We start from the raw sequence: 62629 nt of genomic DNA, 5'->3' as shown, positions 1-62629 counted from the left end.
ATAGACCCAGACTCTCTGCCCTCACCCAATAAATTTCCCTTATTAAGTTCCCCCCCTGCCCCCACTCCCCAGGGAAGGCAGAAAATAATCATAGGAGACAATTCTAGACTCTTATCCAACCGTGGGCAAACTACGGCCCATGGGCCGGATCCGGCCCGTTTGAAATGAATAAAACTAAAAAAAAAAAAAAAAAAAAGACCGTACCCTTTTATGTAATGATGTTTACTTTGAATTTATATTAGTTCACACAAACACTCCATCCATGCTTTTGTTCCGGCCCTCCGGTCCAGTTTAAGAACCCATTGTGACCCTCGAGTCAAAAAGTTTGCCCACCCCTGCTCTTATCAGTGAGAGGAAATCTACATAACAAATCTTGCTAAAAAAAATCTTTATCTTCCATTAATTTCTGCCACTATCTACCTTCCCACAGCATGCCCCCTAAAAAGCCTAAACCCCTTTCCATTGTCTTACCACTTCTCTACAAATTTGAAGTTTACCAGCCTTGATCAATTGGTATAGAAGCCTCCATGCTTGGCCAGTCACTGAACCTAACAGGAGAAGACAACCTTTCCTCTCCTACAGGCGACAAAAAAACACATCGAGTTTTGACAATCAACAGGTAAATATGGGAGGGGCTGTTTGGGTGGCAGTGAGCCCCCCACCTTAGATGAGATGTTGCTGAGGTGGAAAATAGGAGTAGAGGATCTCAAAGATGTGCTTTCCTCCGACTTTGCCACCTAGAGGAGGCACACTGAGCCACTTGGGGTTAAAAACACAGAGATGGGCAGGATACCACATTTGGGAGGACTCATGCTTGCAGGTCAGAAAATGAAAAGCTCTTCAGCTGCTGGCTTGACCCAGTGTTCCCGACATCAACAGTGCTCACAGAATGTAAACAAGTATCAGACAAGGCCACTGCTTATTTGGAACAAGGCAGACACACAATGATTCAACAACTTCCTCTTCTAACATGAGTGGGTCCTGCTTTATTTTTTCTTCTCTTTTTCTTTTTCAATGACAATTCTGGCCCTGCTTTACTTAATCTTCTTACCTCCAGGATAAAAATTAAGATGCCTAATCATCAAATTGTCCCTGCTTCCTGACTGTGTCCAATTCAAAACAATTCCCCACTTCCTTAAACCACCCGTAGAGTATCCAAATCCTAACATAAACTCTTTCCAAGTCCCTCTTATCAAGATTCCTCACGGTTTCCCTGGTGTGTGTTCTCCCTTAAAGAACAAGCTGAATAAATAAATCTTTTTGATAACAGCGTTTTAAGAGCTACCTGGAAGGTTCAGTGGTCCTGAAGCAGCCCGCCCTGGGCAGGTGTTTGGGGGGAGGGGAGGAGTTAGGCTAAGGCAGGAAGTAGGAAAGCTTGAGCAATTCTTCATCTGCCATAAACCAACCCTTCCTGTGGCCTTCGGCAAACCATTTCACTTTGAGCCTTTTTCCATTTCAGTAAAAGAAGAGATCTGACTATATTTCTAAGGTGTCTTCCAATCTAAATATAGAATTCCAAGCTCTATGGTTTTTGTATTCTCAGGTAAATGTTCCCCCTACATGAGGCATTTGTACAACATGGTCATCATTGGCAAGTCTACATACCACCTACACTGTTATGTATTTAAATAAATCACTTTCAAGTTTTCTTTCTTTAAATAGAATCTCAATTTTTTTTTTGCTGACATCTACAAAAGAAATTTTACCTCATTGCTTAAATGGAAAACTAGCTTTGGTTGGTAGAAATGGAAGTTTTTTGCAAACACACACACACACACAAACCCTGAAATAAAAGTTATTTAACTGTAGATGTGGTTATCTGTGGAGAGATGTGGAAAATGAAGCCTTCATTCTGTTAAAAAGGGAGATAAGCAAGTGTTAGAAAAATGTTAAATACATACTAGTCTCAAACAAACTTTTTCTATGGTTTGAAACAGGACTTTTTCACTGTGCCTTCCAATGATATACAGAGCCCACATTTTAGGAAACAATGTTCATTTTTCCCTGATAAAGTTGACTCATCTTTCAGTTCTCAGATTAAATTCCTCAGAACAACCTCCCAGGCCTCCCCCACCCCCTCCTTCCCCCACAACTAAATTGCTTTCCCTGTACCTAGTGGGCATTAAATTTTTATTGAAAGAATATTCCCTTAGGCTACTTCTTCATAGTACTGATCACAATACCGTATGTTATGGTGCATTTATGTTGTCAGTCTCTTCTTAACTAGGCCATAAATTCTGGTTACACTTTGTAACGGGACAACCAAGGGGTCTGGGCAGCCTGTCACTACTTCAGCCAATTAAGCAGAGACAGGGTTGAATCATATATGAGCGTTTATTCCAATAATGCCAGCAGTATGGGAGAGCAGTAGGTCATCCACAAAAATCTGCTCTGCACCCCACCATAAGGCAACTGCTTACATTGGGTAGAAGGACAAGATTACGTGGAGGAGTAGGAATTACAGGTATGGGAAAATGAGCACGGGACAATCATTACAGATTACAAGTCATGTAGGATGGGGGGAGGGGGGAGGGGCAGAGTTACAGAAAGCGGCGCCAGCCAGATTACAGGTAGTAGGGGCGGGGGGTTGTAAAGAGCAGGTGCCTCCAGGACTAGGTGCCCCGAGGTTGTAAATCTTTCCACAATGATAGGCAGCTCTCCGAAGGAGGACAGACTGCATTCCGATGTTAGCTCCCATGTCCCAAGGGCGTACAATTCTCAGCGAGGTTAGACTGTGCTTTGTCTAATCAGAAAAGAATCACGGTTAACAGAGCATGATTAATATTTCTTATAATTATAGTCAATTTCTAATAGTCTATTTCTGCCCCTAACAACTTCAGTATCCCAGATGTTGACACATAATGGGCTCCCAGGGAATACAAATGAGGTGAAGAAATCAAGCCTCCACAATCCTAAAGCGCTGGCAGGTTTAGCCCCGCCTCCTTCCTCGGTTGGCGAGGATTTAGCCCCGCCTTCTTTCTCTACCAATGACAGGTGCCTCCTGAGCCGCGGCCGAGGGCGGTGGGCGGGGCCACGCAATGACGGTGGGCGGGGCCACGCAATGACGCTGGCCGCGCGTTTCCGGCTTGAGAAACCTTGGTGTTTCTGAGGAGACACCTCAACTGGCAGTAACCGCGCGCAGCGAGAAGCCTCCGGATCCGCCGCTTCCATTTTCGGCGTCACCATGGGAGCTGTGCTGGGCGTCTGCTCCCTGGCCAGCTGGGTGAGTTCCTGGGCTAGTGTCTCGGTCTGACCTGTGGTTTGGACGAGGGGGGGCGATAGTGAGCCCCGAGATCAGACCCGAACGGGCCTCGGCTGCAGACTCCCGGGAATTGGAGGGACCGGCCCTGAGCTGCGGAGAGTATCCAAGGGTCCAGGCCAAAATCCGCGATCGGGAGCAGACGGCTCGCTTTCCGCGTTTGATGAGCGCAGGAGGCCAGGCCGCCATTGTTTACAGTTTCCGTTGCCCCGCCCCCAGGAGCCTTCTGGCCTCTGGGTTCAGCCGCCGCTGGAATAGGACCGAGGAATGAGCTCCCAAAGCAGGAGCTCTCGGGTTCATTTCGAAGCACCTTCTTAAGGTGGCGCCATTTAATTTGCGTGGTTTGAATCCTATTTTTATCCTGTAGCGCGGAATTTGCCAAAGCTACAGAGTGTGTGGCAGAGCTGTGGGTTTAACCGAGGCCTGTGCAGTTCTGGTGCAAGAGGAAGAAGGCCTTGTAGATTATTCAAAATTGGAAGCCACCGTCTGAACTTTGGGGACCTTGTGTAAGTCCCGTAAGACGAGGATAATAACTCCAGCATCTTCCGTCTGGAATGCTGTTGTGGGATACAGTTGAATCATTTTGTAGATTGTAAACTCCATGTTTTAAAAAGGGAATTTTAGGACCTATAGAACAGAATATGCGGAGTTCCCTCGTATACTCACTTCAGAGGACGGTCTGGGCTCATTCCACTACCATTTCTTAGGGCCACCTCCGCTCCCTCTCCCTCCCGTCCCCATGTTGAGCGTGGACCTATGAACCAGATCACCTTTTGATACCGGGTTGCGGGTTCGATCCCCAGGAGGCAGTGATGATTCTCTCTCTCACTCCCTCCCCCTTCCTCTCTGAAATAAATAAAAATATATTTTTAAAAAGATTGTGGATCTTAAAAAGGGTAGGTTCCTTGAGAGCAGTGGCTTTCCAAGTTATTTTTATTTTGACCCAAAGTAAATAAATTTTACATAGTTGAGTTAATACATCCATGTAGGCACAAGTTTCATGAAATCTTACCTTTACCATCTGCTGTACAATTTTTCTACCACATTAAAAAAAAATTCTGGTCAGTTGATTTTTATAATCCACAAGTGGGTTAAACTCACTATTTATAAAATAGGGGAGTAAAAACTTTTCTTCCACCCTTGGTTGGTAGGTAGGGACCTGTGACAAAAGACAGATTAGCAAGAGAAAGAGTTTATCTATGCTTGCAAAACCCACATTTACACACAGTTGCTCAGCGATGAACTCAAATTACTGGGTCTTATGGTAATTCTATGTTTAACTTTTTGAGGAATCTCCAGGTTACTATTTATTTATTTATGTATTTATTTATTTTTATTGATTTTAGAGAGAGGAAGGAAGGGAGAGAGAGAAAAAAAACATCGATATGAGAGAGAAACATCTATCAGTTGCCTCCCATATGCAAACTGACTGGGAATTGAACCCACTAACTTTTGGTGTTCTGGAGGACACTCCAACCAACTGAGCCACACTGGCCAGGTCTCCAGGTTACTCTTGAATAGAGCATAATGGCTCTTGCTATCATCTATAATAATAAAAGTGAAATATGCTGATTTGACTGGATGTCCTTCCCCATGAAGTCAGGCTGCAAGGGAAGCCGTCCCGGGTGCCAGAGGGAAGCCGGTGCCGGCAGGCGGGGGAAGGAAGGCCTACTCTTGCATGAATTTCGTGCATTGGGCCTCTAGTTATTTATAAGGGTTTCCATGTAATGTTGCTTGTAATATCAGATTTGGTAACGAGGGTTCTTGGTAAATAGCAAGTGCAGTTAGGTGTATATTTTTCTCATTAAGATATGTTGTTTTTAAAGATAATATGACACCTGTGTGAATATAAGTAAAATTTATTGGGCGCTTACTATGTTTTAGGTACTGTGTTGAGTGCTTATTTAATACAGTAATGTCTGAGGGAGGAAGATTCTGTTAGAGTCTATGTTACAGATGGAGAAAAAGGTTTGCTGAGATAAAGTGGCAGAAATAACATTGACTCCAGAGCCCATACTTTTCACCACTTCCTCCCAGTTGTAATTCTCTGTTAGAACTGTCAAAGTCTGGCTTGCTTCGTTTTCTATTCTGCGATACCTATGTCAGGAAGGAGTCCACTGAAAGCTCTCAGATGGCCATATGTGCTTATTACAGGTTCCATGCCTTTGTGGTGGCGCATCGTGTTTGCTATGCGGTTGCTGTCCCAACAGTAAGAATTCCACTGTGACTCGCCTCATTTATGCTTCTATTCTCATCCTGGGCACTGTTGTATCCTGCATCATGCAAACGGAAGGGGTAAAAAATCAGCTGAAGAAGGTTAGTAGAAGTAACAGAACCCTTAACGTACTGATTATTTTTATATTCTGCAAAATTTTAGTTGACATTAATATTCTTACTTATTTCTTCACTTACGAAAGTCAGTGAAATTCATTGTAATTTGGGATATAGTCAAGATACAGAATATGAAGGGATTAGTCCTTTCCCAGAAATAAAGGAAGTTTAAGTGAACATCTTCAGGTTTTAGTCTAACAACCGAGAGAGACAACAGATATTAAAAGGGTGGCCCTAAAACTTAAACATTTAAACTGATCCAGGCCTTTGAAAGGAGTGAGTTGTAGCATGAAGATTCCTGGGATAATGGGAGATAAGCTCATCAGTAGAGAAGCGCAAAGAAGAGAGCATTTCACTTTTATTTCCGAAATGCAAGTTGTTTATACTCTGGTGGCAAGGTTGTAAATGATTGGAAGACATGGAGAACAATCCCACAGGATGGTCTTGGAGTTGTTGAAGTAGTCAGTTTCTTAAATCCAAACTTTCCTATGGTGGGGTAGAATCTGTTTAAATGTGGGTGTTCCCGTAACATTGACATTATTTTTTCCAGATTCCTGGATTCTGTGAAGGGGGATTTAAAATCAAGGTGGCCGATATAAAGGCTGATACAGATTGTAATGTGCAGGTCGGTTTCAAAGCTGTATATCGGATCAGCTTTGCCTTGGCCATCTTTTTCTTTGCCTTTTATCTACTCATGTTAAAAGTAAAAACAAGTAAAGATCCCAGAGCAGCAATACACAATGGGTATGTAAGATTTATTTATTATTACTTTGTTACATTATGGTGTGGACCTTCACATTCAGCAGTTAATGTTGCCATTCTGATGGGAGCAGTAGAGTATGTAAATCAGTGGCCCAGATGTGTGTCTGACCTATTGTACATGTGAAATTGTTTCAGTGTCATTTTCAATTGGAGACCTGTAGCATTGGAGGAGGTAGAGGGGATGAGGAGAGTCTTATCTTTTTTTTCTTTTTTAAATAAGTTTTTATTGATTTTAGAGATGGGAAGGGAGAGAGGAAGAGAGAGAGAATCATTGATCGGCTGCCTTTCTGCAGGCCCCTTACTGAGGATTGAATCTGCAAGCCCAGCATGTGCCCTGACCAGGAATCAAACTGACCTCCTGGTTGATGGGTTGGTGCTCAACCATTGAGCCACACCGGCTGGCTTATCTTTTTTTTTTTTTAATTAAATCTTTATTGTTGAAGTATTACATGTGTCTCCCTTCCCCCCATTGATTGACTCCTTCTGTCCTCTGCCCCAGGCCTATTGTTTCAAGTTTCTAGATTTTATTGAACACCTGTGAAATAGTTCAAGCACTGTGCTAGGTACCACATAAACAAAGATATTTATTTATTTTCCTTCCTATTGTTAAAAGATAAGATGTGCATGTTATATTTAAACTAGAGGCCCAGTGCACGGAATTCATGCACTAGTAGGGTCCCTAGTGGCTGCTGACCAGGTACTCCCTCCCTTCCCCCCGGCCGCCTGCCGCCTGCCACCACCTGCTGAGGCCTCCCTCCCTTCCCCCGGCCAGCCAGGCGCCCCCTGGTCAAACTCCCGGAAGAACTCTGGTCAGGGGACAATTTGCATACTATGCTTTTATTATATAGGATAGTATTCAGAAAGATAAACAGTGGATATATTTGAGCTACTGATTTACTTACTCTGTTTCTTTCTATTCCTGGCCCCTAGTTCCCCTAATTCTCGTTTGAAGAGTAAAGGGAGTTTTGTAAACTTTATAAGTAAATTATCTCCTTTTTATAGATGCAATAACTAAATTTGAGAGAGGTTATATAAATTGCTTGAGATCTCAGCCAATGAGGTTGGAGCTGAGATTGAAACTCAGGTCTGTCCAGCTCCAAAGCCTGATTCTTTCCACTCTGCCATACAAGGAGTCTTTAAAGATCATGGACTAAAAGCCAGGTTTGGTCTTGGCTTTGCCAGTGATGAACTGTGTAATTGTGAGCAAGGCCCTTATATCCTATGTTGTAAAAGAAGGATTGGGAAATAACTTTTCCCCACACCTAATAGTTAATTGCCCTATATTTAGCTAACATTGTTTATCTAGAACACTTCAGAATTCTAGAAAAAGTCCTATCTTTAAGTGCTAAAAGTAGGGAAACTAAGGATACATGTTCCTCTTAATGTGAATGATCTGTTCCCTGTGCTGTTTATTCTTAAATTGTGTGAAGTACTGAATGAAGTAGCCTCATATCAAGTGAAGATCTAAGTCAAGTCATGTTGGAAATGCTACTAAGGCTTTATTTTTGCATTTTAGAAATTCATTTTCTCACTATTAGGGTGAAAATTAGTATTTCATAAATGCCTTTTTAAATATTTTAACAGGTTTTGGTTCTTCAAAATTGCTGCCATTGTTGGTATCATGGTTGGATCTTTCTACATTCCTGGGGGTTATTTCACCACAGGTATGGCTCACTATTTAATTATAATATATACAGACTCTATATGATTAAGTTAAAACTATGTTTTCAGTATTGATTTTGCAGAACTGACAAAGGAGGTGGTGTCCAATTATTTGACTTGGTACTAATATTAAGATATTAAGGCATTCAGGTCACTTCTCAGCTGTTCGGGAACCATATGCTAATTGTTTGTCAATATTTTAACAGTCTATCTTCTTACTTGACAATACTCAGTTTATCAGAGAGCTTGTCACCATAAGGACTTATAACTCATGTGCTCTACCACCCCTGTCTTAGCCTCCTTCCTTAGCCTGCTACTCTGGCATTGAGTGACATGTGGATTTCCACTATGATTTTTTCCTCCCTGTAAAGGGAAAAGGCTTATAGTAGCATTTGGAATGTTAGATCCTAGGCTCCCTTTGGCCCAAGATAAAACAAGTTTTAAAAGATCTGAAGCCCATAGAACACTTCTCAGACAATGCCTTTGATTTTGGAATTGGAGTAATCTTGCTGAACTGTTGGACACAGAATATGTTTTTACCACCTATCTCTTACTTGAATTGAAATCTTTTTAGAATGTTAGCAACATTGTGAAATGTTACTTGTATGGTAAAGAATAACTTTGTTCTTTTGACTTGTAGTCTGGTTTGTTATTGGCATGCTTGGGGCCTTTATCTTCATTCTTATCCAGCTGGTGCTGTTGGTAGACATGGCTCACTCTATAAATGAATCATGTGTAAATCGAATGGAAGAAGGAAACCCAAGGTGCTGGTATGCTGGTAAGTATCTAACTCAACTATGAGAGACACACTGCATTATGCTACATAAAACAGGGCGAACAAGAAAAACATCCATTGATTGATTGATTGATTGATTGATTGATTTTTTTTTTAAATATATATTTTATTGATATTTTTACAGAGAGGAGGGGAGAGGGATAGAGAGTTAGAAACATCAATGAGAGAGAAACATCGATCAGCTGCCTCTTGCACGCCCCCTACTGGGGATGTGCCCGCAACCAAGGTACATGCCCTTGACCGGAATCGAACCTGGGACCCTTGAGTCCTCAGGCCGATGCTCTATCCGCTGAGCCAAACCGGTTAGGGCCCATTGATTTAAATGTACAAACTTTCAGGGTCGAGCTGACTTAAAAACTATACTTTCCCCTTGAGTTAATTCTGAATTATATGCATTACTGGAAGGGAGTAGCACAGATAATATAAATCATTGGATTCCCCCCCAATTCATTTATTTTGAGATTTGTAATGTAACTACATGCATTTATATAAGGGGGGAATTGTTTACCTGGACAAGGGGACTCAGATGCATTCTTCATATGGGACATCTGCCAACATAGGCAGAAGAAAGTGAACAGTACTTACTGCTTTATTCAGAGTATGACCCCACACCTCTTGTAAAATCCTTTTGGTGAAAAAGGGTACTTAAAATTTTTAAGTTGGGAACATAATTTATAGCCTGTAAATAATGGGGAGGGACTTTGGAACCCTTCACTTATTAGGAACAATGACCCAGCTGTATTTTAGTTTTAAAAATAATGGTTGAGATTGCTTGCCCTGACTTCACCTCACCCCTCCCCCCCCCAATTATAAAATAACTAGAGGCCCGGTGCACAAAAATTTGTGCACTCGGGGGGGATGGGGGGGTCCCTCAGCCCGGCCTGTGCCCTCTCGCAGTCTGGGACCCCTTGGGAGATAACGACCTGCTGGCTTAGGCCTGCTCCCGGGTGGCAGAGGGCAGGCCCAATCCCTAGGTGCAGCCCCTGGTTGGGCTCAGAGCAGGGCTGATTGGGGAGTTGGGGTGCCGCCCCCTGTCACACTCAAGGCAGAGTCGATGGGGAGGTTGTGGCGCCACCCCCTGTCACGCACAGAGCAGGGCCGATCAGGGGGTTGGGGAGCTCCCCCCTGTCACGCACAGAGCAGGGCCCATCAGGGAGTTGGGGAGCCCCCCCGTCACTCACAGAGTAGGGCCAATAGGGGAGTTGGCACACTGCCCCCTGTCACACACAGAGCAGGGCGGATCAGGGCGTTGGGGCGCTGCCCTCTATCACCCACAGAGCAGGGCCGATCAGGGGGTTGGGGCGCCACGCCACCACTGTCACACTCAGGGCAGGGCCAATGGGGAGATTATGGCTCTACCCCATCACACACAGAGCAGGGCCCGTGTGTGTGTGTGTGGGGGGGGGTTGGGGTGCTACCCTCTATCACCCACAGAGCAGGGCCGATCAGGGGGTTGGGGCGCCTTCACCTGTCACGAACAGAGCAGGGCTGATAGGGAGGTTGTGGCCCTGCCCCCTGTCACACACAGAGCTGCAGGGCGATCAGGGGGTTTGGGCGCTGCCCCCTGTCACGCTGATCCCGGTGCTGGGAGGCATATTACCCTTTTACTATATAGAATAGAGGCCTGGTGCACGGGTGGGGGCCGGCTGGTTTGCCCTGAAGGGTGTCCTGGATCAGGGTGGGGGTCCCCACTGGGGTGCCTGACCAGCCTGGATGAGGGGATGATGGCTGTTTGCAGCTGGTCACACACCCTTCAGGGTGGGGGTCCCCACTGGGGTGCCTGGCCAGTCTGGGTGAGGGGCTGAGGGCTGTTTTCAGGCTGGGACTGAAGCTCCCAACTGCTCCTTTTTTTCATTTTCTTTTTTTATTCTGGGCCAGCTTTAGCTCTGAGGCTCCAGCTCTTAGGCCTCCGCTCCTGAAAGCAGGTATCTGGTTTGTTTCAGTTCTCGAAACTCTGTATCAACTCCAGCTCTGAGATCCCAGCCAGCTGAAAGCTGGTTTGTGGGGTTTTGTTTAGTCTATATTTGTTACAGTGTTTGAAACTGCAGGCTCAGAGGCCTGCAGCGGCCGGCAGGGAACGTTGGTTTCCTCCGTCACTGAAGCAAGCAAGCAAGCCTCATGTTAGTTTCAAGCTACCTGGCTGCCGGTCACCATCTTGGCTGACAGTTAATTTGCATATTGCCCTGATTAGCCAATGGGAAGGGTAGCGGTCGTACGCCAATTACCATGTTTCTCTTTTATTAGTGTAGATAGATTCTGTGTTTCAAGAACTTGAAAATCGAAAATTACCCAAAATCTAAGTCCCCAGTAATTATTACTCACTGTTAACATATTAGTCTACATGTATATCTCCTATGTATAGGAAAAAGTCATTGAAAAATGTATAATATGTTTGTGTCTTATTTATTTTTTAAATGTAATATATTTTCAAATAGTTTATAGTTTGACCATTTTAAAAACTTAGAAATAAGCTTGTTGTGAATGACCCATGTCCCACGTGGTTCAGGGTTTGGGATCTGGAAAAAGGGCCACACACAAATGAAAAAGACGAGATAAGAAATGATAATTTGGAAATTGGAGGGCCAGGTGAGAGCCCAATGCAAGAAGATGGACTCTGCCTCTGCTCAGGCCTTGCCATCCTTTTATTCAGTTTGGGATCCACCTATAGCCCTTAGGCCGGCAAGTTCCAGTAACAGACAGACTATCTTATCAGTAAGGATTTACATGACTATCTGGTGGGGAAGTTGCTTCAGCTACCATTGTCTCCACTAAACAGTGGGTGCAGAGCTCTGACTTTTGCCAGGGCTCAAGGGTCATCAGCATTCTGGGCTCCTTGTCCACGCCTCTCTGCTAGTGAAGATAATAGGTGGTTTCCCACAGCTTGTGAATAAGTTTGGCTACAGTACAGAAATAAATACCTAATAACATATTTCTGAGTACATTTCTGATTATTTCCTTAGAATAAATTCCCAGAAGTAGAAGAGTGAAAGGGTATGGATATTTTTAGCACATGCTATCAAATTGTTTAGTTTTCTTTTCATCTTATATAGTTAGGATGCTTCTTTTTAAATTGAAAAAAATAGTACCATTTTTACTATAAACACAAATGGTAGAATTTTATAAAGAATAAAACATGCAACTCTACCAACTTGCAACAACCCACTTTCCTCTCCAGATGTAACCACTGGAAGGTAGTAGCACAGATAATATAAACAGCACCAACTGGATAAGAATGAATTCAGTTATGTTTAAATGTAAATAGGTTTATACTATACATTGTTCTATGACTTACTCTTTTTTTTTTAATTTTGGTAACCTTTAATACAGAAAGTTTCTCTTTTTATTTTTTAAATATATTTATTGATTTCAGAGAGGAAGGGAGAGTGAGAGAGATATAGAAACATCAATAATGAAAGAGAATCATTGATCGGCTGCCTCCTGCACATCCGCTACTGGGGACTGAGCCTGCAACCCAGGCATGTGCCCTTGGGCGGAATCAACCGGGGACCCTTTAGTCCGCAGGCCGACATTCTATCCACTGAACCAAACTGACTAGGGCTGCTCTTTTCACTTACTGTATGATGAATATTCTTTCCTATCAGTGAACATAGGTATGTCTTACTCATTTAACAGTTGCATGGTATTCCAATCCATACAATTCCTGATGTTCCATGGCATGGTAAACCATAATTCATTTAACCATTGCCCTGTTATTGGTCACTTAATCTGTAATGTCTATATTGCAGAAAAATATTTTTTTAAATTGTCTATCATTATGGATTGGGAATCCTGAAACTTTTCCTTCTTCCTGACTAATAAAATTTCTTTCTTTCTTTTTTATCTTTCTTTTTTTTCTTTTTTTTTAACCTATTTACTTCTGTTTTGTATAATTCATTTTGGATCACTCCAACTATAGGAGAGTTTAATAATGAATTGTAGATTTGCCCTACTTTGGAGAAACTAAAAGTAGAGAAATCTTGTATGTTCAGATAGAAAAGCATTAAGAACTCTGCTAGTAACCTAATGTATATCATTATTTTATAGTAACACTAGAGGCCCAGTGTACGAAATTCGTGCACTTGGGGATGGGGGGTGTCCCTTAGCCCTACCTGTGCCCTCTCATAGTCCAGGAGCCCTGCGATCAATTGCCCCAAAGAGGTAGGCCCCACCTACCCAGCCAGGGCTTCGAGATGGATTGCCCCACCGAGGGAGGCCCCGCCCACCCGCCACAGCCCACTGGTCGGTGGCCTGGGCCTCCCTCTTTGGGGCAATCATGGAGTCCCCCCGACTGATCGATCATCCCGCTGATGTGGTCATATTGTGATAGGAAACAGGTTTATGTAGCCAGCGGCTACAGAGGAAAAACGACCACAAAAGATGCCTGTCTGTTCTGTTTAGTGCTAACACCATCCCTAGCACTGAGCTTGCTGTGAACTGGGACATTTTGAATGCTAAGAGATCTTTTAGGTTCCTAAGAAAAGCTTATAATGAACAATATTTTGTATTTAGTTAGAATTTACTCTGGTTAGAATGATCAGATGTCTGGTTTTTTAACCCATGAACTCAAGTTAGGTAATCCAGGAAGTGAATTCAGTTGTTTGGTGGATTTTGTAATTTAACATTGAGCCAACTCGAACACAATCTGAAACTTCAACCTTAGGGCTTCTGTCATTTCACTGTAAATTAGTAACCATCATAAAAGTGAAATAATGTCTATTTTTATACGGAGAAGAAAATTGGTCTTCATTTATAAAAGTTTGTTAGGATTGGGAATATTCATATTGTGGTTTTTTTTTCTTTTCAGTTTTACTATCTGTCACAAGCATCCTGTATATCGCTTCAATCCTCTTTGTCAGTTTGCTCTACATATACTACACCAAACCAGATGGCTGCACAGAGAACAAGTTCTTTATCAGTATTAATCTGATCCTTTGTGTTGTGGTTTCTATTATATCCATTCATCCAAAAATTCAGGTATGGTGGTTTTCTGCTTCTTCCTCCTGTGGGATTTTTAATTAATGCTAAACTTGAAACCTAGGTAACCTCCTATATGAATTTATGTCCAAATTAAACATTTTTCCATATTATGATAAAGTCTTCATAATTATAACTTAGTAATTATAAAAAGTGCCATTGAGTTGCCTGTAGTATAATTAAATGAGTAATTTTCTTATCATTTAAGAAAACCTAAGCAACTTGAGAATTTATAATTTCATAAGATTGTTTACAACTTGAGAATGATTTTTATGAATCATTAGCCAAGATATTTTAGGGGGATTAAACTAGAAAAAAGAATTGATTTTTAATACTTAAAAACAAAACTCATGCTCCTAAGTTTTATCACTTAAATAACATACTTTTAAAAATTAATGGAGTTTATATGAAACTAGAGGCCTGGTGCACGACATTCGTGCACTGGCGGCAGGGGGGTGTCCCTCAGCCCAGCCTGCACCCTCTTATAGTCGGGGACCCCTCGGGGGATGTCCAACTGCTGGCCTAGGCCCACTCCCCATGCAGGAGCAGGCCTAAGCTGGCAGTCGGACATCCCCCAAGGTGTCCCTAGCCCTGCCATGGAGGTGGGAGTGGCTCCCGCCTCCGTCACTGCACTCGCCAGCCGTGAACCCGGCTTCTGGCTGAGCAGCGCTCCCCCTGTGGGAGTGTACTGACCACCAGGGGGCAGCTCCTATGTTGAGCATCTGCCCCCTGGTGGTCAGTGCTTGTCATAGCGACCAGTCGTTCTGCCATTCGGTTGATTTGCATATTAGCTTTTTATTATATAGGATGTGAAAAGAACATCTAGACATCACCCCTCTTTAAAAATGAGGAAAGTGAAGTTCCAGAGAGATGATGGGTTACCCAGCTAGTTAGTGGCAAAGCTGAGTTTAGATTCCGCTACACTAAGAGACTAATAAATCGAAGCCTTTGTGTGATAAACAGGAATTTCCAGGATTATGAAATGCCTTGAGAACCAAGAATATATGCTTCCTCTTCCTGGGTTCTTTTTCAAGCTAGCTCAAACTGAAAGGTTACTTGTCATCTTTTCAACATCAGAAGGTTCTTAGTGAATAACAGTTCAGTGGATCCCAGAGAAGTACACCAAGTTTTAGAATGTCAGCCCTTGCAATCCCTGTAGCATTGTTTTCTTTTTGATTCTATAGGAACACCACCCTCGTTCTGGCCTCCTGCAGTCCTCCATCATCACACTCTACACCATATACCTTACATGGTCAGCCCTGACCAATGAGCCTGGTAAGAGAATGGCAATAACACATTCATCTGATGAAAGTAGGAAATTATTCCTTTGGTAGAGTAAAAAGTAAAGCTAGAGCAGATTCAAACAAATGAACAAACAGAAAACTGAAACTTCACTGGAAAGTATAATGTCACTGCAGATACTTGCCTTTGAGGTTTTATTCTCCATGTCTATTCATAGCTACTCCTCGCTGACAGTCTAAGGAACTGCAATCCTTTATGTTAGTCTTGGCTGTCGATTTCCAACCTTTATTTTTTGCCAACCTGACAAAAAAAACACACAATAGGTATAATTTTGATTGATTCTCACTGATGACTATAATGTTGGCTGTAGTCATTTTTTATTTGACAATCTAAGGGGAAAAAGATTAGTGCCCCTGACTAAATAGTCAGATTTTGCATGTTTTAAAAATTCTATGGTACACCAGTTGAAAATTGCTGTTCTAGGCTTTTCCCTGGACTAAGTCAAATTGGTTGAGAGCTAGAAAAGACAAGATTGTCTTGGCTCTTTGTAGAATTGTTTTAATTGTGTTTTACTTTGGTGTTACGGGCTCTAGAGGAAATAGCTGTAGGAAATCTTTTGTAGTTATTATAAAGTTGTTTCTCTTTTTTAAAAAATATTTTTAAGTTGATTTCAGAGAGAAAGGGAGAGGGAAAGAGAGATAGAAACATCAATGATGAGAGAGAATGATTGATTGGCTGCCTCCTGCATGCCCCCAACTGGAGATTGAGCCTGCAACCCGGGCATGTGCCCTGACCCGGAAATCGAATTGTGACTTCCTGGCTCATAGGTCGGTGCTCAACCACTGCGCCACACCAGTTGGGCAGATATAGGGTTGTTTCTCAATAGAGTATTCTGTGGGTTCCTTTGAAAGGGAAACAATTATTGCAGAATCTCTAATAATGACTCAGCTTTTTTCAAAAAATATTTTTATTGATTTCAGAGAGGAAGAGGGAAGAAGAGAGAAACATCAATGATGAGAGATAATCATTGATCGGCTGCCTCCTACACACCCCACACTGGGGATCAAGCCCACAACCCAGGCATGTGCCCTGACCGGGAATGGAACCACGAACTCCTGGTTCACAGGTCGACGTTCAACCACTGAGCCACACCAGCCAGGCTCAACTTTTATTATGTTCTTATGTCAGTATGTGACAACAAAATTAGGGATAAACTCCTTATGCTCAAAGCCTTTGCATAATTGTAGAACCAAGAAAATTTATTAAATGTCAAAACCAGTAAAATCAGGATTGATGTTTGTGAAATTTGACAAATTATTGTTTCTTTTTTTTCCAACACTAAGTCACTAATTGCAACACAGATACGTTACTGACTGCTAAATTTCAAGTTCTTTTAAATATAGCATTCCCATGTTTTATGTCATGACTGCATGTGTAGCCATATCCTTCAAATCCTTTATAGGAACAGGATGGGTTGTCACTAAAGATAATAAAATATTTCCCATTTTCAGATCATTCCTGCAACCCAAGCCTATGGAGCATCATTACACACCTGACTGCACCAACCTTGGCTCCTGCAAATTCAACTGCTCTGGTCCCTACCTCTGCTCCACCAACGCAGAGTGGGCATCTTCTGGAGACTGGGAATTTTATTGGGCTGTTAACCTTAGTTTTGTGCCTTGTGTATTCTAGGTAAGTTTAAAAATACTTAGAACAAGATTCTCATGAAGGTTAATATGGGTGAAGCAGCTTTTTTGCTTTCAAAAAGTATATGAGGAATTTTTTAGTAACAGCCTAACTCTTCTTTATTAAAAGTCCTCAACTTGCCTCGGTTACCCATTTCTTAAAACTCATTAAATCCTCTCATCAAATAATTCTTCCCAATGTTACAAAGAGATACCTTCTCATTTGTTTAGGAGGAGAAACAAATCAGCTAGAGCAGTGGCTCTGAAAATAGGTTGGCTTATCTTTAAAAACTTCACATGCCCCAACCCAAGATCAAATCCATAACCTAGCTATGTGCCTTGACTAGGAATTGAACCTGCAACCTTTATGGTGTACAGCAGTGGTTCTCAACTTTCTGGCCCTTTAAATACAGTTCCTCATGTTGTGACCCAACCATAAAATTATTTTCGTTGCTACTTCATAACTGTAATGTTGATACTGTTATGAATCGTAATGTAAATATCTGATATGCAGGATGGTCTTAGGTGACCCCCGTGAAAGGGTCGTTCGACCGCCAAAGGGGTCGCGACCCACAGGTTGAGAACCGCTGGTGTACAGGATGATGCTCCAACCAACTGAGTCACTTGGCTGGGGTATATACACAATTTTATTTATATCACTTGAAATATAATTTTTAAAAATAAATTAGGGCCCTGACCAGTGTGGTTCCGTTGGTTGGGCGTCATCCATTGTACTGAAAGGTTGCTGGTTCAATTCCTGGTCAGGGCACATGGCCCAGTTGCAGGCTTGATCCCCAGTGTGGGGGTATGAGAGGCAGCTGATTGATGTATTGCCCTCACATCAATGCTTTTCTCCCTCTCGTTTCTCTCTCTAAAAATTAATAAAAATCTTTAAAAATACATAAATAAGGTAAATAAATTAGGAACATGCCATATAAATACACTTACTATTCTAAAATACAAATTTGTCATTATAATCTGGACAGCTTTATATAACATTATGTGTAGATTTACTTGTTTTGTTTTGTTTTAATGATTGCTTAAAGTGGGGATTGGCAAACTGCAGCCCTAGTCTGCCTGCCTATTTTTGTTAGTAATTTCTGTGAAACACAGCTATACTCATTTGTTTTCATATTTTTGTTTGTTTTTCTTTTGGCCTTTTCTTTTTTAAAGATAAAATTCACATACCGCAAAATTCACCCTTTAAAAACGTACAGTTCGGTAGTTTTTAGTATATTCAGAGTTGTGCAGCCATCACCACAGTCAATTTTACCATTTTCCTTGCCTAGAAAGAAAGCCCATGCTCATTAGCAGTCACTCCCCATTCCCCCTACCCTCCTGTCCCGGCAGACAGTCATCTCTTTTCTGTTTCTAGATTTGCTTTTCAGACGTTTCATATGCGTGGAATCATACACTATATGGTCTTGTTACTGGCTTCTTTCACTTAGTATGTTTTCAAGGTTCATCCATGTTGTAGTATATGTCAGTCTTTAATTCCTTTCTGTTGCTGGAAATAATATTCATTGTGTGATAACACTACATTTCATTTATCTATCCATTCATCAATTGATGGACAGTTGGATGTTTTAAACCGGCTTATTTGTCTTTTTATTGTTTTTGTATATGGTTTGAGGTCTGGGGTCCAACTTCACTCTGCTGTATGTGGATATCCAGTTGTCCCAGACCATTTGTTGAAAAGACTATTCTTTCCCCATTGACTTGTCCTGGCATCCTTGTCAAAAATCAGTTGACCATAAATGTAATGGTTTATTTCTTGATTCATAATTCTACTTCATTGATATGTATGTCCATCCTTATGCCAATACCACTTTTTTAATTACTGTTGCTTTGTAGTAAATTTTAAAATTGGGAAGTGTGAGTCATCCAAATTTGTGTGTTTTTTTTCAAGATTGTTTTGGCTATCCTGAGTCCCTTGCATTTCCATGTAAATTTTAGGTTCAGCCTGTCAATTTCTGCCAAAAAATAAAAAAGGTAATTGGGATTTTGAAAGGGGTTGAGTTGAATCTGTACATGAACTTGGAGAGTATTATCATCTCAACAATATTAAGGCTTCTAGTCCATGAACATAGGATGTCTCATTTAGGTCTTTAATTTATTTCAGTGGTTTATAGTTATTAGTGTAGAAGTCTTAAATTTCTTTTGTTACAATTTTAGCACTGGGTTTTCCATAAACGCCCTTTATTATTTTGAGAAAATTTTCCTCTATTCCTAGTTGGAGTGCTTTTGTTATATTAAAAAGGATTTTGTCAAGTGCATTATTTTATGTCTCTTGAGGTGATCATGTAGTTTTTGTCCTTTATTTATATGTATTTTGTTATTGAGTCATTTAACAAACTTTAGTGAGCGTCTGTTATGTGCCAGAAAGCATAGATGACTAAGGTCATTGTTGTTAAGGAGTTCTGTGAGTAGCAAGAAAGACAGGAATGGTAAGTGCTATGGCAGAGGGAAGCATAAAGAGCTGTGGGAATTTAACCCAGCCTAGTGATGGGGAGATGTCAGAGAAGGATTTCCAGGGGACATGGCACATGGCCAGAGAATTGAAGGATAAGTAAGTTATCTGGGAGAAGGTTGGAGGGTGGTACATTCTAAGATAGGAGAGGTATGTGTGAAGTCATGGAAGTAGACATTGAGAGCATAGTATGTTTGGGGAAACTCCTAAGCAGTTAAACCATCAAGTACTAACTGGTAAGAGTACTGTCTGTCTTGTGATGGCAGGCACCAGTTCAGAACTTCAAGCAGGGCCTTTCAGCCCGTCAGGCCCCAAAGTAGGAGCAGTTCAGAAATAGCCTTCATGCATATAAGCCAATGGCAGCAGTTCATCTTCATGCCCATTTCTGATTTGTTTTCCTTGGCATCACTTTCTAGCTTCCGCACGTCTACCAATAGCCAGGTAAGTAAGCTGACCCTGTCAGGAAGTGAAAGCGTGATCCTCCGTGAAACAACTACCAACGGTGCCAGCGATGAAGAAGAGGGACAGCCTCGGCGGGCTATGGACAACGAGAAAGAGGGAGTTCAGTACAGCTACGCTATGTTCCACTTGATGCTCTGCCTGGCTTCTTTGTACATCATGATGACCGTGACTGGCTGGTACAGGTAGGAGGCTCAGACAACACAGATGGAAGATCACTTAGCCTCCTTGGGCCAACTGTAAAATCTCCATCCATTTTCCTGACTTTAGAATCCCCTTCTCTTACCTATATAACAAGTTGTGTTCGGTGCTCTTTTCTGAAATACTTTTGACTTGTTCTCCTCTTGGATTTAAAATCCAGTTGGGATTCTTACAGTGCAGATTATGGGGAGCTCTTCCAAACCTGAGTGCTTGAGAGAGACAATCATGACATAAAGTCAGTCTTTGTTCTCTAATTTTTCTCTGTGTCTAGAGAGAATCATACAGAATATTCTGATCGAAGTAATGATTGGTAAGGAAGGAGAGTTTCATGGAGACCATTTCAATCTAGACTTTTACCAGTATCTAGAACAGCCAGATGTTCCCGTAGAACTTTGCCCAAAGATTAGGGCTCTTCATGCTGGCAAGAAGATAAAAGCCATTGGAGAAGTAGGGTTCCCTGCTCATAAAAACTAAAAGCAGTTTCCTCAGGTCCCTTCTGGAACCTTAGTAAGGATTAGTGTCAGCCAAGTTTCCCTGGAGAATTTCCTGGCTTTGTTTGGGGGGCTGCCCGATGCTGGTATCAGGCTCCTTTTCCTGACTTTCTTCTGTTTTCTTAGCCCTGATGCGGAGTTCCAGAATGTTACCAGCAAGTGGCCAGCTGTGTGGGTCAAGATCAGCTCCAGCTGGGTCTGCCTCCTCCTCTACGCCTGGACCCTTGTGGCTCCAGTTGTCCTCACCAATCGAGACTTCAGCTGAGCCTCTGAGTGCCAGGGACACCACGTAAAGGTTCCCTTTGCTGAACGCCCTTGTACTTTTGCTTCAGCTAAAATATTAAGTGAATGCTTTGCGAAGTTGACTATATCCAAGTGTATATCCCAAGGCAGGATTGAATATGATTGATACAGGATCTGAATTTTTTATTTACATGTACATTGTTTATTTTTAAGGATATAGTGCAAAGGGAACATTTTTGCCTTGTAAAGTGAACTACAGCTGTGCTGTGAAGAGAGTTCTTTATTAAGACCTGTAGGTTCCTACAACTTTGATTTAAAATAGAAAATAGAAAAATATTGGATATTTGAGGCCATCGTTAATATATTTCTATTGCAATATCCTTAAGGAGCAGAAAAAAAAAGTAATAATGTATTTCTATGACAGTTTTCCTCTGTGAAAGTCTTTACTTGATACAAGCATTCTGTTCAGTCCGTAAGCTCTTAAGAGGTATAGCATCATAGTAATTGGGCGAAGGAGTGTGTGTGTGGGTCCTTCCCCAGAAGAGGGGTTGCTGATAGGGCTACTGCTTCTGCATCTTGAGACTTCATTTTTTTTATACTACAGCATTGACACTGCTCGATTCAAGTATGTGGCTTTGCCAGAACATTAATTTCAATAAATGCTTTGTAGGTTTGGTTAAAATGAGGACTCACTTAGGAAAAAACTGCAACTTTAGTCTATGTAATTATTTTGTTATGAGTATGTAAAAGTAAAATGCATGTGAATTTACTATATTTGCACTATAAGGTATTTGATTAAAATAGACTTACGCTTTTAAGGCCCTTTAACAGCTTTTATGAATTAGCAGCCATTCTGTATTTTTTAGACTTATATAGGCAGTCAGATTTATCAGCAGAATGCATCTATTCCTTCTAAAACTGAAGGGCTGGTGAGTAAAGTCTTGAACTCATTCAAAAAGTGTACCAATAGGTACCTTCTCCAGGCAAGATGCTTGGGTAGGTGAGAGGCAGGGGCAGGGACTGGCGGGAACCCTCCTGGAGAGGGAGCAGGCAAGGAGACAGAGGTCTTCAGGTTCTGGGATACAGCTTTAAGAATGACAGACACTCGCTCTACCATCTTGTCTCACAGTTTCCGAGAGGGTGAAAATGAGCTGACAACTGGTACAATGTGGTGTGACTAGTCCTGTGACTTAGGAATTCAAAGGTGCCCAGGTGGGGGTGTCATGGTAGGCTTCCTGGAAAAAGTGACGTCTCAGCCAAGAATTGTTAGGAGTTAGCTAAGAGATGGGAAGTGGGATGGCATTGCTGGAGAGTAGACGAGTCTGCATGTTAAAGGCAGGGAGATTTTTTAAAATATATTTTATTGATTTTTTACAGAGAGGAAGGGAGAGGGACAGAGAGCCAGAAACATCAATGAGAGAGAAACATCGATCTGCTGCCTCCTGCACACCCCCCAGTGGGGATGTGCCCGCAACCAAGGTACATGCCCTCGACCGGAATCGAACCTAGGACCCCTCAGTCTGTAGGCCGACGCTCCATCCACTGAGCCAAACCGGTCACGGCAGGGAGATTTTTAAAGACTTGTTTAATAAAGCTGGACGGGGGAGAAATGGGCAGAGACTAGGTTAGGAAGGGCTTTATAAACCACACTAAAGAGTTTGGACCTTACGCTGAGGGCAGTGGGGAGCATATTCATAGTGGCATGAATAAATTGTGTCTTCATTCACTGTATACATAGAGAATGGGTTTAGAGAGAGAAGACCAGGTAGTCCATGTAAGATTTGAAACAGAAGTAAACATGAGGAAGGAGAGAAATTGACAGCTCAGAGCTGCTTAGTAATTAAAATTTAAAAATTGGCAGGTGATTAGATACGGGGGGGAGAAGTAGATTCCTGAGTGATTCTGGTTTAAACACCTGGGTTTGATATGTACGTGAGGGGCAGGAAGAGGGTGTTAGAAGGATGGAGGTGTGGTCCCTTAAGAATGGCCAAGAGCATATGCTTGGAAGTCTGATTGGGTTTGCATCAGTTTTGCCATTTTCTATTGTCAAACAGCTAACATTTATTGAGGATATACTAAGCTTTATGACCCTGGGTGATAACTATCTGCCTGAGCCTCACTGTTTTCTTTGTTTGAACAAAAGATAGTACCTAGTACATAAGATTGTTTAGAGAGTAAAGCTGCTTTGTCAAGTGCTTGACCCACCTTAAGCACTCTGGTAGTAGCTGGTAATCTGAATATGGGCTAAAAAGCTACTGGACAATATTCAAAGTCATAGATTTTCAGCCAAAATCTAGTGCAGGCTAGATTTGAGGTGTTCTTACAGAATTAAACACAGGGAACATAGAGGGCACACACTCGGTTGGGGTGCAGGTGTGGGGGGTAGGGAAGCAGGGCTTGATAATAGGAATTGTTGGAACCACCATCTTTTAAACCAGTGGTTAATGTTGGGGTACAGAGATAAGGTTGTAAAGGATTTGGGGGGGAGACAGGGCAGGTTTAGCCCTTTTCCAGTATAAAGCAGATACCCCACTTTCCTTAACAGCAGGGCCACCCAGATTAAACCCATTAAAGGTCCTAAACTTCAGAAACATGGTACACCCCCCCCACACACCTTATATAATTCAAAATAAAAGCAATACTAAACTGTAACATAGGTTTAATAAAGTCCAATAAAGTTTTTAAATTTTTTATCACGATAGAAATTTTGATATTTAATTTAAAAAAATAAATTTTCTTTAAAAATTAGGGGGCAGTGTCCCTGCTGTGCATGGTTTTAAGTTGGAAGCCCAATAGTTTAGCCAAGATTGAAGTGATTACACACGTGAGTGCTGAATCACAAGCATAGACATCAGCATCTTGCCTAAGCCCAGGGTCAGACTGTGAAGCAGGGGGGTATTCTGAATCGTCAGACCTCATGGTGTCATCTCACCCCGATGAGTCGCCCAGTGTTTCATCACCACTCACAGCCCTGTCTCTGTCTGTCACCCAGGACTACCGATCAGGCCCTGGCTTTGAGGTCCGCAGTATGCTGTAGGAATTCATCAAAGGCAACATCTGTGAGACCTAGTTACATCTGGGAAAAAGCTTGTAGGCCCATCCTGGCTATTTACTTTCTAGGTGGTTGTTACAAGGTACTCATTTCGCTGGGAAATAACTTTCTCTTGACAACCAAAGGTACTGCCAAAGAATGACCATGGACCTGGTTGTCAGTGCTTTTGATGTCCTGGACGTAATCCTAACTCAGGCGTAATTTAAACCAGGACAGCTTTTTGGTCCAAGTTCTTGGCTGTATTTTTCTTTTTACACATTAAGCTAAAATGAGTATTCAATAATATGAGTCATGCATTTGATCTTTGCCAGATGGATGGCAGGTACCAGGCTTGTGCTTACTAACGGGAGCAGCACTTCATCTCTTTACTCCTTTGTGTTGGTCTATTGTATCCATCGTGTTACCTACTCAGTGATGTTCTAAGTCCTGTTGGGTGACTCACCAGGCGATGCCTGTAACCTCGGGTGAAGAACAGTCATGACTACCACATAAATACCTACATGTACCAAGCAATGAACAGGCATTGTCCACACCCCTGCAAGGTGGTGGTGATTCTCTCTTTTCCAGGTCAAACCAACACTTAGAGAACTTTGTGATCTGCCCTCAGTTACACAGAAACAAACCCCAGGCTGACTTAGTTTTCTTCAGTTAGGCCCCATTGTCCCTTGGCCTACTAGGATGTAGGAGACAAGATAAACTAGAGACTGCTTGGACCTACAGGGGAGTCAGCTGGCTCTCTAAGCTTACCCATCATTAATAAAGGAAAGTTAGTAATCCGCTAAGGCAGTAGCTAGTATTTTACTAGGTCACTGTATCCCTAATGTCTGGCACCTTATCAGGTAAGAGGGTGAACATTTAGTTAAAAACATTTTTTCCCCAGTAAAGTGGCACCTTAAATGATTTTATTACTCAGCTATAAATGCAATAATGTGAAACATTTGCTGCCATTTATTATAGGAATGCCAAACCAGTTCTATGTAAAGAGTGGGCAGTAGGGAAACTAAGGTATTTTAGAAAAGAAACAAGAAAAGGCTGACTCATAACATAGACAGTAACTCCAGTGGCTTATAAAGTGCGTCCTAACTACCTTGTAACACTGCTATAAGGTGAGAAGGGAGGAGCCATTAGCTCCATTTTTCCAGATGTGAGAAACAGACTGAGCTTAAGCTCCACAGGCTCCTCCGGGAAGGCTGACCGGAAGAGCGATGTTGCAATGTGAGTACTTACGTGTCGAGTCATCAGAAGCCAACAGAGAATGTACGGACCTCCTGCAGGAGTGTTTCTCAGCTGAGTCATCACCAACACACAAGGCCCACCGTAGGGCCTGGGCTTTGTCTCGGGGGCAGAGTGTGTGCTCCTCTACAGAAACAAGTGGGACAGGCAGAGGAACGGCTCAGCATGCAGAGGCCATTGACCAGGCCGTACCTGTTACCTCCCAAGGAGTCTGGGTTTCCTTGGAGCTTCTAGAATAATGTGTTCCTCACGCTAAAAGTTCCTCTCTTTTGTGCTCCGTGCGTGGGCTGACAATAAGAATAAAAGAGAAGTGCACAGCCTAGCACCATCAGGAGAAAATAGTGGGCTGACTGCCTGGCTTTGAATCCCAGTTGTACTGGAAAAGCTGTGTGTCCTCGGGCAAAATGCTCAACTTGTGTCTCACGTATCCCACAGGGGCAATAATCCCGCTTCACTGAGGGTGCCTGACAATTAAATGAGATTATCTATGTGAAGGACACCATCATGCTCAGCCCACTTGAGCTCTCAGGAACTGTTCGCTGTCACTAGAAGGATTCAGGGCTGGTCCAGAAAGTATATCTGGGCCTTGAGAACCAAAAAATGTGCACACTGCACCACTGGGCATCAGTGGTGTCTCCTAGTTGCACGTGATCTCCAGCGCAGCAGCCCTGCGTCTGTAGGATGCACTGCTGTCAGTGCCCTCCTGCCTCCGCTGCAGGGAGGCTCTGCCGGGCCTGCACACCAGGAATAATAAAGCTTCAGAACTGTAATCCAAGCTGCCATTGTCACAAAGGGACTCCACACACATTCGTCCTTACAGGGATTTTTATTGTTGGAGACTCAGTCATGCATACTAAAATTACATGTTTTCACCACTTCGACTTAGAAAATGCACTAGAAAAATAAACTTTTGGTCAAAACAAACACTGAAGTAGATGAGTCCACCACCATGTGTCCCTATACTCAAAGCCAAACTGAATTTCAGTTTGAAGTGAGGAATGTGACCAGTGGCTGAACGGTGCCCCAGTCTGGTCAGAAAGAGCCCACCTCCCACCCAGCAGAGTGGTGTCAGAGGCTGTTGGCCCCAGAAAAGCTTCAAGTATTTCACTTGTAACAGGTCCCACCTGATGTGCCAGGAGGCGAGGCACATCTGCAAGAACCCCCGAGGGCAGCTGACTGACTGGCTGTCCAGCTGAACACGTGGCCCAGTGAGATGGAAGGAAAGCAGCGAATTGGCAAACAGTAAATTCATCACTAGCATCTTCATCCACAAATCACACTGGGCTTCCGTGGAGCAAATGCTAGGAGGAGTATCTGACTGATGATGTCTGCTCCTTGCATTTCAAGCAAGCCATTTTTCTGAGTCCAGAAAGCAGACAGAAAATGACTTGAAATTCACAAAATTAACAGATCCCAGTACCCAGGGGAGGAGAGGAGTGTGAGAACGGCCATCACTCCCAAACAGTCGCAATGTTTGGCATCTCCACACCTTTCATGCCACAGGACAGCCACGCTTACACATTAGCTATCATTTTACTTCCTAAATGAAAGAGCTTTCAAAGGAAAGCCTTAAGAGCTGAAAACTTCAAAGTGAGATATTATAATAATGCCACAGGGTACCACAACTTCTGCCTACCCAAATGGAAAAATAATCCCATGACCGGTCTGAGAATGAGATGGCATTTAAAGAAACTGCCCACCAGGGAGAATTCTGAGAGGCTCAATGTCTCACAGGAATTTAGGGGGAAATTCTCTTATTACCCTGCTACTTTTTGGCCAAAAAGAAAAATGTATCTTGTAAGCTAAAGTGTCTATAAACCTGAGGACAGGTGACTCCCTGGAAAGCAGGATGAAACATGAGGGAGCTAAAGCCACCTTCACCAAGAACAAATACGAGGAAGCCAGGACAGCACTTCTGGCTGTTTCTGTAGATTTTTTTCTGTAGATTTTAGCCTCTCATGAAGGCAGAATGGGATTCCAGGAAGAGACACACTTGTGGAGCAGTATGGGGGAAGGAGGAAGAAAACCCCCATATTACCTAAACCTACATTTGGAAGTTTTAGGTACTTCCTGAATGACCCAGCTGGGGGCGGGAGTGAGGGGCAGGGGCAGGATGATGGATGCTGGGAACAGAGGTTTCAGAGTCAGGGTGTGATCCCTTTTAGTACAGAATGATTCAGGGGTGTGCAGTGGCTCACCCAAAACCACACACCAAGGTACAGCTGGAACTCGGTCTCCTGATGTACTCCCTTCCCTTCCCTACACTGCACACTGCCCTGAAGTGTGGGGAAAGTTCATTCTCGGGAGCCTGTGGAATGGGCTGGAGTGTCTTCCTAAAGGAAAGCACTCCCCGTTCCCCGCTGTTCACTGCTGCGCAGTCTGTGTGCCTCCACTAATGAGTGTGGCTCCCTGTGCGCTCCCTTGGGAGCCTGTGGAATGGGCTGGAGTGTCTTCCTAAAGGAAAGCACTCCCCGTTCCCCGTTCCCCGCTGTTCACTGCTGCGCAGTCTGTGTGCCTCCACTAATGAGTGTGGCTCCCTGTGCGCTCCCTTGATCCTGCCCATCCCCCTGCCGGGGAGCTGGAAATGCTGGTGAAGCCGAACACAGGCTGCCTTGATCTTCACCCAGGGAGGTCCTGGTTTCGCAGCTTGGCTCAAACTCCTCAGGTGCCAAAACTATCGGATCCCTCTTTTGAGCCAAAACAAAGCAGCAGCTCTAGAAGGCAGGCAGACAAACCCTGGCTCCGACTCCTTCAGAAGCTGAAACAGCTCCTGGGCTCAATTACAAAGGCCTGAACAGCATCCTTCCTGGTCTCTGAGCTGCTTCTCTAGGTGAGCTTGGCCACTCCTACTGAAGTCACCTAGACAAAGGCAATGGGATGGAATGCAGTTTCAACCTTGGAAACTTGGTGGGGCTGAGCAACTCATTTCTCTCTGTCTAGCTGTTCCCCCGCCCCCCTTTAAAAAAAAATCTCTTTGGGAACTAGGAAAGCCTCTAACCAATTTTCCCATCCAGGCAGATGGGTCCTGAACCTCTACCTACATTAGCCACCCCACTTGTCCTGTTTAGATCTTTTCAGCAATGCTGGTCACACCATCACTGTCAGACGGAACTAGAGGCAGCCAGGGGTGTGCATTTTGACACTTTCAGCTAAGCCAGGTCCTAGAGGATCCAGGGTTAGTATCTATGGTGAAAAGAACTTTCCCTAGAATTGGCACTAATGAGGTACATAACTTCTACCAACAACTTCTCCAGACTTTTAAAGTGCTATAAAGATGAACAGCTTATTTGCAAGAGACTGGCCTTTGAATTTCGGTGCACTGTTCACTTCCACCTTGCCTGGTGGCCTAATAAGTGCACAGAGAAGTCACACACACAACACACAGTACTTGTTACTTTAACATCATCGTTTACATGGAATGAATAGGAAAGGAAATAGGTCAAAAGCCACGAGATGAACCACTAATATGACGCCTGGGCAAAGGCTAAATTCTTGACAGGATGAGTCTAAAGTATTGAAATGCAGAACCAACACCCAGCTTGGCTGGACAGACTAAAGTGTGCCCACCCACAACAAAGAGAGAAATTCCGTGGGTTTGGGAGGGCAGGGGCCATCAGAAGTGACCCAGCAATAACCTGCCCCTTAATTCATTTCCAGAGACCAAAATTTCAGAATCCCAAGTAACTTAACCATTCCCTGCTGCCAGCTTTACAATATACCACCAGAATCTCAGGGATGGAATTCATACAAGATCCTGGTCATCTCACCTGCCTGCCCTCACAAAAGCCATTCAAGTTTAACCCTCACTACGAAAAGGAGGTTGGTGTCACTGAGTTCCAGGACATGCATACTTGTTTCTTTAAAGGCAGGGCCAAATGGTGACTGACACATGCCTCTTGGAAAGGCCCAGGTGTACCACGGAAAACAGGATCCAGCCACGTGCATCTAGGCAGCGGTTCTCAACCTGTGGGTCGCGGCCCCTGAAAATACATCCTGCATATCAAATATTTACATTACGATTCATAACAGTAGCAAAATTACAGTTATGAAGTAGCAACGAAAATAATTTTATGGTTGGGGGTCACCACAACATGAGGAACTGTATTAAAGGGTCGCGGCATTAGGAAGGTTGAGAACCACTGGCCTAGAAAGATGATGCTCTAGACACAGTGGTTCTCAACCTTCCTAATGCCGCGACGCTTTAATACAGTTCCTCATGTTGTGGTGACCCCCAATTTCATTGTTACAAATTGAACATAATTAAAGCATAGTGATTAATCACAAAAACAATATATAATTATATATGTGTTTTCCGATGGTCTTAGGCGACCCCTGTGAAAGGGTCGTTCGACCCCCAAAGGGGTCGCAACCCACAGGTTGAGAACCGCTGTTCTAGGCGGAAAAGCAATGTCTAACATCCAATAACTAAATCAAACCCCAGAACCTCAGCAGCCCAAGGGGCCCTATGTGTCATTTCATTGAGCATCATTTTACAGATGAGGAAACTGAGGCTCACAGAGGCCCAGGTCTTATCCATGGCCACACATCTGAGGCTGGAGCTCAGGTCTCTTAATTCTTAGGCCAGCATTCTTTTAGCTACACAGGCCTGGCCTCCAGTATTTTAGGTTGAATAAAATTGTATACTTCTAGGACCTTGCATGATTCTATTGAGAACCAGACTAAGGCTTTATGGGTTTGGGAAAACTAGTTTCTACTGCAAGATTCAACCAATGAATCCCACAGGTGCTTGAAGTCTTGGCTCCCGAACTCGATCGGGAAGTCCCTGGTCAAGCTGCTGACGTCCACTGTGTGCCGATTCAGATAAGGTGCTTTCCAAACCCATGATGGCAACAGGTACCTGGGCCGAAGACTTGTAGATTCCTTATGAGCAACCGAAGTCTGGAGTTAGGGTTCATGTGAGAGACACAAACTCCTAAAGTCTTACATGTGGCCACCGTGCAGGCTGGACCCAAGTGTTTCATAGGAGTGTGCTGACTGGCCAATCGGGTTGTTTTCTGCTGAAGATGGGATCAAAGTGACTTTGGTCCTCATTCTTCCTGCTTTGAGATGTTTAAGAACCAGAAACAGCTTCCAGATTAATGGCTGCAAACTGGGATTCCACAGATTTGGGCATCACTGGGAATGCTCTCCAGGTCTTCATGGAGTGATTCAAGTGATCAAGGGCATGCCCTTCGCTCAGGCTCGGCTTTTCCTCCACGCCGCAGCTTAACTACAAGGAGCAAGAATCCATGGCACCTAAAATTCTCCTGTGCCTCCCCAAAGCGAAAAGGAAAGGACTTAAAGCTGGTGGTGCTCACAAGGGACTGGCTAATAGCAGGAGTACAGCTGTGATTTCACAGCCCGCATGGAGTCATCACACTGCGCATCTGAGGTCAGCCCCTCGGGCAGCAGGGCCCGCCCCAGGATGCTGTCGCAGGCGGGGACAGGCTGGCAGAACTCTCTCACAAAGTCCTCCTCTGAGGCCAGCAGCACCGCGTTCCAGGCAGCAATGTCCAGCTCGCCAGCCGTGCCCCCGTACTCCTTGGGGAGAATACTTTTTGGAAGGTTTATGTGGAGAGAGTTCAGGTCAGACCCGTGGAGGAAAAACTAGAGGAGAAGGAAATGAAAACACACCTGGCCTTAGGTTAATCAGTGATTCACTAACCTCCTTCATGCTATGTGCTCAAATATCTTGAATGAATAAAGGAATGGATGATGGCAACTCTACCCCTCCAGTTCTTGAAAAGCTTGAAGATTCTTAATTTTCTTTTCTTTATACCAAGTGCCCTGTTGGCTGCTCCTAGAAAATATACCCAGAATCCAACCACCTTACTGCTACCCTAATGGCACCATGCCACCATCGTTTCTACCCAGACTCCCACAACACCTGCTTCCTGGTCTCCCTGCTTGCACCCTGGTCCCACCACAATCTAAGCTCATTTCAGTGATGTCAGATCACGTCACTCCTCTGTACAACTCTCCAGTGCTCCCCTCACAGACTAAATGCCAAAGGCCATATGATCTAGCCCCCATTACTGCTCTGCCTCCCCCTTCTCCTGCTTCCCCGCTGCTGCTCCTCCAGTATGCCAGGTGTGCTCCCACCCCAGGATCGGGCTGTTGCTGGTCCCAGGGATCTGTAAGGCTCATTCCCTTGCCTCTTTCAATTCTTTACTCAAACGCCAACTTCTCAATGACGCTACCTCTAACCACCCTATTGAATACTACAACCCTTTCCCCCTTCCCACACTCACTAACTTCTTTCACTGCTTCATTTTTCTCCATTGCACTCATCACATTCTAATACCAGGTAACATATAATTCGTTGTCTATGTCTCCCTAGAACAGGGGTGGGGAACCTTTTTACTGCCAAGAGCCACTTGGATATTCATAACATCATTCTCGGGCCACACAAAATTATTAACTTAAAAATTAGCCTGCTATATTTGGTCAAACATTCACTTGACTCACCCTATTGCCTTGGCAGGGCCAGACCAAATGATTTTGTGGACATTACACGGCCTGTGGACCAGACGTTTTCCACCCCTGCCCTAGCATGTAAGCTTCCTGGGGACTGAGAATTTGGTCTATTTTGTTTATCTAGAACATACTCACATGTAGTATTTGATCAATATTTTTAAATGAATGAATGAACATATGAAGGAACAAAGGAACAAGATTGTGGGCCACAAATAAGGTCATTTCACAGATGTGAAAAGAAGACTTAGCCCAAAGGCTGCTTTGGAAAAAGCAAGTTCCAAATAGGAGCTCCAGGAACCAACACAGGCTCAAACCCAGGCGTGGAGGCCACTAAGTTAGTGGTTCTCAGACCTAACTGTGCATCAGAATCTCCTAGATTATAAAAGCACAGATTATTGGGCTGTACCCCTGAGCTGATGAATTAAAACCTTCAGGGAGCCCAGCTGGTGTGGCTCAGGGTTTGAGCGTCGACCTATGAATCAGGAGGTCATGGTTCAATTCCTGGTCAGGGCACATGCCAGGGTGGTGGGTTTGATCCCTAGTGTAGAGCATGAGTGTGCAGGAGGCAGCCGATCAATGATTCTCTCTCATCATTGATGTTTCTGTCTCTCTCTCCCTTTCTGAAATCAGTAAAAAAATTTTTTAAAAAGTCTTCAGAAAAAGGTCTGGGGATCTGGATTTTAAGTTCACTCCCTTGCAATCTTGAGATTCTGTCTTTCTGTGCTTCCTCTTTGAAAAAAAAAAATTATATATATATAAATAAATAATTCAAGTCCCAGTCCTTGGAGTGATCACAATGTTCCTAGGCCTAGGGAGGGGAAAACCACCACCCGCCATATTTCAATCTCGGTGCTGGAAAAGGCTCTCCCATCTTTTCATGTGTCACTTACCCGTTTTTAAATAAGAGTTAAGCTAAAAGCTCACCTACCTCATAAACCTTGAATTATTCCACACACTTTATACAGCAGGACTACAGATTAGGTAGATGGGAAGGCTTAAATAGTATTTTGAAACCCAAGGAGCTGTAGGGAGAAATCTCCATAACTCTTCTTCACCACCTGCCCAATGACAACTCTTTTCCATGTCCTCTTATATGTAAAATATAATGTTGGTTTACAATGCTCAGCCCAGGATATGAAAAAGTCTGATTGATTACAGAGCAGGGAAGCTCTTAGATAGCAACTCTGGCTCTGCTCTCTCTATTGTCAAATGTTATATTCTTATTCATCTCCCCCTCACAGAAAGGACTGTTCACTGAACTTTTCAAATTAATAGTCCCAGGGCAAGAATAATAAACTAAGATAAGACTACTGATGTCACAATTAAATTTATAGATGTCACCAACACGGAAGCAGAAACAAAATTAAAGTATCTTTAGTAGGATCATCACACTTACTCTGTTTGCTATTTTCTCCTTCAGAAATGGTTTTATGATGGCAAAAATGCCTTTAAATATTCGAGGTTCATTCACGATATGGACCGCTTTTATCCGAATGGGGAAGCCATCCTGTGGGGGAAGGGAAGGGGATGTCAGAACATATGGAATATTTGCAAACTGTCAGTTACCACAGCCTGCCTCCCCCAGTGAAATCTTCTTCAGTCTGGTCTGAATCTCAAGGTCTCCTCAAAGAAACACAAGTAGGGGCTAAACAGGAAGGTAAAAAGTGGTCTGAACCTATGTGGATAGATCTAGTAAGTATTAGACCTTCTGAATCAGAGTTGCCCAAAGTGTATTTCTCGGGATGCTACCAGGTGTGATGTAAAAAAGCGTCCAGGTAGGTAAATGAGTTTGAGAAGTAGTAAACTAAATACAGTCAAACAGATTTCCTTTAACTGCAGGACTGTTCAGAGCCTTAAATGTAAATGTTTACTGTACAGTGACATTCACAAGGAAGGGACTTGCTTTACCATATTTCCCATTTTAACCCTGGAATTTTGTCTCTCAGATCATCTTACAGGAAACAATAATCTAAACTGATTATGCTGAGCCTTACATCTACATGGGATTTAGCAGGAGGCATCAGAAGAGTGGGCGCCAAGGAAAGCCAGAGCGCTGCCTCACAGCCAGAATTCAAACCTCCGATAACGACCAAATGTGACGTGGATGTTTACATACTCAGCCTGGGGCACAGCAGGGCCTCAGACACATGGCAAACTGTTCTGTCTCTGGTCCCGACAGCTCACAAGAACCAGCACCCACAGGCTGGGTCTGAGTGAGCAGGAGTCACGCCGGAGAGACTTGGGCCACACGGTATCTGCTAGGTCAGTTTCCCCGCCGACAGAAAAAGAAAAGTAATTCTTGACTTGTCTATCTAAAAGGATTCCTTGAAGCACTGAATGGGTACGATGACCGTAAAAGTGCTTTGCAAACCATTACACACTGCGAAGATATATAAGGAACCCGACGGTTCTCAGTGACTTGCGTTCTGAGACACAACTTGAGGGGCGAAAGCATCGGGCCAAACAGTCCAACAGTGCTCCCCACCCCCGGTCCCACAGGCGGCCGGGCAGGCTCTATCACCTTGGGCAGAAACACAGTTTCTCAGTTTCATTTGTTAGGAGAATTTCTCCTCTGTCTTCTTGACCAAAAAAAAAGAGCAGAAAGCATTTCTCTGGTTTTTGGCGTCTTGTCCGAAAGCTGATCTTGCCTAGATTAAAGGTACCTCAGAAACTACTGGAGACCCTCAGGGGAATGAGTGGTAAATAGATGTTCCAATGCTTCCGTATTTTTCTGATTGCAGGAGCCGGAAGTTGGGTGTGCCTATCACATGGGTAACTGGACAGGGCTCTGGGGAAACCAAACAACAGAAAGGCACATGACAAATGGAGGCCATACCTGAAGGATGCCAATCACCTTTTTGGCTATAAAAGGGCCAAAGTGAGATGCTTTAGATAAGCTCACTCCTTTGTAGTCTGCAAGAATTACAATTCCATTCACTTGGGTCTCTTCAGATTGAATGAGCTTTTCCAACGTCAAGTATATGACTCGGATGTTTTCAGTGATTGGATAGCTGCTCGGTATCCATCTGTCTAAGGTCGTAAGAGATGGTCAGTATGTTACATAAATGCATACAAACAATCAGACAGGCTAAGATTGATCTCTGTGCTAAAACGGTCCTTTAAAAACAGAAAGGCAAGATGATATTCTACTGGCATGGCTCTATTGAGGTTAGGAAATCAGACACCTTCAGCAGCAGCTGACATTTCTTAACTCCTGAAATGGAAATTGCAATTGTGTTGAGGTCAAAAGTGTGAACTCTGAAGTTACACCTTGGGCAAGTTACTTCCTTACTCTGAGTCCTCATCACCTCATAAATAGAATGGGATAATAGGACTTATTTTATTTTTATTTTTTGCTAATCCTCACCTGAGGATATTTTTTCTATTGATTTTTAGAGCAAGTGAAAGGGAGGGGATGGGAAAGGGAGGAGAGAGAGAGAAACATCGATGTGAAAGGGACACATCAATTAGTTGCCTCCCACATGCACACAGACCAGGGCCAGGGATCGAACTGCAACCCAGGTACGTGCCCTTGATGGTGCATCCCTTGGGTGCGCGGGATGATGCTCTAACCACTGAGTCACGCCAGCCAGGGCAATAGTACTTATCTTAATGGACATCTATGCCTCTGCCATCAGATGTGTCCCTTTATCTTCAGGACATCACCCTGATTTTCCTTGGGGAACCACCTCTTCCCATGCTAACCATGCAGTTTGGGTAAAACTGAATTTGAGTCCTGGCTCCAGGTGTGGGCTTGGTTCTGTGAGATGCTCCTGTCTCCTCAGACTAAATCCTCCCTTTTTTCGTAAGCTGGGTTGAGTAGGGTTTGTTATCTGCCATGAAAGGCCTTGACTAACACATGGAGGTGATAAAAGGGAAAAGGAAAGGGGGAGAGGGGCTGGACAGACACACCCCAAACCGAGGCTGTGCACAAGCACCCCGCCACAGCCTAGGGCAATACCTGGGCGGATGCAGAGGATATGGCAGCCCCGCGGGTCTGTGTGGGGCAGCACGGTGAGGAATCCGGAAGCGAGGACCTCTTTTAAGGCCGACGGCTTCAGGTTCTGGAAGACCTCAGGCCAACTTCTCCTGCAGCCGTGGTAGTTGATCAGGAGCTGCAGGGCCCGGTCGTAATCGAACTTGCGGGCCCGGAGGAAGCGCAGCAGGAAGGCGTCGTCCAGAGCGGTGCGCAGGCCCGGGCACTCCTTCCGCACCATGTCGCGGAGGGCCTGCGCGTCTCGGAGTCTCCACTCCGGCTTCTCCTGCAGCTCTTCCCTGGCCTTGGCGACCAGTTCTTCCGTCAGCGAGCACACGTAGCCAGGAGGCTTGGGTGCTGGTGGCAGCTCATTTTCGGAAAGTGAGGCCACAGAAGGGCTAGTTCTCAGAGAGTCACTTTCTTCTGACATTAGCTACCAGGGTGCCTGTCAAAACAGATGCCCCAAGTGGAGTTAATAAAGTGCAGCCTTATTAACTGGTCATCTCAAACCCCAGGGCAGCTGATGCGGGGGGACTGGAACGTTTTTGTTAAGCCAAGTAACCTCAGAGCACTGGGTCTCAACTGGGGTGGAAGGGTGACCTGGATCTGAAAGGCTGAATTAAGTTAGAATCTCCACGGGGGCACCCAGACCTACAGCAGGAAACACACACTCCTCATCCAACACCGTGGCTTTGCTCACAGATGTATGCATGGATGCTCGATATAACTCGTAATTAAAGAAACGTGAATTAAAACAACTCTGAAATTCAGACTGGCAAAATGCAAAATGGGTTCTCTGATATGCCTGCTGTTGGGGGAATAAGCTAGGTAGCCTCTTTGGATGGCAGTTTGTCATTATCTATCAAAATTTAGCCCTGGCCGGGTGGCTCAGTTGGTTCGAGTGTCGTCCTATACACCAAAAGGTGGTGGGATTATAATGGCAAAAACTGGAAATACTTTACCTACTAGTTGGAGGCTGGTTAAGTAATATCACCATAAGAATGGAATACTATTCAGTCATGGAAATCAGGTAGAACTTATAAACTGATATGCGGGGGGGGGGGGGGGGGAGCAGTCGCAGAACAATGTATATAAAATAGTCCTGTTTGACCAGCAGGTGTGGCTCAGTGGTTGAGCATCGACCTATGAACCAGGAGGTCAGGGTTCGATTCCTGGTCAGAGTACACACCTGGGTTGCAGGCTCCATCTCCAGTAGGGGGCATGCAGGAGGCAGACAATCAATGATTCTCATCATTGATGTTTCCAACCCTCTCTCCCTCTTCCTTCCTCTCTGAAATCAATAAAAATAATTGCATTTATGTTTCTAAAATATATACATATATACACTTGTCAATACACCTAAAATTTCTGAGAAGAGATACAGGAAACTGTTGCCAATGGTTCCCAGAGAACAACTGGAGAACTGGATGTTTGAGGCGGGAGAGGCTTTTTCTGTACTGTTTGAATTTTTTTTACCATATGCAATGTGACTTATCATGGTGGTCATGAAACGGAACTCATCAGATCTCCTGCTGGGGTGAAGCATAACTGACGGATGGCCCAGCTGCTTTCCCCCTGGATCCGCCATCCAGGGGTCCACGCTTTACACAGACTGGCCCCCAGCCAATGACTGAGACATGGGACTCCTCTACCAGGTAACTCTCTGCCTCAGGGACTCCCCATCCGCCTGGCCAGCCAACCCTTTCATGGACCTGCGTGTAGTCGGAGACTTACTGCCCAAACCTCCTCCACAGGGCCAGCTCCCCTCCATCTATGCTTCATGGGCGTTGCTGCCAATGGCTTTCTTGCGTGTCTAATCTCATCTTAGTTTCTGCTTCTTAGAAGACCAGAACCAACACACTTATCAAGTGAAAAGCAGAAACAAAAAACGGCTGCCTTAGATATTCCAAGAATAAGATAGCAGTAGGGCTGACCAGTTCCAAAGCCCAAGCTCTTGTCCATGGGCTGCCACTGAACCCCTGGAGCTCGAGGAAGGCAGGGACCACCTCATGGGTCTCTGCATGTAGCCAGTCACGCACAAGTGCACGGCAGCTGTTGTGGCCAGGTTACTTCATTCCCTGCATTCTAGCCGCCAGCCCTACCCAGCTTTTTTCACTTCCTCCCAGAGGTGTTTTTTTTTGTCTTGTCACATCCTGTTTCCTCCAACTAATATGCTCTTCCTCTAGTTCATCACCTGACTAATTCATCCTTAAGTTCCAATTAAATGCCACTTCATTCATTCAACAAATATTGAGCACTTACTATGTGCCAGGCCCACTTCCAGGCACTGAGGACGCAGCAGTGAAAATAAAATCCTGCCTTCACTGAGCTTAGATACTAGTGTGTGTGTGTGTGTGGTGGTGGTGGTGGGGGGGGGGGGTCACTATAAGCTAAATAAACTATATATTCTCCATAAGCACTATGGAGAGGGATAAAGCAGGAAGGGGGTTGAATGTATCTGGGGACAAGAGTTGCAATTGTAAATAGGGTGGTCATGGAAGGCCTCACCCAAGTGACAATGGAGCAAAGACAAAGGAGACGAGGGAGCAAGTTGTGTAGGTAGGTATCTGGGGGAACAAGGGTGAGTCTGAGGCAGGAATCTGTCTGGCTTTTTCGAGGAACAGAGAGGCCGGTGTGGCTAGAGCCAAGTGAGCAAGGCAGAGAGTACCAGCAGGTGAATTTAGAGAGGTGCCCACTGGACCAGAGCTTTGTAGGCCAAGAAGGTTGCCCTTGAGTTTGGTGGAAGCCAACAGGGTTTTGAGTCGAGTGACATGACCAGATTTGTATTTTAAGAGGATTATTCAGTTGTCTTGCAAATGGACCGGAAGGGGACGAGGATGGAAGTGAAGAGACCATTTAGAGGCCGCTGCGTTAACCCAGGTGAGAGATGACGGTGCTTGAAGCAGAAGGCCTTCTCGGACTCCAGGCCGGATTAGGAGCCTCCCACAGCCCTCTGACATAGCACTTCTCCCACGCCACTGTTGTCTGTCGGCAATTTGTGAGGCACATTCACAACTGTCTTGCTCATCACCTTAAACCCAGCACCTCACAGGGTGCCAGGCACACAGTCCGAGCTCCATAAATATTTGTTGAATGAGTTTAATCTGCTTGGCAGAGGTATGCTGAGCAAGGAATGGAACAAGCAGATTCATAGGATCCACCCTGGGCTGTTTCCATGGGAGTTACCAACAGATGCCTGTAATCGCAATCCAGTGCTTACCCAGGAGGAAGACTGTCATGCCCACGTCCATGCCCCAGCCTCAGTGTCTCTCTCCAGCCCGTCTCCTAGCTTCCCACCTCTCAATGCACAGTAAATGCCAGTCAAAACAAACCAGTGTCCCACCATTCTCAGGACACCTCATGCATTTATGATATTTCTGCCTGGAATTTCCTCTCCTTGTCTGTTCCCACCCAGACAACTCATCACGTTCCAGACCCAGCTTCAATGTCACCTCCTCTGTGAAGCCTTCCCTGATTCCCTAGGGCAACTCCCTCCAGTGTTCCGCAGCACCTATTTTTTTCAGAAACGGCAGTCCAGTGTTATGACATAAACACTCCTCAGGGTCTGCTTCACCAACCTTTCATTATCAAGGAATCACTGATCACCTACCCTATGAGTCAGGCACTGTGCCCACACGCACTGGGCATGCAACAGCGAACAATATAATTCTTTGCCTTAGGAAGTTTAACTTAGTGACATAATGAAGCGATAATACGTATGAGCGTTTTACCATGCATCGAGCTTACCGTGGTGAATAAGAACTTTTCTTTTACTCTTCACTGTATTTGGTGCCGGCTCTATTACTCCTCCCATTGTAAGTGGGAGGAAACTGCCCACTAGGATGTAAATTCCACGGGGGCAGACCATTTGCCTGGCATGTTCACAGATCTCCCCAGTGCAGTGGTTCCCAACCTTCCTAATGCCGCGACCCTTTAATACAGTTCCTCATGTTGTGGTGACCCCCCAATTTCATTGTTACAAATTGAACATAATTAAAGCATAGTGGTTAATCACAAAAACAATATGTAATTATATATGTGTTTTCCGATGGTCTTAGGCGACCCCTGTGGAAGGGTCGTTCGACCTCCAAAGGGGTGGCGACCCACAGGTTGAGAACCGCTGCCCCAGTGCCTGGCCCGTGAGGCAGCTCAACACCACCAGCGACGGATGTGGAGGTAAGTGCTGGGACCAGGGGCACACACCCGGCGGGCCCTGCACTCCCCGGAGCCTCGGGCTAGTCTCCAGGGTCTGGGCAGTTGTCAGGCACCGAGCTGATGGCCGAACAGGGGGGAGTGCAAACCCCACTCGTTAGGGTGGAGCCATGAAGCTTCCTCACCTGAGTCCATCACCCTGTGAGCACCACCTTCCTCCCCACGCCACCCAAGCAAGGAGAGGTCAGGATGCCATCGCTCCTGGGGCCCCACAGACCCTACGTCCCGTAGCAGCCTTTCGAGACCCCACTTCCGGTTGTCACCCCTTCCCCAGGTGTCCCCATTGCCTGGGGTCTCGCTCCTCGGGTCCCCCACTTCCGGTTATCACTCCCTCTCAAGGATCCCTTCCCCCGGCCCCCAGGGCCACGGACGGGCTCGCGGGCACTCACCGGCCCGGTTACGGGGCGGAGCGCGGGTCAGTCGGCGGCGGGAGCCTCGTCCGGCAGCACGCGCAGAACGACCCGCACTCCCGGCCGGCCCGGCCCCGCCCCTCGCGCCGGAAGTGACGTGCCAGGGCGTGCGAAGACAGGCAGCGCCGTCAGTGCGCATGTGCATGTCTGGCCGCGGTGTGGTCTTTGGCTCCACCTGGCGGCCGGAATCCGCGCGGTGGGACAGGAGCCAGGGGGAGGCTGGCTGGGAGGAGGGGGAATGCCAGCAAGTTTAGGTGGGAGAGCTGGGGAAACTGAGGCCCAAAGAAGGAAGGAAGAAGCTGCCGTTTCCCGAGAACATAGCTACCGTGCGCCTGGTGTGTTACGTTTATTGTCTCATTAAATCCTCATATTTATGGAAACTTTCATGAAAGGGAAACTGGCAATCAATGGAGTAAATGGCTTTAAACCTAGATTTCAGGATTAGCATTCCAGGATTCTTTTCTGCTTTGGGGTTCATGAAGTCCCCTTTATGAGAGTGGTAAATTAAATAAGGTTCTACTAGGCCTCAACCCCTGTCCATTAAATTCCCCGGGCCCACCAACATAGCTACGACTTTGAGAGAAATCTAGGTCCCTCTATCAGGCAGAGTAAAGGCGCTAAACCATTTCTGGAGAGAGACCTGCTGTAGCCCGGGAGGACTCAAAACCCAAAGGAGTACCCAAGAGATGACCTCATTCCTTCCTTTCCCAACCCCAGGGGCAAGAGGGCCAGGGAGATGCTAGATTGTGTGGAAATCAGCAATTACAGAATCTTTCAATTTTATCTCCTGTGTGAAAGAAAGAAGCTGCAGATGTAATACAGAAGTTAATTAAAAGCCCCCAAATGCTGTATTTGCATTGGAAATATCAGTATGAATTCAAGAGATGTTTTATTTTTGGAAAGAAATGTATACTAGTATGTATGAATACATCATACACATATACACATGTATACATTAACATATATATTCTGTATATATAACATACCTAGAAAGGCCTAGAAACAATGACTAATCTAGTAGCAAAGAGCATATCCAACACTCAGATTTTAGTCTTGAAATGCTATTTTCTATTTAAAAACATAAAGGGACCTCTCAGAGAAATTGCTGATTACAGATACTGTGTACAAGAGGAGCCTGGAATGTCTTGTCATACTTGATAACAAAGAAGCTATCAAAGGCACTAGGGTCACATCAAAAGGACTTGGAAACCAACCTGAAGATGAGATCATTTCAGCTGCAACAAAGATCATTGCAATTGATTGAAACTCATCAAATATGTTTCAATCCCTGAGTTCATAAAACCAGCAAAAAAAGAGTTAATGTTCAGCAAAAATACTAATTGATCACTTTCTGAGGATGGCATAGAAACAAATTGTATTCTTAAAAACTAGGTAAATAAAAGGAAAGAATCAATTACTCCACTTTTTTAAAAAAGCCTTCATTGATTTCAGAGAGAGGAAGGGAGAGGGAGAGACAGCAACATCAATGATGAGAGAGAATCATTGATCAGCTGCCCCCTGCACGCTCTCCACAGGGGATCAAGCCTGCAACCTGGGCATGTACCCTGACCAGAATTGAACCGTGACCTTCTGGTTCATAGGTCAATGTTCAACCACTGAGCCACACCGGCTGGGCAAGTATTCCACTTTTTATATATTAATTATACCACTGGGTAACCAAATAATAGGTTAAGAAAAACAACTTCTTGTAAAATTATTATAGCTAACTGCCTTGGCTGGGTGTCTCAGTTGGTTGGAGTGTCGTCACATACACCAAAAGTTTTGATTCCTGGTCGGGGCACATTCCTAGGTTGCAGGTTCCATTCCCAGTCAGGGCACATACAGAAGGCAACCAATCGATGTTTCTCTTTTACATCAATGTTTCTCTCTCTCTTCCTCCCTCCCTTCCCCTCTCTCTAAAAAAACACACAAAAAAACAAAAACAACAACAACAATAAAAACATGTCATCAGTTAAGGATTACAAAAATTATTACAGTTAATAAGTGAAAACAAAATGATTGCCATTTTGCAGCCTGCTATAAAATCATGTACCTAGCTAAAGAAAAAGAGAGAGAGAGAGAGAGAGAGAGAGTCCAGCCATGTACATGATTCTTGATGAAAGAACCCAGAACCACCTGCTATCATGCCAAAGGAATGAAACCTGGGTCTGACCCAGCTGCTAATTTACAGGAAATGCAGAAGTCAAAGGGCCAAGCTGAACTGTACAATGAGGATGCAATTGACAAAATCCAGACTTTGAGAAACTATACAGACCAAGCAGCCTGAGTTCTTCAACAGATAAACTGCAAGGAAAAGAAAGAGATAGAGGGAGGACCTGTGCATTGAAAGAGGCATAAAAGACATATTAAGTTTTTTTAAATGGGCAAAACTAAGCTTGAATGTCTAGGGGTGCACACTCAGATGATTCAACCACAGAGAATGCAAGGAAATAATTACCATAAAAGTCAGGGTGGTCGTTCCTTTCAGGGGAAGGGCTGTGACTGGGACATGGAGGGACTCATGGGGGGCTGGCAAAATTCTATTTCTTGACCTGGGTGGTGATGACAAAGGTGTATGCCTTGAAATGACTCCCTGAGCCACAAATTTAATTTGTATGATTTTCTGCATCAGTGGTTTGTTTTACAATATAAAGGTTTTTAAAAACGAAAACAGAAATATTCCACTCTGTGTGTGTTTGTGTGTGTGCACATATACATACTAGTATATGTATATATAGCTTCTGGGAGTACTAGGTTCATAACAGGCACTCACTAAATACGACTCCCCTTCCCTGTTAATAATGTGAAAAACCCTTACCTGTGTGATTTCACTGCCTTGTGTGACTAATTAAAAATAGTTGATGTTTATTAAGTGATTGTTATGTGCCAGGACTGTTCCCAGTGCATGTCGTCTAACTGAATTTTCACAACCTTGTTATTTTTATTCCCATTTTACAGAGAAGAAAATTGAGGCTCAAAGAGGTTATCTGTGGCCACACAGAAAGTGGTAGAGCAGTCAGATTTTAAACCCAGGCAGTCTGGCCCCCTGGCCCATACTCTCATCCCGTGTGTGTGTGTGTGTGTGTGTGTGTGTGTGTGTGTGTACCTACCTTACTTGTTTTTTAAATTTGGTGTCCAGTGCCCCTTTTTGTACAAATAATAACTCCCCCTATGGAGTGTCTGCCAATGTGTGTGCCACCTCTTACCATGCCACAGCGTGGATCATGGAGGTACTTGTTAGTCTGCATTTGATAGATGAGAAAACTGGAACTCACAGAGATGAAGAACTTGCCCAGTTACAAGGTTAACAAATGGAAGCATTGGGCGTTTGAGTTGTGGTGGGGACGGTTCATACTCTTTGGCCCATCAGATTCTAAAGAACAAAATGTTCCTACTCTTAAACAGATGGCCCGCTGATGGATCTGACCCAGTCTGAGGTCATGGGTTGCCCAATCAGTGGTCCGGAGCCTGACTTGGCTTGAGAAGTGTCCAGACGAGGGCTGGGAGAAGTCAAGAGCTTGGCAAGTGCCAGACATGCCTGACCCCAGTTGGAGGGTCGTGTGAAGCTTATGATCCAGGGGCTTGGTGTGCCTCGAGGAGCCAGGGACTCCTATGTGCCAGGCTTTTGTTCAGAAGCCTTAAAGTCAGGGCCTAGAATAGAGCTGTCCACTTTCCATGTGCCCGGGGCCAGCTGCATGGATTTCCCAGAAGAGGTGGGAGCCAAGCCGTGCTTTTCTGGCCACACATTGATTTTCTAACATCACTCAGCATCACAGCTTGGAGATACCATCCATCGTCTCTGTCCCTGGGGGCTCTACACCCCAGCCCGGCTGATGCATTTCAAAACGAGGAGAGGTGGGGACTCCAACCCTCTACCTCACAGGTACCAGCTTAAGAGCCCCCAAGCCCACACTCCATTGTATATTAACATCCAACAGGATCAACTTCTTGCCAAATGCCAGGCACCTTGCTAAGCACTTTGTGTGTATTCACCCAGCTAGCCTCACAGACAGGCTATCGCGGAGGGGCTCCTGTGAGGACCATTGGAGAGGTGAGAAAACAGACCCAGCGAGGCAAAAGCACTCGTAAACAGACACACAGAGATGGCGCTCCAGGTCTGTCATTGTGAAATCACAGGCTGTCCATCGGCAATGCTCTGTCGAGTCACTGTGTCAGCCTTCACGACAACCTGGCTGGATAGTCCGGTCACCTCCATGAAGATATGAGGAAACGGAGGCCCAGGAGGTGGGTGTGACTTGCACAGTGTTACTCGAAACTTCTGCTGTGACAGCCAGTGACTACTTTTCAAGAGCACAGTGACAGCCCACAACTGCTAAAATGTGGCCCACGTCCCTGGATGTATTATCACGCCTTACATTTGCCCACAGCTGTTCTGTGATGGGAAGAAGGGGCAAGGAATCCTTTGGTGATCATCTTCTCAGGCATGATGGGGTCTCCTCTGGGTGGTGGTGACTATTTGGAGAGTTTACCATGTGACCCCTCCATGAGGGCCAAATGGTGTGATGGGGCAGGAGCAGCGAGAGGTGAGGAGAAACAGGATGCCTGGCTATGTGGATGTAGGAGCCAGAGAGTGGGCCTGCTGAGGTCAGCCCACCCTCCAGGTGCCCCCGGGAAAGGCTGCTTGAATGCTTCCCATAGAGCAGCGTGGACAGAAAGCAGCTACAGGGGCCAACTTGGGCCTCATTCTGTGGGGCCTCCTAGAGGGGCAGAGGGGCGGCAGCAAGAAGCTGGAGTTGGATGTCAGATTCCCAAAGATTGGAGAAGGAATTGCAAGGGACCCCCAGGAAGAAGGGTGCATCCATTGAGGTCAAAGGTGAGAAGGACTTGAAGCCATGGCCATCCCCATGAGTCTACAACAGCGTCCCAAGACAGGCAGGGGCGGCTTTCAGTATCTGCTGCGTCCAGAGCCCTTGAGGCCAGCTAGAAGGGTGCTGGCCAAGTGATACCCTTCCTCTCCTCTCACCATCGCTGTGAGCCCGCCTCGAGCCCAGAGAGGTGAGGAAACCATCAATGGGCTCCACAGGTTAAAAAAACAACAACTAGTGCTTCTAGAATGGCTGAAATTTAAAGAGACACCCTAGCAACTGGAACTCTCAGACATTGTTGGTGGGAATGCCAGATGGTGCCACTACTTTGGAAAATGATCGGCAGCAGTTTCTTAAAAAGCCAGACTTATATGACCCAGCAGTCCCACTCCTAGATATTTGCCCAAAGTAATGAAAGAACTTGTTCACTCAAAGACATGTGCATGAACGTTCGTAGCAGCTTTACTTACAAGAGCCAAAACTGGGGGCAGAGTGTCTATCCACGGAGAAATGGGGCAAACAAACTGTGATACTGATGTATCTTCGTAATAAACAGGAACAAGCTACCAATACACAGACACCTCTCAAAATAGTTCTGCTCGATGGGACAAAAAAAAAGAGTACGAATTGTATGTTTCCACTTCTGTGAAATTCCAGAACATGTGAAGGACCTGCAGCGAAAGAAGCGAATCTGCAGTGATTGCCCGAAGGATCACATCAGAGACAGTTCACGTTAAACAATTAGCACAGGGCTGGGGTGTAATAAAGCACTCAATAAATGTTAACTATTATCGATCTTCACCTGGGCAGCGGCTGCTGGCTGTTTAAGTTTCTCAGCCTTTGAATCAAGTGCTTACCGCCTCAGTTACATTTATTGACATGGAAAGATGCCCAAAGCGTACTGTTGACGGGAAAAAAGCAGGCTACGAAACAATATATTTCAAAGGCATTTTAAAGACTCAAGGGGGGAAAGCGGCCGTACTTCTCTCAGCATGGTGTCTGCACACTGGAAGCGCTCAGTGCAAGCCAGCTGTGGTTATTACTCACGTGAAGGCATTTTGTTGCCCACCCAAGGCTACTTTCAGATATTACCCCGTGAGCTCCTGTGAAATAAGATAATGCTCGCGATTGTGCTTCAACAGTGAGTCAGAGCGAGATAGACCGGGGCCGCCCCCCTGCCTTCCTTCTGACGCACTGCAGGGGGCTATCATGGGTGGGGCTGGAGTTGGACTTGGGACCCATCGGTCTCAGGTGGATGTTGGTACTTTCTTTTGCGTCCCTGGAGCAAAAGCAAAGCAAAGCCGTGCCCTTTGGAATATAGATTCCAAGCTTGGACAAAGAATATCCTTTGCAGTAACTGAGGTGCTATGATGGAATGTAGACACGTGAGGGCACTCCAATCAATTGGCAATTGAGAAAATCACAGAAGGATGATGATGATGATGATGATGATGATGATGATGATACATTTAACTTGGCTTCCATTTATTAATTTTTTGCTATGAGCTCCTAAAATATGCTCAGAGACTCACAATCTTTATCCCTTTTTATCCTTCCAAGTACCCCATCAGATAGATTCTGTTACTAAAGATTTTATAGATAGGGTGTATTGCTCTAGAATTTAAAATTTTAGAATTTTAGAAATATATATATTTAAGGAGTCAAACTTCACAATTTATTAACAATTTATTTTTATTGATTTCAGAGAGAGGAAGGGAGGAGAGAGAGAAACATCAATGACGAAAGAGAATTATCAATCAATTGCCTCCTGCATGGCCCCTACTGGGGATTGAGCCCAATCCTTGCATGTGCTCTGACCAGGAAGCAAACCTTGACCTCCTGGGTTGATGCTCAACCACTGAGCCACACTGGCCGGGCAAAATTCACAGATCTTATAAAATGTACAGCTATTAAGTGTAAAACTTGGTGAATTGCTACAGGTAACCCTGCTCAGATCAAGATGCATAACTTTTAAAATATATATATATTTTTATTGATTTCAGGAGGAAGGGAGAGGGAGAGAGAGATAGAAACATCAATGACAAGAGAGAATCATTGATTGGCTGCCTCCTGCACGTCCCCCACTGGGGTCGAGCCCACAACCCAGGCATGTACCCTTGACTGGAATCGAACCCAGGACCCTTTAGTCCACAGGGCAATGCTCTATCCACTGAGCCAAACTGGCTAGGGCAAGATGCATAATTTTTAAATTTAAAAACAAGTTAAATTGATTGAGGTAACATTGGTTAATAGCATTAGATAAGTTTCAGGTATGCAACTCTATAATACAATCTCTGTATCCTCTATTGCATGCTCACTACTTGAAGTTTAGTTTCCTTCTGTCACCTTGTATATATTTTTTAATTTGCCAACTTGTGTTTGATCCCCTTTCTCCTTTTCATTCACCATTCTGTTGTCTGTAGCTATGCATTTGTGGTTTTGAAGATATATAACATTTTAAAATGTTTTTAATATATTTTTATTGATTTCAGAGATAGAAACATCTGTGAGAGAGAATCATTGATTGGCTGCCTTCTGCACGCCCCCTACTGGGGATTGAGCCCACAACCCAGGCATGTGCCATGACTGGGAATCGAACTGTGACCTCCTGGTTCATACATAGTTCGACTCTCAACCATTGGGCAACACCAGCTGGGCCTAAGATAGGTTTTTGATGTATTTAAGAATTAGTTGTGACTACTTGTAGGGACAAGCCACTCCCAGTCTTTTATGTTTTTATCCTCACTGCAGGGGTCGTTCTCAGCATCTACTAGGGTTCAGGAATCTGGAGAAGGGGCTACGAGTAAATTAAATAAACTAGACATGAAATATAAATTTGGAAGGCATTTTGGGGGCCAGATGGAGACTTAGTTCTGGTGACTAATTTCCTCGAATCTCTGCACCCAGGGCTCTTTATTCCTACATTTTGCCCTAGAGAGAGAGAGAGACAGAGACAGAGAGACAGAGAGACAGAGAGAGAGAGAGAGAGAGAGAGAGAGAGAGAGACCCCATGTGAGAGAGAAACATCGATTGGTTGCTTCCCGTACACACCCTAACCAGGAATCAAACCTGCAACCTAGGTATGTGCCTTGACCAGGAATCAAACCCACATTCTTCTGGTGTACAGGATGATGTTCCCACCAACTGAACTACCCGACCAGGCCCAGTCTTTTTTGTGGTGATGAGATCATGGTCCTTGGAGTTGGGGACCCAGGGTCCAGACCTGATGTGCCCCCACCCCAGGGCACTCTGTGACTCTGGGCAAGTTAAGGTGTCCAGTCATCACCTTCCTCCCAGGAAGGCCCCTGGCAAGAGCAGTCCCTCAGTCAATGTCCACTGGCCACAGGAGGAACAAATCACGGTGCCCTCTGCTCCCTGCCTACCCCTGGGGCCTGAGGACTCAGGAATGAACCAAGTCACTATAAAGTGCTAGTAATGTACAGGTTTCTAGAAAGACATGCAGGCATAGTGACAAGACGAAGGCAACCAGATGGACGCCTCACAGTGGTCCACCGGCCTGGAGGGCCATGGCCATCTGAGAGCCCTGGAATCGGAAATCCAGCCGCAGGCTGGGGGAGACAGGCTCAGGCCTCCCTCCAGGAATGAGCTGCTGGGAGTCTTCTACCTGTGACCCCACTTGTGACCGCAGCTCCTATCACCTCAGCCTCCAAAAGGCTGGGCCCACAGGGCCATAAATTCCTGCTATCATTAGTCAGTATCTCTACAGCTCCGGCTGTTTGCCAGGAGCGCTACAGTTATTTTTATCACTTACGAGTTCCATAATTATTTTTTATCACTTTTTTCTCACAGTAGCCTTGCAAACATGGCTGGTTTTGCTTTCTTTCAATTTGGAGTTAGGGGAATCCAGGCCCCAGAGGATTTCAGGGAACTTTTTTTAATTTGCCTGAAACTCCAGAAAGGGTCAGGGTTTGACTCACAGCCTTTCTGAGGTCCAGGCTGGGGCTTTGTGTGAGGCCAAAGGCTGTGGAAGAATCAGGGGGTGGAAACCGGGAACCATCAGTAACTAGGGAAAGATCTTGGCTCAGCTACTTCTGAGCTGTGTGACCTAGGGCAAGTCACGTAACCTCTCTGTGCCTCAGTTTCTTTGTCAGTCAAATGAGGTAGTACTACCTCATAAGTTAGTACATATAGATGCTCAGTAACTGTGAGGTTCGATAGAACTTAAATCGGGGTCCGAATTCTAAACTCTGACCCTGGCTTACTGGATGACTTGGGCAAGTCTCTCGCCCTCTCTGAACCTTAGATTTCTCATATGTAAAATAGGCATAATCTTGCCTGCCTCACGCCTTGGCTCCTGTATCTCCAGTCTCATCAGCCTGGTCTTCAAGTCCTCACACCTCCAACTCTGCTTGGTACTAAGCCCAACCGTGCCACCCGCAGCTCTGCCTGGTTAACTCTCCATTATCATCTCAGATGTCCCGCCTTCTCTCCCTCCCCTCTTTTCGTCACTTATTCAACAAATATTTATTGAACACCTACTATGTGCCAGAACTGTGCTAGGTGGTAGATAGGATAGGCAAAGCCCCTGTCCTCATGAAGGGGAGGTAGACCATAAACTAAAAAGAGATGAAAAAACAAAAACTCAAGGCAATTACAAACTGTATTAAGAACTTCATAAGGGAAAGTTAAAACAGCATAAGAGGAAGTAAATGAAGACGGTTGCTTTCCAGAAAGTCCTCTCCCAGGGACTCTTGTGTTTAAATTAATAATGTATCTGACGATGTACATGGTAAAAAACCCGGGCGATGCAACGCGCCACGCAGTCGAAAGTGCTCCTCCCTGCCTGCTCCCACCCCGGCCCCAGATTTGCAGCCTTCCCCCAGAGAGGCCCTGTGTGACCAGCTTCTTGAGCGTGGGTGCCATTGGGGTGGCATCTGAGTCACAAGAAGCGGCAGCCGTTTGCAGGTGTGGGAGGAGTCCAAGCGGAGGGCCTGGCAGTGCAAAGGCCTGAGGAAGAGAAGGGCCCGCAGAGGCGATGGGTGGGCGACGTGGGGCCAGGGAGCCAAGGGAAGGAATTTGGATGTTTCTCTATGTGGCCTGGGCAAAGCTTTCACGTTGGGGGCTGGGGCTGGGTCATGGTCAGGATGAGTGTCTTTGGGTTTGTGTTCTATAAAAACACCATGGAGAATGGATTTATGGATTTGAGTGGAGCAGGGAGACCATTGAGATAAGAACTGTGCAGCTGATGATGGTGGAGACAGGGGCCGGGATGGAAGAATGGGGGTGTTGAGTAGGGGGGTGACCTGGGCTATTTGGGAGGTGGGGTGGAGACCAGCGAGGGTTCCCAGGCCATATACTCTCCTGACGCCATGCCATTGTTAGTAGGCCGTCTGTGTGATGATTAGATTAACGCTGCACCCAGCAACCTGGCACAGAGCGGGCACTTGGGATATGTTTGCTGAAGAGATGCCTAAAGGATGAAAAGGCCCTTTGTGAATGGAGACACGCCCTTTGAGAAAAGGCTGCAGCGGGCCCCTAAGTGCTCCCTCCTCCCCCATGGACACTCCCCTCCCACCCACCTTGCCAGGAGAATCACCCCCAAACCCACCCTGCCATTTGGAGCCAGCTGCTGATATGAGAATTTTTGAACCTCAACCTTAGGATTCTCATATATTCTTGGCTGTGAAACCCTTTTCCCATGAAAGCCTGACTCAGTCTGGGAAGGCCTGATTGAGTCCAGGGGTGCAAGGCAGCCCCAGGTTAGTGCAGAGTTTTCCCCCAGCCCCGACCTTGGCCTCTCCTCCATCACTTCCTCCGGATAGCTGATGGCTACTGCTTATTTTGTACGAGGCAAATCCAAGGCAACACACGAAATACTGTCCATTAATTTTATTCTCATAATAGTCTTAGGAGGTGGGTTCTACTATGATACCCATTTGAGAGATGAGACACCTTCTTGCCTTCTATCCTGCCTGCCCACCCATGTCCTGGAGGCTCTCATTCATCTATAATAATAAAAGCTTAATATGCTAATTAGACCAGACATCCTTCTGGATGACTTTCTGGATGAAGCCGGGGCTGCAAGGGAAGCCTGGGTCCCGGGTGCCAGAGGGAAGCCGGTGCCGGCAGCTGGGGAAAGGAAGGCTTACTCTTGCATGAATTTCGTGCATCAGGCCTCTAGTTCTGTATATATTTGCCTGATGGTGGTTTCCTTGGAACTTCTGCCACAGGGAAAATCGCCCAGGTTCCCTGAGTCCTGTTTAGCCACTGAGTCTAGTCTTTCATCTTCTGCAGCCTTTTTTTGTTTTTTAGTTTTTTAGCATTTTTATTGATTTTAGAGAGGAAGGGAGAGATAGATGGAAACATCAATAATGAGAATCATTGATCTGCTGCCTCCTGCATGCACCCTACTGGAGATTGAGTCCACAACCCAGGCATGTTCCCTGACCAGGAATCAAACCCTGACCTCCTGGTTCAGCGGTCAATGCTCAACCACTGAGCCACACCAGCTGGGCTGCAGCCTGTTTTAAGACATTGTTGAAGGATTTTTTTTTTTTTTTTTTTTAGCTCAATTAGCAGGTGCCTGTTGACCTCCTACTACTGGGACTATGTGGTAAATGACACAGGACTCAAGTCTGGTGGGGGACCCAGTTCACCAGGATCTTCCCTCTGCACAGTGGGTGACTTGACGGCAAAGATTTGGTCTTTTCATCTCTGCTCCTGGACTTAGCTGATTCTGTGGAAGTGAGTCCAAGACAGGAGGAGAGGCCATGGAGAAATGCAAGCCCTGCCAAGATTAAGGAAAAACTGGGTGCATGGCATAAACATCCCTGCCTCTCTCTCATCCTGTCCTCTAAGCTCCCATTGGCTCCTTCTTTTGATGAAATCCAACAGGATTCAGGAGGCCTGGGTGCTCCTGGAGCACAGAGTAGGGCAGGCAAGGGCACGAGAGAAGCACCATCAAAGGACATTCGAGTTCAGTCTTGTAACTTGCGTAGTTTTCCAGAGGGAGAAACCGGGAAAGGGTGTTTCCACTAGAGGGAACAGCAGGTACTAAGGAGTTACAAAACGCCTGGCCCGCTTAATTGTTTATTTAATTAGGATTGTTTGTTTGATTGATTGATTCTGTTCTATGTGCACTTGGTGAAAATAAAACATTCAAAAGGTACAAAAGGCCATAAAATGAAAAGTAGGTCTTCCTCCCTCCCCTGACCCAGCTAATCAGCTCACCTCCCCAGAGGCCATCTTTCTCTCCAGTCTCTTATCACTTTCTAGAGCAGTGGTTCTCAACCTTCCTAATGCCGCGACGCTTTAATACAGTTCCTCATGTTGTGGTGACCCCCAATTTCATTGTTACAAATTGAACATAATTAAAGCATAGCGATTAATCACAAAAACAATATGTAATTATATATGTGTTTTCCGATGGTCTTAGGTGACCCCTGTGAAAGGGTCATTCAACCCCCAAAGGGGTCGCAACCCACAGGTTGAGAACCGCTGTTCTAGAAACAATCAATGCAAATGACAGTAAATGCTAGTGAAGTGTGTGACATGTGTCACTTGAACTCCTAACTTGACTTAATGTGAGTGATATTTGTAGAGCTCCTACTGTGTGCAAAGACATCAGCTGAGAATTCTGGCCTTGGACTCTAAGCCCAACCCTTCAATAAACACTGTGTAGTGTCAGACACACCACACTCAGCTTCTCATTTCCTCCCCCAGTCAAGGGGTGAGTGTCCCAGGGTCCAGCCAGCTCTCTGAGGTGTGCTCACCATTGTGTTGTCTAATTGACGTTTTGTGGATTAAACTGAATTAAAGCCAAATCACTGGCAAGAAGCAAATCATAACATGGGAGCACACATAAGCCTTGGGTATGGTTCTGGGGATCACATGTTGTTGTTTTCGGAAGATGAGTAGGGTTTTTATCTCCCAAGAGCTGCTCTTCTCTGAGCCACAAGATCAGTTGTCTATGGTTTGGCTTTGTCGGGGGGGCGGGGGGGGGGGGAGCAGTTGGGTCCAACCAACTAACTGGAAGGGCAGATCTTTCCTGACTACCCCTAGCTGGTGTCTGCAACCCTCGTGGCGTTTAAGACCAGAATGGGGAGCTGGGAGGGCCAGCAGGCTACAGATATGGGAATCCCCACAGCCAACCCCCACAGCAGACTTGCCAGTGCCTGAAAGCAAACAACCAAATCTGGGCCCCAGATGCCAGCCCGAAACCCAGAGGCCAGAGCAACCCAGGTCACCAGGAACAGATGAGAACAGGGCCCTTGTTTCCTGTTCTTCCATTCCAACCTCTCTCATTCTCTCACGACCCAGTTCCTTCCTGACCATGCCTGTGTGCCCAGCACTTAGGGCAAACGTGCCTACCATGGTCAGTCCACCTGCTTTGTGCAGGTGCTGACTACACACCAGCCCTTACCGCACCCCCCCTCCCCAGCTGCTCTGCAAGGAAGGTATTGATGATCCCCACTTTTGCAAACAAGGAAACCTGAAGCTCAGAAAGGAAGGATGTGCTGGCCAGTGTGGCTCAGTGGTTGAGTGTTGACCTATGAACCAGGAGGTCATGGCTCGATTCCCAGTCAGGGCACATGCCTAGGTTGGGAGCTTGATCCCCAGTAAGGGGTGTGCAGGAGGCAGCCAATCAATGATTCTCTCTCATCATTGATGTTTCTATCTCTCCCTCTTCCTTTCTCTCTGAAATCAATAAAATATTTTAAAAAATAAAACAGAAAAGAAAGGAGGAATGCAGGGCAGTGTGAGGTCAGGGATTATAAGGTATAGTGATATCAATGGGCATTTTGTATAAAAAAATTATGGAGTGCTGAGCACAGAATCAGAGAACCTTAGAAACATGAAGTCCAGGAGTCCGGGGCTCACAACCTGTGTATTAGCAGTGCTAGAGGCCCGGTGCACGAAATTCTTGCACTGGGGTGGGGGGGGCGGGAGGGTCCTCAGCCTGGCCTGCGCCCTCTAGCAGTCTGGGAGTCAGTCGGACATCCTTAGCGCTGCCACAGAAGCAGGAGAGGCTCCTGCCACCACTGCTGCCCTTGCCAGCTGTGAGCCCAGCTTCTGGCTGAGCGGCGCTCCCCCTGTGGGAGCACACTGACCACCAGGGGCAGCTCCTGTGTTGAGCGTCTGCCCCGTGGTGGTCAGTGCGCTTCATAGCGGCCGGTAGTTCCACCATTTGGTCAATTTGCATATTAGCCTTTTATTATATGGGATAATCCACCCCACCCATTCCCCACACCACAGATGAAATGTCTCCCTTGAGCCCGTCTCCCATCCATTCACGCCTCTTCTTTCACCTGGGGTCTTGTTCTCTGGTGTCTCTTTCAAACCTGCACACAGCAGCCAGAGGCATCTTTTAAAACTTCAAGCAGACTGTGTTACTCTTCCCCTTAAAACACTTCACTGGCTCCCCTTTGCCCTCAGGATAAAGTTCAAACCTCTTGACCTGGTTCATAAGGTCCTCTGTCATCTAGTCATAGTATCTTGTCACTCTGCCTCTCTCTGGCATCCCCTCCCAACTTTACACCAATTCACATCGACCTCATTTTAGTTCACCAGGTATGCCATGCACCCACCGGGACCTTTGCACTTGCTGTTCGTTCCATTTGGAACACAGTGTACACCAGCGCCCCCTTCTCTGGTGGGAATACTCTCTCTTCCTGTCTCCACTGGGTAGCCATTTCTGCTGACACCCCTCCCAAGGAGGTGGGGTTGGAGCCTCGCCCCCCGCATCCTCTCCCAGATCCCGCATCCAGGCGCATGACAGAGCTCGCTGTGTATGGAAATGCCCATGTGCTTGCCTGTGTCCCCATCAGCCACAGCGGGCAGAAACTTGGGTCATTTCTTCTCTACTGAACCCCTTAGCTCCTGGCATTGTGCAGGGTAGAAAAGAGTTGCTGAATCAATATGTATTGATAAATGAATCATATTACGTTAGAATCACAGAATCACAAAATTTTAGAATCATGGAGTCGGTGAAACAGAAACCTAAAATCTCAGGATCACATCATCATAAACTTAGAAAGTACTAGACACAGAGAAACTGAGCCTCCCAGAAGCTTAGGATCTCAACGTTGGAAGAATTCTTGTAGAGGCATCTTGTCTTTTTTTTTTTTTTAATACATTTTATTGATTTTTTACAGAGAGGAAGGGAGAGAGATAGAGAGTTAGAAGCATCGATGAGAAAGAAACATCAACCAGCTGCCTCCTGCACACCCCCTACTGGGGATGTGCCCGCAACCAAGGTACATGCCCCTGACCAGAATCGAACCTGGGACCTTTCAGTCCACAGGCCAACGCTCTATCCACTGAGCTAAACCGGTTTTGGCTGGGGTATCTTGTCTTATTAGTGGGTTAGGTAAGCCTCAGCTGTGCCCTTCTATACTATTTGACTTACATTTTATTACATTGTCTTTCAAATATCTATTTTTATGATGTGTCCTTTCATAATATGCATTGAGCACCTAACTTATTAACCGCTACTTATTGAACACACAGTAAGTACCAGACAATATGTTGGCCAACTGTATTTTATCTACGGCTGCACAAATTATCCTGATTTAAAACAATAAACATTTATTATCTCACAATTTTTGTGTGGTGGGACTTCAGGAGTAGCAGTCAGTCAGGGCCATGGTCACCTGAGTGCCTGGAGGGTCCACTTCCAAGACGGCTCGTTCCCACGCTGGCAGTGGACAGCAGGCCTCAGTCCCTCTCCACACGGACCTCGCCACAGGCTGCTTGAGTGTTCTTACAACATGGCTGCTGCCTTCCTCAGAGCAAGTAATGCAAGACGGAACCCGCAGTGCTTTTTGAAACCCAGCCTTGAAAGTCACACTCCTTCATTTCCTCAATTGCCTAGTGATTGCCCAGGAAAAGCCCTATTTTGTCGGGGAGAGGCCGACACAGTGGTGTCAGTATCAGGAGCGGGCTCATTGGGGACCATCTTGGAGGCTGGTTCCCACTACAGTGTTGAACAAGACTGACAGAATATCTGCTCTTAGATTTAACAATCTTGGGATAGGTTTGTGTGAGTAGTGGTGGTGCTGGGCAGGGGTTGGCGGGGGGGGGGGGGGGCGGGGGGGGAGTGGTATGTAGAGGAAAACAATAAATCAATAGTCAAATAAATAGAGATAATTTCAGATAGCTATTAGCATAATGAAGAAAATCAAACAAGACAGTAAATTATATCAGAGATCAGTAAACTAAAGTCACTGGCCAAGTCCGGCCTGCTGCCTGCTTTTATAAATAAAGTTTTATTGGAACTCAGTCATGCCCAGTCACTTACACATTGCCTATGGCTGCTTTCACACTATCAGGGTACATTTAAGTAGTTACAACAAAGACCCTATAGCTACACAGCCTCCTGTATTTAGCTACCTTGCTCACAGTCAGCATCCAATGCTCTAGGTCCCTTTTCCACTCAGAGTCTTCCTTGTCCATGTTTTTTACGCAACGTTGTCCTCTGTACCACCAAAAGCTTTGCTCCACTGCGACCCCCAGGATTTTCTCCCACCCCTCTTACTCCTGCCCTGCAGGTTTGACCCTGACACGTTCTTCCTCTTGTCAGAAGGTATCAACAGGAGGTTTTCAGGAAGCAACCAGGACTCAGGTCTCTCCCTCGAATGATCCGTAAGTCCTTTGAGATGATCCTTAAGTCCCAGGGGGTGCAGTTGTCCAGTGAGGCCACCGGAAATAATGACCAGAGCCAAGCAGGTCAAGACTGCCACCTGGGCCCAGCCAGCGTGGCTCAGTGGTTGAGCGCCGACCTATGAACCGGGAGGTCACAGTTCAGTTCCCTGCCAGGGCACTTGCCAGGGTTGCGGGCTTGATCCACAGTGGGTGGCATGCAGGAGGCAGCCAATTGATGATTCTCTCTCATCATTAATGTTTCTACTTCTCTCTCCCTCTCCCTTCCTCTCTGAAATCAATCAAAATATATAATTTTTTAAAAAGACTGCCACCCTCCTCTAACTGACAATAATGATGGGATGCCATTGATTTAAAGATACACCCTAACTTCAGAGATATCTTAATGTGAAAAAAAATGCAGTGTAGAATTTTTAGAATATCATGATCATTGCTGCCTCTGGGGATTTATGTGAGAATGAAATAAATCTGTGACCGGCTCAGCAGTGGCGGCCCCTTGGCATTGCTCAACTGTCCCCTGGCTCTCATGGCCCAGGGCATCGCCCTTGCAGGGCCCACTCCGGTTTATGGCGACAATCACTGCCCCTGCCAGACATGATCTCAAAGCCATAAAGACTTTTACAGTTTCCCTCTCCCCTGAGATAAGCTGGGGAGCCCTTCCCAAGGCCGGGGAGCAATTCCAGAGCCGCAGGGGGAGCGGCGGGGCATTGCACAAGGCGGGAAATGGAACAAGTTTTATGGCCCAACTTCTCTAGAACTGCCAGGTTCTCATATCCTCAGCTTGAACCTGCTAGTGAAACCTCGGTTCCATGCAGGGCATACAGCATGGAGCTCCTCACTTGGCCACTGTTATGGTCTGTGTGGCCCAGGGCAACTCACTTTCTCTCACCTGCAAAGCAAGGACAATTCATTTAACCCGCCCCACAGTCTCACTGAGGTGGCCACACCAGATGAGGCCCCGGCACACTTCGCACTCCTGCAACCAACACCGTTCGAACCCCTTTCCTCCCCATCAACACTCATCGTACTTGTGCTTTGCTCCTCTTTCTCTTTCCACCCAGATGCTGGGGTGGCCCGGATGCAGTCCTCACCTGCATCTCTCTGCTGGCTACACTCCCTCTTTAAATGAGCTCGCCAAACTATTGGCTTTTTCCTTTCATGTTTTTATTAAGGTATAATTTCCATACACGCATACTCACCTTTTGTAGTGTATGGCTCTCCAAGTTTTGGCAAATGTCTCAGTTGGGTAACCACCACACAGTCAAGATGCAGAGGATCACCATTCCCCCCGAAACCTCACCCCACCCCATCTCAGCCCCCGGCAACCACAGCACCTAGAGTTGTACTTTTCCAGGACATCAGACAGATGGAATCGCATGGTAGGTAGCCTTTGGGGTCTGGTTTCTTGCACTCAGAAGGATGCACCTGAGGTCCAGGTGCTTGTATCAGTAGTTTGTTTATCTTACCGAGCATTTGGCTTTTCAGTCTCACTTGTGCTTATGGCTTGGCCTTTATCTCCCCAGCCCAACTCCTCTATGAGTTCTAGGCTTGTAGGGCCAGTGGTTCCTTGGATATTTAATTAGCATCTCAAACAAAACATCCCAATGGAACTCCCTAACCCAAATCTACAGCTCTTCTAACCTTCCTCATTGCAAGGATCAGTACCACCAGCCCCACCGTTACTTTTCTTCATGCATCTGACCCAGTAGCAAATTCTGGGCAGTGCTACTTCTAAGACATCCCAGTCTGACCACCCCTCCCCACCACCACCTGTATTCATGTTCAACGTTGCATAACAAATTACCCCAAATTTAGTGGCTTAAAACAACACCCACTTGTTATCTCACCATGTCTGGTCAGATGGGCATGGCGGGATGGGGTTCTCTGCCCAGTCTTACACAACTGAAACCAAGGGATCGGCTGAGCTGTGTTCCTGCCGGATGGCTCTGGGGAAGGATTGCCTTCCCGCCTCATTCAAGTTGTTGCCTGAAATCGTTTTCTTGTGGTTGCAGGACTGAGGCCACCACTTCCTAGTGGTCCGTCAGCAGGGTTGCTCTCAGCTTCGAGAGACTGCCTGCATTCCTTGCCGTGTGTCTACCTCCATCTTCAAAGCTAGCCAGAGACTCTCCCTCATATCAAATCTCTCTCACACTCCGAATTTCATTTGCCAGAAAGATCCCAGCCCCTTTAAGAGCTCACCTGATGAGGGCAGGCCCACCAGGGATACTCTCCTTCTCACAAAGTCAGCTGGTGTGGGGCCTTCATAACTCCTGCACAATCCCTTCCCAGCAGCACCTAGATTAGTGTCGCATGAATAATTGGGAGGTGTGGATAGACCAGAGGGTCCCCTGGGGCACCTTTGAATTCTGTCCACCTACCACACCACTCTAGCCCAAGCTGCCATAATCTCTCCCCTGAACCACCTCATGGACACCTCGTCCCCCACGAAGCTGCCAGAATGACCTTTTAAAAACACAGATCTGGCCAAAGCCTTCCCCCGCCTTCAAATGTCCAGTGCTTGAGGCCCTCCCCACCTGGCCCAGGTGTGGGATGAGGACTTCAGTGGCATGCTGAGTGATTCTAGGGCTACACAGGGACGGTGGTATGAAATGACATTATCCTCCAAGCCTGTCTCTTCATAGGGCTTCCTTCCTTCTGGAAACGTGAAGGAGAGAGTCTCCATTGGATAGCACAGGCCCTTAACACCTCTCTAAATACTTGCCAATTTCTCGTTTGAAGAAGAAAGAGCAGAGCTTTCCTGGGCAATCCTCTCTGGTTGCACCTTAAAAATATTGTTTTCATCTTCATTTTTCAATCACCTATTTATTGTACGTGACACTGGTTTCCCATTTATGTCAGAGATGAGGGTAAAGACAGTACTTATGAACTGATTTCAAGAACAATGTTAAGTGGCGGAATGTTAAGTACAGCGGTCCTCGGAGTGGAGCGGATCAAGGTGGAGCGCAAGCGTGCGATGCCGGAAGGTTGGAAAGCGCTGGCCTCCGTCCTCCCTGCAGCCACAGATTGTGCTTCCTGCTGCCTGCCCAGCCCACTGCCCGTTCTCTCCCCTCGGTCTCTCATTCTGTCTTTTCTCTCCCTTGCTGCTGCCTCTCAATCCTTCTCCTGCATGTGCACACCCCTCTCTCTCCCAGGCCGCAGTAATCTCTCCCTTCCTCGATCCATCGTCTGAACAGCTGTCGCCCTCACTCCTTAGCCTCTCAGTGTTCAGCTGCTTGTTACTTTCTCCCACAAGTGAAAACTCTCAGTGCCGAGAGGGAGGCTCCTGGGGGTGCTAGCTCTTCATGATCCCCAGGACGCTTTGGTGCAGGTATCTGCTCATCACCGTTTGTCAAATGATGAACTTCTCACAGCCCACACTCCTTCTGCGCCACCACGCAGACTAACTCATCAGTGCCCTCCTCCGTTCTACCATGGGGGCCCCTGGAGCCGGACAACGGGTGTCTGAAGTTCAGCTGTTGCACCGGCCCTGGACAGATGTATGAAGAAACAAGTCCCTTCTTCGGAGCCTCAGTTTCCTCGTTCATAAAATAGAACAAGAATAGCTGGCTCACGGGGTTGTTGTGGGGATTCAGTTATGTCTAGTAATGCTTGACAAAGAGGTCAACAAACATTGCCCTTGGCATCAGGATTTGGTTTTTTGCTCCCCCATCATCAAACAGCTGCATGGGATCCTGTGATTCAGGTCTTAGATCACGTCTTGGCATTTACATATGACACACTGATTCCAGAAATGGAGATCAAAGGTGACCTGGGTTCCACAAAAGAGGAAGTATGACAATGCCACGGGTTTGGGATGACGGGCCATTCACGCTGCATGGAACTTCCTTTGGCTCCTCACCCAGCCTGTCTGTCACCCAGAGTCCCTTTCACTTCTCATCCCTGCTCTTTGAGTAATGGGGTTCCATTTGGAATACGGGAGGAAAAGCTTCTAGTATTGTGGTTGGGGAAGCAGCCTTCCCCATTCTCAACGAGGCCACATGGGTTGGGAGAAGCACAGGCTCAAGTCCTGGCTCAATTGCTCTCTAGCTATGTGCCTTGTACAAGTGCCTTCACCTCCCTGAACCTTGGTTTCATCACCTCTAAAATGGGGATAATAGGATTTGCTGTTTGCCTCCCAAGCTGATGTTTTGCAACTGAAATGGAAACCAAGTTCTGGCCACCAGTACTGAGATTTGAGATTAACTGGGGCAAAGGGTTGATGAGGTGGAGGAACCAAGGCCAGAGGAATTTATGGCAGTGCAGGGTTTATGGTTTTGATATGGACTTATTAAGCATACTCTAGGGCTGCAATCGTCTCCTCTGGCCCCCGCCCCCATGTCCATGTTGGCAGCAGCATGGATGGGGCTCTGTTGCAACATTAAGGAAAACATTTCCTGGCACTCACGAGTGGGCAGGGACAGGGGAGGCGGGAGTGGCCCGGGATAAGGCAGGCAGCTAATGGTGCTCTTGAGGCCGAAGAGCTCAATGGCCAGCCTCTCCCTAGAAAGGGACTGGCTGAAGAATTCACACTCACTGAGTCCCTGGTGGTGGACACTGTGGGCACCTCACACACACACGGCTCTTATAGTTACTGAGATCTCGTTCCATTTAATCCTGACAACACCCCTGCAGGGAGGGATCATTCCCATGTCACAGATGCAGCTCAGAGGGATGGAGTGACCAGACCAAGGTTACAATGAATCACCCAGGTGTGACTCCCGGACTGGAACTGCCAATCCCTCTGTTGGGAAAGAATGAAAAGGGTCACTATGCCCCACCCTCGTCCTTGAGTGACAGCACACCTAGGCACCCCACAGTCCCGCCATCAGCAATCTCCCACTCACCCATTACTGAATGCCATGGCGTGCTGGTTAACAACCAGCTCTCCAGGGGTAGCCTTGATTTATAGTGTTTGCCAGTTCCTGTGGTGTAAATGCTTCCACCGCTGCTATCATTGCGACATTGCCCAACAGAGAGTTGGGAAGAGTAGTTAACAATCGGCTCTCACAAGCCAGCTCCAGCACACCTCTGAGTGAATGTGAGGCTGTGGTCCTTGGTGGCTAGTTTATCAGGGGACAAGACCAAGGTGGCTATGAACCTGGCTGGAATACTCAAGTGCATCCCTTGCCTTTAAATACATATATTTTTTTATTGATTTCAAAGAGGATGGGAGAGGGAGAGAGAGAGATAAAAACATCAATGATGAGAGAGAATCATTGATCGGCTACCTCCTGCACACCCTCTACCGGGGATTGAGCCTACAACCCAGGCATGTGTCCTTGACCAGAATCGAACCCAGCACCCTCCAGTCCGCAGGCCAACACTCTATCCACTAAGCCAAACTGGCTAGGGCTCCCTTGCTTTTATTCTTTTTCAAAACAACACTTGCTTTTATGAAATTTCCCCATGCCTACTTGTCCCTTAATGCTGGCAGGTTGACCCAGGACCCAGATCAGGGCTCCATCTTGGACCCCGACGGTAGATGACAGACCCTTGGACCCTCCTGCCATCCTTTCAGATCTTTCCATCATCCCCTCCCTTTTCGACTTTCATGTCTCCACATACTGAGCACTCAAAATCCAGGGACCAGAGTCAGATTCCCACTTCTGGCTCTTAAGGAAAATCACTTCCCCTGAGCCTCCGCTCCCCATCTATAAAGTGGACGGTGGTGGTGGTGGTGGTGACAGTGTCTAACCTGCTTACCTCTCGATGTGAAGATTAAACAATAATGGCTTTGAGAGCACTTTGCACAGTAGGAGACTATTTTCATTCTTATTTCTAACACCTGAAAGGAAGAAAAGACACCCACCCAAGGACTTAGAAAACATACATGCCATTTATTTAGCTTTATACACTTTTGTTAAAACACACAATAAATGTTTTTGTTTGTTTGTTTGCCCCATTGGGTGGCAGTGACAGGGCTCAGATGTCAGCACAGGACCTAATGACATTCACACCCCCGGGAAGATGCTGATGGATCTGCCAGAACTCAACCCACTTTCTGAACTGCTGGATGTGAATTTCACACTTCATCCCAATCAGGGCAAATCACAGAGCAATCTGGCAAAAGTAATTGGCTTGATCATCACAAGAAATCTAGGAGCATCCATGTACAACCCTCTCCTCTCTTCCCTGTCCCCTCTAGGAGAGCCACGGGGACTCTGGAAGCTTCTGAGAGCTGCCTAGAGAAGGAGTTTTCTCGGTGGAGGAATTATAGGGTCCATGGTTGCCCTCCCAACCATTTTT

At 45.8% G+C, this 62629-nt stretch overlaps 2 protein-coding genes and 1 long non-coding RNA gene across 6 annotated transcripts; 2 read left to right on the top strand and 1 right to left on the bottom strand.

Moving 5' to 3' along the window:
- Window positions 1-3066: 3066 nt before the first annotated feature.
- Window positions 3067-23268, top strand: SERINC3 (serine incorporator 3). Of its 2 annotated transcripts, XM_036323656.1 has the most exons (10): window positions 3067-3223; window positions 5414-5575; window positions 6141-6334; window positions 7937-8016; window positions 8655-8792; window positions 13615-13784; window positions 14969-15059; window positions 16538-16718; window positions 19598-19825; window positions 20459-23268. In XM_036323656.1, exons 1-10 carry the CDS (start codon window positions 3185-3187, stop codon window positions 20595-20597), a joined length of 1422 nt encoding a protein of 473 aa, XP_036179549.1. In that variant the 5' UTR covers window positions 3067-3184; the 3' UTR covers window positions 20598-23268. The 2 variants fall into 2 exon arrangements, with proteins under 2 accessions (XP_036179549.1, XP_036179550.1); XM_036323657.1 differs by lacking the exon at window positions 8655-8792.
- A 6885-nt stretch (window positions 23269-30153) lies between these two features.
- On the bottom strand, window positions 30154-40020 carry TTPAL (alpha tocopherol transfer protein like). 3 transcript variants are annotated; one of them, XM_036323658.1, is made up of 5 exons: window positions 39915-40020; window positions 35299-35758; window positions 34174-34367; window positions 32734-32844; window positions 30154-30467 (listed from the first exon to the last, which is right to left on the bottom strand). In XM_036323658.1, the coding sequence occupies exons 2-5, from the start codon at window positions 35741-35743 to the stop codon at window positions 30189-30191; spliced, it is 1029 nt and encodes a 342-aa protein (XP_036179551.1). In that variant the 5' UTR covers window positions 35744-35758; window positions 39915-40020; the 3' UTR covers window positions 30154-30188. The 3 variants fall into 3 exon arrangements, with proteins under 3 accessions (XP_036179551.1, XP_036179553.1, XP_036179552.1); XM_036323660.1 differs by lacking the exon at window positions 39915-40020 and adding an exon at window positions 39061-39900; XM_036323659.1 differs by lacking the exon at window positions 39915-40020 and adding an exon at window positions 36503-36565.
- Window positions 30461-33944, top strand: LOC118663743. The gene is made up of 2 exons (XR_004970133.1): window positions 30461-31415; window positions 33284-33944. It is a non-coding gene; the product is annotated as an uncharacterized LOC118663743 (long non-coding RNA).
- Window positions 40021-62629: the final 22609 nt, after the last annotated feature.

This window comes from Myotis myotis, unplaced genomic scaffold (assembly GCF_014108235.1).
Source record: "Myotis myotis isolate mMyoMyo1 unplaced genomic scaffold, mMyoMyo1.p scaffold_m19_p_9, whole genome shotgun sequence".
In the NCBI taxonomy this organism is placed as follows: domain Eukaryota; kingdom Metazoa; phylum Chordata; class Mammalia; order Chiroptera; family Vespertilionidae; genus Myotis; species Myotis myotis.
The sequence above is the reverse complement of the archived record's forward strand: the minus strand, read 5'-3'. Positions and strand labels throughout refer to the sequence as shown.

What these genes read in the sequence shown, in the direction of transcription:
- SERINC3 (XM_036323656.1), top strand. Translation starts at nt 3,185, where the DNA reads ATGGGAGCTGTGCTGGGCGTCTGCTCCCTGGCCAGCTGG. An exon ending in TCTGCTCCCTGGCCAGCTGG is followed by an intron (nt 3,224 to 5,413) that starts GTGAGTTCCTGG and finishes TGCTTATTACAG; the next exon opens with GTTCCATGCCTTTGTGGTGG. An exon ending in TGGGGGTTATTTCACCACAG is followed by an intron (nt 8,017 to 8,654) that starts GTATGGCTCACT and finishes TTTGACTTGTAG; the next exon opens with TCTGGTTTGTTATTGGCATG.
- TTPAL (XM_036323658.1), bottom strand. Translation starts at nt 35,743, where the DNA reads ATGTCAGAAGAAAGTGACTCTCTGAGAACTAGCCCTTCTGTGGCCTCA. An exon ending in AGGTGATTGGCATCCTTCAG is followed by an intron (nt 32,845 to 34,173) that starts GTATGGCCTCCA and finishes CTTCCCCCACAG; the next exon opens with GATGGCTTCCCCATTCGGAT. An exon ending in AGGAGAAAATAGCAAACAGA is followed by an intron (nt 30,468 to 32,733) that starts GTAAGTGTGATG and finishes CTTCTCCTCTAG; the next exon opens with TTTTTCCTCCACGGGTCTGA.